The 72,089-nt window shown below is 44.9% G+C and overlaps 1 protein-coding gene across 1 annotated transcript; it reads right to left on the bottom strand.

Moving 5' to 3' along the window:
* Nucleotides 1-12,578: 12,578 nt before the first annotated feature.
* LOC146209761 (uncharacterized) lies at nucleotides 12,579-69,821 on the bottom strand. The gene is made up of 5 exons (XM_084581054.1): nucleotides 69,648-69,821; nucleotides 37,683-37,822; nucleotides 29,540-29,607; nucleotides 25,460-25,540; nucleotides 12,579-13,037 (listed from the first exon to the last, which is right to left on the bottom strand). The coding sequence occupies exons 1-5, from the start codon at nucleotides 69,765-69,767 to the stop codon at nucleotides 12,901-12,903; spliced, it is 546 nt and encodes a 181-aa protein (XP_084437180.1). The 5' UTR covers nucleotides 69,768-69,821; the 3' UTR covers nucleotides 12,579-12,900.
* Nucleotides 69,822-72,089: the final 2,268 nt, after the last annotated feature.

Raw genomic sequence — 72,089 nt, 5'->3', positions numbered from 1 at the left:
AGTTAGCGCATTTCAAATATATCGCTCATATTTACCCCAATGAAAAATGAAAATACATCTGAAGAATGTGCACATTTCATGTGGTTATGTCGACGCGGTGTGGCCAGGAAGTCACGCTTATACATCTTATCCTTCAATTTTTTTTTTCAATTAACCTCGTAGTGATGCATCAAAATAAACTAAAGAAAAACTAAATAATAAACGAACCGCTGCACGCGGAGAAATATAGGTGGTCATTAATAAGAGTAAGGGCTCCCTCTTATGCACGTCCACCTTAAAAGATATCACCATACGTTTGATATCAGCTTGGTGTTTAAACACTGCAGCACTTTTGTGCAGCTGCGATGGCATGATAATAATTTAATGCAATTCATGAACATGAATGCACTGATGACGCGGCTTTTTTCCTCAACAAAATACGTCGCTCAGAATCCGCATGAGTCAAGGCAAAACGTCGTACGAACCAGCCTTGCGAACCAAACCACTGCTTTTTACACATTTTCTCCGTGGCAGGAACAACATATTTGCTTCGTCAAACGGTTTATTGATTTACACATCTAGGAATCGCAAAAATATTCGTTTTCTGCTCACATCTTCACGCTCCAAAAATATGCGGTCGCCCTCGCCGCGAATGGCTACCACCGGCTCGCTGCTTCAAGAACAGGCCGCGCGGCGCCGCCACCGTCGCTGAAACGACCGAATATTCGTGACTGAGTTGTCTTCCTGGAGTACAAAGTTTTAGAGGTGGGCATCTATCCCACAGCTGAAAAGATCAAAATTATTCGAGATGCTCTAGAGCCCAGCAATATCATCGAGCTGAAGGGCTATTTGGGTTTATAAATCTTTTTGGGTAGTTTTTGATGAACTTAGCACCTGTGCCAGCATCTCCCTCTGAGCTTCTACAAAGAGGCCACAGATGGAGGTGGACGCTGGAATAGAAGGCGGTATTCGATAAAACTAAGGAAACGATTTTGAACAGCTTTGTTTCAGAGTACTTAAGAGGGTACTACTTATGTTGAGGACAACGCAGAGGGCTATGGAGCGAAAACTCGTATAACTCAAGTTACTGACATTCTAGTAGAAATCAAGAAGAAGAAATGGGCATGGCAGAACATGCAGAGCGGAGAGGATAACTGACGGTCGCTTAGGGTAACAAACTAGATTCCAAGAGAGGGAAAGCGTAGCAGGGGGCGGCAGAAAGTTAGGTGGGCGGATGAGGTTAAGAAGTTCGCAGGAGTCAAGTGCATACAGCTAGGACAGAACCGGGTTAATTGGAGAAATATGGGAAAGGCCTTCGCGCTTCAGTGGGCATAGTCAGGCTGACGATGATCATGAGGACGATGATGACTGTGCTGCCACAATTTTGGGCTGTGCCCGCTAGTCTTTGCGAAATCTATTTGGTTATTATGCAATACTCGATATGTCTCAGGTAACCTATATTTTGAGATCCTGAAATGTTGTCTGCGGAGGATGCGGCTTCGCCGATGCCGCATCCTGGATCATCACCTGAGTGCTCTTCTGGCGCCGCGTCAGGCCTACCTCTGCAGACTGTGCCAGCTCTGCAACCATCACCCGTCATTCCAACCTGCGTATCATGCGGTCACCTGCCATCACCAGGACCTTGAGGACTCTCATCTGTAACACGCCTCCGATCCTTACACCGCAAGCTGGGATCAGTCGATGCCTCCAGGTCAGGATGATTTTCCTGAAAGCTGAGATACGTAATCTACCATTACTTGCATAGATGCTGCTGCGAAATCTGCTGAAGAGCAAGTGCCTTCGAAGCGTCGTTGCAGCTCGAGGCGGTCGCATTTCAGTGTCGACGCACCAAACGGTTCTAACGCGCATAAGTGCAGCCTTACAGTAGTCATAAAACCAATCGATACCGGATACCGTACTGCTCGCTTTAATCCGCTGGCAATTAGGCAAGCATTGAAAGGCACCACTGCAGAGAATTTCAATAAAATCTGTGCGCCGTCTGGGAAATTCAGAAAATATCCGCATTGCTTTCGTCACAGAATCTACGCGGAATACGTTATTCTTAGATATACACAATATCATGTGCATGAATATATTTAAAAAAACCGCCAAAATGTGATAGATATCAGCGTTTCGGCCATGTGACTACTGCTTGCCGACTAGCCCTGCGCTGCCCTCGTTTTGGCGGGAACCACGACAATACCACGTTCCCCAGTGACAACCCCGTTGTCCCAATTCTGGCAAGCAGCATGAGGTGACGTTTTCGCGCTGTGCTGCCTATCAGAAGGAGAAACTAATCTATAAGTACAAGACATCCATCAAGACCGACTACAAGTCAGCAAAAGCTTCTTGAATTGAACAAAATAAATCAGGAGCAGTCAGCACAGAAACAAATCATTGACGGGGAACAAAGCACAAAAACAGTCGCAGAAAGATGCTGCTAGTCATCCACGAACTGATGACGTGGTTTAATTTCCCCCTCTTTCACAACGATCAGAGGTTCATCAACCATCTGTACCAAAGCCATAAAACATTCCTGCATTGCAGCCTCATTGTAGGTGTGTATCCCAGTACCGTTCATGCGAAACCGCTAACCCCGCAAACACTGAATATTCCAGTTCCCAACTGTGCCAACTTGTTGAGGCTGTTCGTGCATTTTTACTCGGTGGTGGCTAAAGCTACCCGTACAATTCTTAATTTTATCGCTCCTCTCCTCACGCGATGGTGGTAGAAGTCAATCAGTCGACTACTATTCACAGCATGAAAGTCATCCGAAACAAGGCCACCATCTTTCAGTGAAATGCCTGCAGCCTCCGTCCCCATCTCTCGGACTTTCGACACATCGTCTTCAAGCCTCGTTTGCCTATAATTGCTATCTAAGAATCTCGGCGCAATACTGCAATCTGTTTTTTAGCCTACACAGTGCTGCAAGCAACAACTGTTCTTTTGGCTATCCGGATAGACGTCAACTTCATTCAGCATCCCATACCAACTGATTCACATAATAAGTACGTTGCAGTCACATTATAGTGCATGAATATGCAGTGTACAGTAATTGTTGCTAACATACCACCTGGTGGTAATTTTAATATTGAACGCCTACAAGATATTGTGCGAAGTGCCCCTGTGCCATTGATTGTAACGGGAGATAAGCACATCATTGTGCTTGGGGAGCCATCAGGTCGATATCCAGGTACCGGCAGCTATTTGACTTCACAATTTTAGACAATTTAGCTTTTTTAAACGATGGCCAAGCACCATACTACCAAGAAACAAAAGTCTAGTGCGCTTGACATCTCCATATCTGCTGAGCTGTCAGCTTCAACGACCTGGTTTCTGAACCTCGAGCTAACGGTTGGTGGGGGGCTTTTATCTCGCCTCCCAGGGGCATGAAGTTCCTTACACGAATTGAGAAGCTTTTGCTGATGCCGTAGAGAAGCAGGATCTGTCAAACGTAAATTATGAACCCTTCATTGCTGTAGTAGCACATGCTCAAACGTTGCACAAGAAAGTCCTGCACCGGCCAAAGGTGTACTCAGCTTTTGATGCTGAATATAAAACACTTCAAGAAATACGTGGCAGAGCAGAAGGGCGAGTGCCCAGGACCCTTTATAGAGACGACATCCGGATTTCTAGATGAGCACAAGTACGCGTTCAATGCCATTTGGCCAAACTGGCAAGAAGGTAATGGAGATTGTTTTGTCCAAAATTAGATACTAGAATGCTTATTTCTAAAGTATTGTATGGATCATAAAAAACCAGCCTTCACAACTACATCCTTTTGAGTGCGTGGCTCTAGATACCATACTTGCCTTCTTGTAGCAGAGGCTTTCTGTTCAAAGATCATTGCTCCATTAGCAGCTACTTAACTGCAAAATGTGTTCCCCGTCTTGGTCACGTCCCCGAACACTTCTTTCCTGGGCAAATTATTTACGACGGAAGAACTTTAACGTATTATTATTAAACAAGAGAAGTGCGTAGTAATTTTATTTTCACGACGTGATCTCTCTCGTTACGTCCTGAAAGTTGCTACCACTCCTATACTATATGTCAGCCAGCAAAAGTTCTAGGTGTGACCTTCGACAAGTACCTTTCATGGTCACCCCCCCTCCCCCCCCCCCCGTGTAAAAAATTAAGATCAAACTTTCCTCATACATACCTATATTTCGTATGCTCTCAACAACCAGATGAGGCTGCTCTACCGATTCCTTTTTACGACGTTATGCAGTACTTTGTGAAGGCCTTCTGCATTATAGCATCCGTTCTTCAAGGCCTCTCGCAGACAAGCATAAAGCTACTTGAAGCCATGCAGGCCAAAGCTTTGAGAGTGTGCCTTGGTCTTCCAAAGAACACCTCCTCAGTGGGTACTCTGGTGGGGAGCAGACGTCTATCTGTGATACCACAGAAGCTGTTTCGTACCCAGCTACGCTGTGCATGTGAACCGACTCATCCATTTTCAGAGCCATGTACGACAATACTCTCTCATCTACTGCCTGCGCAATATTGCCGCGAAACCTACAAAATTGTATTTGTTGTTTTTGGCAGCCGCCGGCATGCGGTCTTATCACTCTGGTTCTCGATCACGTATCAGTTCTGTATTCCGTGATTATTAATGCTTAATGTCTCGAGATGCACATTTATTAGTTTTGTTGTCGCGAAAGATGCGCCGAGATCTGTCTAGAAGATTGCGATCACTCGCGGATGTTTCTACAATGTTCCAGGTTGCGCTAGTAGCAGTTTTCGACGTTATCTAGATTGTTCTGAGCAGCCTTTAAATTGAGCGTTGACGAGTGCGACAGGCATTCTTTCAGTATAAGTGGCCAGTTGGTACTTATTGGTAAGGATAAAAACCAGCGGAAAGACGCAGACAAGAAGAGACAACAAAACACAACCAGCCTTGTGTTGTGTGCTTCTCTCTTTGTCTGCGTCTTTCCGCCGGTTTTAAACCTTAGCAATAGGCATTCTTTGTTCAACGATCGACGAGCACGTTTATTGCTATCGCCGCCGTCGAGTTGCTTAGTTCTTTTGCGGGCGCAAGTCAGCTCAATAAAAAGTTTATTCAATGCAATCACCGACTTTTCATTTCTGTCATCCACCATGTCACTACCACGTGACATTTGGTGGAGGTGCTGCCCTTGGTTCGGCAATCTAAGACCTCAGCCTTGCTACTGTCGCCCTGGGTGACCAACCTAAAGGTCCCTCTCGAAAGCCGAAGCCAATTACTCGACCACAGAGGAGTGCCTTGCGATCACCTGGACCACTTCAAATTTCCGCCCCTGCTTATACGGCCGATCATTCAAGGTGATAAGCGATCACCACGAGCTCTGCTGGCTGGCAAATTTTAAAGACCCCTCCGGCCACCTTGACCAATGGAGTTTACGTCTTCAAGAATTCGACATCACAGTCGTCTACAAGTCAGGCTGCAAACACCACGATACAGACTGCTTGTCACGAGCCCCCATTGATGCGCCGACGAAAGAAGGCGACCGCGACGCCTTTTAGGACCGGTAAGCGCCAGCAGTTTCGCAGAACAACAGCGATCAAACCCTCGGCTGAAAGCGCTAGTCGATTACTTAGAAGGTTAAACCGCTTCCCCTCCTGGTGTGTTCAGGCGACATTTATCATCGTTCGCGTTAAGCAATATGGCCTCGTCGTGAAGAACGTCGCACCCAACAGGACCACGCAGCTTCTTGTTGTGCCTAAAAAACTCCGGCAGGAAATTCTGCAGGTCTTGCACGATGAGCCACAGCAGGCCATCTCGGGTTTATGCGCAGGTTAGTCGAATTCAGGAAAATTACTACTGGCTGCGATTGTCTGCCGAAGTTGCCTACTACGTGAAGACGTGTCGTGAGTGCCAACGACGCAAGACGCCGCCGATCAGCCCAGCAGGCCCAACGCAACCTTTTCAACATATTGGGATGAATTTCCTCGGCCCCTTTACATCTCTGCCTATGGCTAACAAATGGATCATCGTGGCCACTGACTACCTTACCCGTTACGCCGAAGCAAAAGCACGACCCAATGATACCGCGGCAGAAGTCGCAAAATTTTTTGTCGAACACATTCTCTTGCGAAACTGCGCCCCAGAAGTGCTCATCAGGGACAGGGGAACGGCGTTTGCGGCAGAGTTGACGCAAGCCATCTGGGAATGTCATACAAGCCATCGATGAACAACTGCGTACCATCCCCAGGCCAATGGGCTTACGGAGCGCTTGAAAAAAAACAATCGCGTAAATGATCGCCGTGCACGTCGACCCTGAACACAAGACCTGGGACGCCATCTTGCCGTACGTGATCTTCGCGTTTAACACGGTAGTCCAGAATACGACCAGAGCGACCCCGTTCAAGCTTGTGTACGGCAGGGAGCCCACGACGACGCTCGGCACAATGCTGCCGCACGTAACCAAAGAGGAAACCTTTGACGTCGCCGCCTACCTGCAGCGTGCAGAGGAAGCCCAACGAGTAGCGCGGCTGCGTATTAAAGACCAACAGCGCACCGACACCCGACGATACAACTTACGACGACGCCACGCAGAGTACAATTCATGAGACCAAGTGAGGGTTTGGACTCCAATTCGCCGCCGTGGACTAAGTGAAAAGCTACTGCATCGATACTTTGGGCCATACAAAATCTTTTGCCGCGTGGGACACCTCGACTATGAAGTCATTCCAGACGGTACGACAACATCACAACGGCGACGCGCACGCCCAGAAATCGCACATGTTTTTCATCTGAAGCCTTATAACGCGCGGTAAAGAATCCGTGATTTATAAATTTTGTAATGTTTCTATATAAGTTGCTTTGTTTATTGTGGAACATTGAGGCGATATTTAAGGGGGCAGTAATGCCTTGGAACCTACAATACTGTATTTGTTGTTTTTGGCAGCCGCCGGCATACGGCCTTACCACTCTGTTCTGGATCGCGTATCAGCTCTGTATTCTTTGTTAATGCTTGATGTCGCGAGACGCACCTTTACCAATTTGTTTTTGTCGCGCAAGATGCGCCGAGATCTGTCTCGAAGAATCCGATCACTCGCGTACGTTTGTACAATATTCCAGGTTGTGCTATTAGCAGTTTGCGACGTTATCTAGATTATTCAGAGCAGCCTTTAAATTGAGCGTTGTTCGACGATCAAAGAGCATGTTTGTGGCTATCGCCTCCGCCGAGTTGCTTAGTTCTTTTGCGGGCGCACGTAAGCCCAATAGAGAGTTTCTTCAGTGCAATCACCGATCCTTCATTTGTGTCATCGACCTTGTCACCACCACGTGACAATATTTTTAGGAGTGGAAATCGCGCACCGATGGGTAACACCACTCTGAAATCGATGAGCACCGCTTAGCCGCACGAAGCAACACTAAGCGTCGCCTTCGTCCACCCACCCACACACGTCTTCCATCAATTGCTGAATGCCGGCATGGTACACCACATTACATTACCCCCGCCGCTGAAGCACAGTCTCGGTGCGTTCTAGGTAAACGAAGCAGGGCGTGAGTAGTACGGCTTGAGTCGTGTCACATGCACAATGTCAGAACTTGTGATCCAGAAGACCTCGGCTTCAAAGTTTCGATTTCGTATGTGACGTCGGTGACTCGGTACAAGATACGGTAGGGGCCTGTGTAGTGTGGTAGAAGTTTTTCGCACAAGCCCACTTGGCGTGATGGGAGTCAGAGCAGAACGAGAGAGCCTGGGGCGTAGTGCACATCGCGATGGCGGTTGTTATAACAGGATTGCTGGGAGCCTTGAGAGGCAAAGGGCCTGTCGCCAGCAATGTGGCGAGCATCTTTAGCGCGGGATATGACATCACGAGCGCAAGTACTAGTGGCGGCGTCAGTATTGGGTAGCGATGTATCAAAGGGGAGTAATGGGTGACGGCCAAAGAGCAGATAAAAGGGAGAGTAGCGAGCGGTATCATGACGAGAAGCGATATAGGCAAATGTTACAAAGGGTAGAACAATGTCCCAATCTCGATGGTCGCCGGAGACATACATTGATAACATATCTGTGAGCGTACGATTGAGGCATTCTGTCAGGCCATTGGTCTGAGGATAATAGGCGGTGCTAAATTTGTGGCGGACGGTGCACACGAAGTAGCTCGTCAACCACTCTGGAGAGAAAGCAGCAACGACGATTCGTGAGTAGTTCACAAGGGGCACCTTGTTGTAGTATTACGTTATGGATCAGGAAATCAGCGACGTCTGTAGCGCAGCTAGTCGGGATCGCGTGGGTAATTGCCTAACGCGTAGCATAGTCGGTCGCTATGGCGATCTATTTATTGCCATGGTGCACCACATAACGCTATCAAAGCGCAGTGCCGTCATCTTTCCCACCATAGAGGTTTGCTTCATGGCAAATTTGGACGACTATAACTGACATCAAAAGTAAATCCCAGACCATAGCACCAGTACCTAAATACTTCGCCCTTGGCACATCTGTGCATGCTACCGCAAACATTACCACATCTATGCTGATGGCTTGGTTACAGCTGTTTCTTCATCCATCGGTATGTGGATACCAGAAATGCACACTACAATCTCGACAAAACTCACCGCACTTCAGCTCTGAGAGAATTACCAGCTCTGAGAGGAGCAATTATACATATTCTACAACAACCCCCTGGAGCATGGGTTATCTTTAGTAATGGACGCACTGCACTACAATTGCTTAAGTCATCAAGAATTCACGAACAGCTCGTCATTCAGTTAAATAAGCTGCACACTGAGGCCTATGAGTTGAGTCACCGCATTGTACTACAGTGGTTACCTGCTCACTGCGGCATTGCGGGCAATGACTACGCCGACGCCGCTGCAAAAGTACTGCCCGAAGACTCCTGAAAGACTATACCGAATAGATCCCAATTGTGTCATTCAATTTCCTCACAATTTGAACAGATGTCATCGTAAATGTCTACACCGAATCCGCTTGAATGTGTCATACACAAACTACTTCTTACATAAAATAGTTATAGCCTGCAGCCCTACGTGCTCTACATGTGATGTGTGCGAAGATGTTAAATATTCATACACATCTCAGTTTAGTAAGAAGAAATCTTAGTTTGGCGAGCACATGTCAAAGGTTTACTGCACATCGCAGGACACTGCATAATACTTTAGGCTTCGTTAAATACACAACCATGCGCCTTGAACATATACTTGGACCTGTGTGCGACGGGTATTCGGCTACGCGAGCTACAAAGGCCTTACTATCTTTTTCAAGGACAGAGAGTTTACGAGACGCTTTAAAACTCATCTGTGTGTGATTATGTCTGTATGAAAGTGTGCGCGCGACAATAATTGTTTTTCATTCACTTACCCCTTCCCCTTCCACATTCTGGTACCCTAATCAGAAGTAGCAGGCTAGGCTCACCACCAGGCACACATCTGCTGTTGCCATTAATTTCACAAAGCCACTTGTTTTCTGCCAGCAGACATTCTTCTGCCGACAGACTCGTAGCTGTGATCTTACAAAAAAAGCCAGACGCGACGCAACTGGGCGTACGATGACATTCGCTTCACGCATTTTAAGAACCAGTGTTCGTAATTACGCGGAAGCGCTCGCGCTTCCATTTGTATTACGGCGATTCCATCATACGGATGCAAGTTCAGGCCGTACACCGATCATGAACCGCTTATTGGACTTCTAGGGGGCGATAAGTCACTACCGACTTTAGCAGCTACACTGATGCAGAGATGAACGAATTCATTCGGAGCTTATTGGTATTTTCTGAGTTCCATTTTCTGAGAAAATGGAAGTCGACTGACGCACGGTCACGGCTACCGCTGTCTGCAGCCTCAACAACAAACACCTGAATCGTTCGGCTCCTTTGACGGAAATACGCTAACAGCTTTGATGGATATATTGTCCAGCTAGGGCCTTTTGACGCAAATTCGGAGCACTGCATGGCCCAGAAGTTCGCCGAGAGCCACGGACTCGAAGTCGTCTAGTATAAAGCCCACGTATGGCTCAATGCTGACAATAAATTATTTCCAATCCAAGACTTGGGTGCATATCATATAAATATATGTTGTCGTCATAAAGGTCGCGCGAATTCATCATCATCATCATCAGTCTGACTATACCCACTGCAGGGCGAATGTCTCTACCATATTTCTACAATTAACCCGGTTTTGCGCAAGCTGCATCCACTTGACCCCGCAGAGAAAGCAAAGCGCAAAAACAACAAAGGACGAGGTGAGGACCGGACAAGTGCTTGCCCTGTCCTCATCTCATCCTTTGTCGATTTACAGCAACGTTTCCTCGTGAAAAAATCGGCCGGTGCTCTATACAGTTTGAATGTAAGCGCAAGAAGCTATTTCGGTGCTCTATGCACCGTTCTTACTCGTAGTGCTCCAGCGTACTCACTCCACCGCACTCACCCACTCGTAGTTGGGCAATACTTCGATTTCATTTTCTGTGTCCTTTATGAGCCGCCATAGTGGCTCAATGGTTAGAGCGCCTGAATGCTGAAGCCAAGATAGTGGGATCGCATCTCAGTCGCGACGGTCACTTTGCGATGGAGGCGAAAAGCAAAGCGCCCGTGTACAGTAAAATGTCAGTGCACGTTAAAAAAACTGAAGCTTAGCGAAAATCACGGAGCTTTTTACGGCGGCGTTCCTTGTAACCTTAGTTGCTTTGGGACGAAAAGACTGGCAATAAATACCAAGCTATAGATCCCCTATGAACCGCCGCGCTTTTTTGTGGGCGCTAAAATGGACTGCGAGTGAGGTCCCTAAAACCTTACAATATTTTGTCTTTTTTTTTTAAGAGACATCAGAGTTGGCTTTTCGGGCAGAGACATCGTAGAGTGTTTTAAATACTTCGGCCAAAATCAAATGGATCTTTTGACGTCTCTCCTTCACTGGGCACCCATTTCACCTTAAATCGAGGAGTCGCAACCGATGCCAGCACTGTAGAGAGCTCAACATGGCAGGCAGCAATGCTCACCGTTGCACTGCCGAAAACATGTAAAAAATTATATTGCCACAGATGATTGGCCCCATGAGGCCTCTTCTGCGCACGTAAACAGCAGGTAGCCAGTTACCAAAAAATAATTGATTTACCAGAAACATTAGGGCCTTAAAGAAGTAATCCGTTGGTGACAAAAGAACTCAAAAATGCAATAAATGCTAGTAACCACTTGCCTACAAATTATGGTATAGAGCAGGAATATCAAATTAAATTAAATCTGGTCATTTGCCACCTAGAAAGTTTCTGATGGAGAGGAGCTGCAAAAAAAAAAGCTGCTCGATGGTAGCTTGACTGGCCCGCAACACTCAGTTTGCACAGGAAATGCCACTCATTCGAAAATTATTTGACGGTGGTCTCCACCCTAGATCTCTAACTGCGCGCTATACAGTCGACAGAAGAGTTGGAATAACCATTCATACTAATCAAATCAAGTGCTCTGATTTCACTAGGTGTCGACCAATTTTCTTCTGATTGTGAGATCATGATGACCTAATATCTAAACTGCTACGAGCCTCACTGAAATGAATACGCTGTTTACTTCAACCTGCAAGGCAAATCTGCATGCACGCGTTTCAGACAACCGAAACCAATGAGCACTCCCTTGCAGATTTTTACCATAGACTGACGTCGCCTCTACCTTTCCCTCACTATCGTTGAAGCCCCTTCTCTTTTGCAGCACACCGCAGAGAGCTCTTTCAAAAAGAGCTTTTTTTTCACAGCGTAACTTGATATTGCCCAATGGCAAGCGACTCATCAAGCAGCTGTACGGTTTCCCACGAAGCGTCCTCAATTCAACGCCGTCAGGGCCATACAAATGCAAAAGCTACCTTTTCTAGGTCCTGGTTAACGCCAGAAAGAGCTAAGTAATCCCGGTCAAATGCGTTTATCGGGGTTTCAATAAAAATGGCTTAAACACGTAAACACGTTACAACTATTTACTGAATATAACCGTTTCTTTGTTATCTTCTGTCTCTGCTCGCTGACAGGAGTCGAATGGTACCCAACACGGGAAGCAATTGGGCTATCTGTAGTGGCTCTCAGGGAGTATATGAAGAATGAAGAAACATGATGGCAAGGTGGTTGTGCCTCGTTACTTAGCGCCCAGCATTGTCGTAATCGCAGACGTTACAGAAATATTTTTCGGCCTGAAAAACGGCTTCTTCAATTCCATTTCTGCAATGTTTTCTTCCGTGTTTCTGCGGTCTTAAACCTGAAAGATGAACGAGGAAAGTGAAAGCAAAGAAGCGCTAAGGGACACCGACGTCTCACAGAAAACTGCCAAAAAATACTTTATAATTACGTGCCCTTTGCAATGCTTTGAAATAGTCAAAAATGTCAACATGGCCTGCTGTTTTGCTTCTAAATCACATTTCCCGGCTTCATCGGGGCATATAATTTAATTCACGCATTTGGTTCATGACTTGTAGACATGGCATGGCTTGCAGTTGCAGACAGCTCTGTCTGAATATTTGATTGGACATATCAGGAGCCACTACTAGCAGGACGCCCTTGCATGTGAACACCAAAGACTTCAGGTGTTTTAGCTTCAAAATATTTTGAATAGTTACCAAAGTACGTCGTGCCTTCTACAGGGATGACAAGCGCCATTCTTCTAGGTCAAGAATTACTTTTTATTGTATAAACCAAAGGCTGTAGAAATACGCTTTACTGCATTAACTGCACTATTTCGAAAAACTTATTGAAGTTATAGGTTGGAGGCGCTACGTACATAGCACAAAACAACCGCAGGCTTCTCGGCATCTGCAGGCAGAGCTGCTACATTGTGTACGAGGCATTCAGACATTTTGGTCATTTGCAGAGGCAGGTATATATATTGTGTGCAATGCAATCGCAGATTTTCCGACATATACTGTGCTGGGACTATACACTAAGGAATCATAATTGCTTCGGCATCCGCAGGGACACTGCAACTACCATTGCGCAACTTGTGGTGCTAATAGTCGCCTTCACCATCCGGGCAAAGGTCTCGGCTGTGCGCGGGCACCTGGACGCCACATATGTCCACGAAAGGATCAATGCAGTGCTCCGGCACTGAGTCCTTTAGTATTCTCTGGGTCCAAAGTGAGCACTCTGTTTTGAAAATAAAAAGAAAAACGAAATTAAGGAAATATATAAAAATACCAAGCAGCTCAACAAGTAATCCTACTCAAGTGCTAAACAGAGCAGGTGGAGTTGCTAATGTCAGCAGATCGCGACCAGTTTTCATAGTGCACTGGTCACACGGGTCTTGCAGGACATCATATTTACATCACACGTAACCATAGACATACAGACTAAACTTCCGAGCCTAAAGGGTTTTGTCCTGCACTGCTGCAGATCACTGAAGCAATCTTCTTGAACATTATATATGATGGAAACAGGTACGCCACCATCTTCGTTTGCATCGAAGCGAAAAAATTTATTCTGCGTACAGGAGTGTTAACCAGATAAACAGAAGTACTCCTAATATAACGATACATGGCTAACGTCATTAAATGTTCGCAAAACTTTGTTATTTCTTTCCATCGGCGACACTCATCCATAACGCCTGACTATGTACTCTGCGGCTCCGTTATTTCTTCCGCATCAGCATGTAAGTACTTAGGTGTTCACATATCTCATGATCTCTCTTGGTCCGCCCTTATTATAACAATTGCTAACGTTTTCGCGTCCTGTCTTACTTACGACGTACTTTACCATAAGCTCCTTCTTCTGTCAAGTCTCTGGGCTATGTAACACTAGTCCATCCAAAGCTTGAGTTTGCATGCGCAGTATGGGACCCTCATATTTCTTATTTGACTAAAACCCTCGAATCTGTCCAAAATCGCGCAGTTAGATTAATATTTTCCGATTACTCTTATCGTTCCAGTGTGACTACTAATTAATATGAAGCTAACCTGCCTTACCTCGAGACACGATGCAAAATCAATAGACTTAGCCTCTTTCACAAATTTTATCACTTGTCACTTGCTGATCTAGAACCAGCTCATCGCACCTCCGTTCGAACCAGTCACGCAAAAGCCGTTTATACGCCTCGCGCACGTACCTCTGCACATCTGCATTCCTTCTTTGTCCAGACTGTAGTCGACTGGAATGGCCTACCTGCCGATGCCGCACTCCACACCAGCACCGCGAATATTAAAAAAGCCGTCGAAGATCTTTTTATTTATTCTTTGTAATTAATTTTTGATTTTCTGTGTTGCCACGTATTTCCCTCGTGTAATTCCCCGTACTGGGGCATTTGAGGTGTACAGTAAATAAATAAATAAATAAATAAATAAACAAATAAATAAATAAAAGGGGACGAGCAGCATTATTCCCCTAAAAATAAAACTGACAAATCGTCAAGTACTACATCGGTTTAAAAACGCCATTGATAGTAGCCTGGACGCTGTTATTCTGTAGTGCTTTTTATTTAAAGCGCTGGTTTCCGCTGTGCCCCTTACTTTGATATTTGTTGCGAAGCCGCCACTATACGCGTTACTAAAATAGGCGCAAATATTTATTTGATCTCCTTTTTCTACACAAGAAAGACATTTCAGTGCGTGATATGTTTCCTGCCCTTTAGAATTCCCGCGTTTGCGTTAACTTATACAAAGCATCAGTGCTGACTATATGCTTTAAATTCTCCGTAAGTTAAAGGGGGCTCTGTGGAAAAAGGGTGTGGCGAAACCGCATAAAGCTATAGGGTGTTTCATCTAAGATTTTACCTATTTTTTAAAAATAGGAAAATTAAGTTTTATTGTCGATTCATCTTTTAGCTGTTGTATTAAGAGTAGAGAAAAATCAGGAGCCCTAAAGGGTACTAATAAGCTTAATAATAACTAAGATTAACCAATTAACTTTTTCTTTATACCAGCTAGAAGCTACTTTCAAATTGCAACAGTGAGCTACCGGTGTGAGAATGCCAAATGGTATTTTAAACGACAAGAAACGTGCATTTCTTAACGACTGCAGCACTGGCAATTCTGGCCACTTTCGACGCACGAAAACGAAACCTAGCAGACAAAGCGCGGAATTGTACGCGCCCACGAGTGACGCAGTCGTGACGTCGCCGGGCGAATCAAGTTGTCTGAAGGCGGCTGCTGCAGCTCGTGAAATACTCGTCTGGCGCTGCGTTATCACATCCAGTGGTGCGATATCTGTGCATGTACTGCTTTTCTTTTTATTTCACCCTCTGGGAGCCAAAGCTTGTAGTCAAGAGGGAGGGCTGATTTGCCCATACCGTCAGCGCTACGCCCGCACCATGACAAGCTTCGCCCGGAATGCGTTGGTGATATCTCAAGATCCTACCAGACCATGACGCAGCTCAAGGCGCCTATTTCGCGGGCGGCAGCGGCCGCCTACAGACGGCTGGTTTCTCTCGGTGACGTCACGGCTGCGTCACTCATGGGCGTGCATAAGTGCGCGCCTCGACTGCTAGGTTTCGTTTTCGTGCGTCGAAAGCGGCCAGAATTGCCAGCGCTGCAGTCCTTAAGAAATGCGCGTTCCTTGTCGTTTAAAATACTATTTGGCATTCTCACACCGGTAGCTCACTGTTGCAATTTGAAAGCAGCTCCTAGCTGGTATAAATAAAAAGTTAATTAGTTAATCTTAGTTAATTATTAAGCTAATTAGTACCCTTTAAAGCTCCTGATTTTTCTCTACTCTTAATATAACAGCTAAAAGAAGAATCGACAATAAAACTTAATTTTCCTATTTTTTAAAAAATAGGAAAAATCTTAGATGAAACACCCTGTATATCCGCTGCAGTCCCCACTCCACAACTGAGGGCATGGTCTCCCACAATGACATTCCACGGAACGCTTCAGGACTTACGGACGCACGAAAACGCCATATATCTCGCCCACTTTGTACCGAAGCACAGACACAAAAACAAAAAATTAGAGGGTCTCGTAGAAATCCCTTAAGAGGAGAATTCTGAAAGCCTACCTTTCCTCTCTTATCATTTGCTTCTCATCTTTTACCTCTAATCGGCTCAGAACTGCTCCGAAACGTAGGCAAACACGCAGAGAGAAACACAACCCACGCGCCTGTGATGTGTTCCTCCCTGCGTACTTGTCTGCGTTGCGCAGCTGTTCTGGGCCATTATGCACCAACTCGCACCACAAGCTGCTATTCTGAGATACATTTTCTCGGCATTCGTTGCTGCACAACATATAATTATAATTTTTTTTGCAGGAAAGACGAGGCGCAGTATCTGTGACACTTTCCCCTGTAAGTATGTTTGGATGGTACACCATCGCTCCTTCTGCGTGGCGGTCCTTTGCGCGCGTTGAAGTGTGGGATTGCAGACAAGAACGCATCTCGCGGAATCTTGCTGAAGATAAGAGATGTCGCGAACAGATCTCGCACACAATACTCCCACACAACTCTCGCGCAAGGGATTTCGTTCCATGAGCCTAAAAAGACGTTCGCCTTAATATAAGATGAAATGAGGCTAGAATTTAAGCTTCGGTTCTAACGTTACAACGCACAGTTTTAGGTGCTTTCGTTTGCCGGCACCTCTTACTCGTTCGCCTCCACTCGCTCTGGTGCGCGCGAAATCAGTAATCCTATATTTTGTGTTTAATTATTGCGATTAAAGCCTCCAGAAAGGTAAGATTCTAAAATGTTCCTATATCAAATTTACAACTACAGCTGATAGTCTCGGCAAACTCGGTGAAATCATTTGATCTTGCTGTGTCACACACTCAGAATCCTATATCAAAAGCGCAGCCCTAGTTGGCAGATTCTGCAAACTCGAAAACGCTATCGATCTTAGGATGCCGCATAATTCGATGACCAATTATTTCATGGTTTTGTCGCCTGTCAGAGGCCGCCTGCCACTGCGATACGCTTGCCTTTATCTACCAAGAGACTTTGTTGGACGAGTTGGTAAACATCCATTCTTAATATAAACAGCGCGAACAGGAAGCCACCATAGCCTTACTCCACGGCCCAGATGAAAACAAATATGACGAAAACGAAGCATTCACGTGAAACAAAAGGTGCACCTGCTACACAAAAAGTTCCCCCCAAAAAATCTCTTTGCTTCTTCTTCTTCTACATTCTCTCACAAGAATAGCAATTTGAGTCCTGAAATGTTTGTCCTTGCCACATTCAAAGTTGTTCCGGTGTTCCAGTAGCCTCTTGTTAATACAGTCATCAGTCATCTGCGATTTGCTGATGACATTGCCTTGCTAAGCAACTCGGGGGATGAACTGCAAATATTGATTGGTGACCTAGACAGTAAATGTAGAAAGGTAGGCTTGAAAATCAATGTGCAGAACACTAAGGTAATGTTTAACAGCCTTGGGAAGGAACAGCAGTTTACATTAAGTAGCGAAGTACTGGAAGTAGTAGGAGAATATGTCTACTCAGGACAGGTAGTAAGCGCAGATCAGGACCATGAAAAGGATATAACAAGAAGAATAAGATTGGGATGGAGCGCATTTGGCAATCACTCACAGATTATGACTAGCAGCTTACCGGTATCGCTAAAGAGGAAAGTATATAACAGCGGTATCTTACCTGTACTCACCTATGGGGCTGAAACGTGGAGGCTAACCAAGAGAGTTCTACTTAAGTTGAGGACAACCCAGAGGGCTATGGAACGAAAAATGGTAGGGGTGACATTAAGAGATAGGAAGCGTGCAAAGTGGGTCAGAGAAATAACTCAAGTAACCGACATTCTAGTGGAAATTAGGAAGAAGAAATGGGCATGGGCAGGACACGTAGTGCGAATAGAGGATAACCGATGGTCTCTTAGGGTAACAAACTGGATTCGAAGGGAAAGAAAGCGTAGCAGGGGGCGGCAGAAAGTTAGGTGGGCTGATGAGGTCAAGAAGTTCGCAGGGGTCAAGTGGATGCAGCTAGCATAGAACCGGGTTAAGTGGAGAAATATGGGAGAGGCCTTCGCCCTGCAGTGGGTATAGTCAAGCTGATGATGAATACAGCGCCCTGTCTGTCCTATATAACAGGCTCCACAAAAAAGTGGAAACCTGTACACAGCACCAGTCTTCCATCTGACAAATGGGTCTCCATGTTTCACCCCACAGTCTGCTTCTCCGATTCTCTTTCCCTTTTAATAGCTGGGCAAATCCTCTTCATCTTGAGCTGGGCGATCAATGCTGTATCAATACTGTTGTATCCCGCAAAAGTTTCGGTTTCGTTTTCATACACCAGTGCTATCATCATCAGCACATTTTCTCTCTCTTCGCTTGAGCTCACACGCTCACACTCTGACGTAAATAGACAGTCTACACTGAGCTGCGGTCTGCGCATTTCGTTCCCTCCGTCCTGATACCGGACACCACAGAAAGGCGACGAGGATTCAAGCATAGTTTTCCGTTCCGAAAACTGTATATTCGCCAACATGTCGGGCGGATCTTATCTGCCGCCCCCACCGTTCCTGCCTACGCCGGGCGAACCAGCAGTACCTTGGCAACAGCGGAAGCTGGTCTTCCTGAACTTCCTGGAAGCGGTGGGAGGCGACGAGCTACAGCCCAAGCGTCGCAAGACAATACTTCTGAACTCCCTCTGAATCGAAGGCCAACGTGTGTACCACAGCCTCGACGCAACAAGGAGCACCGCAGGTCCTTGGGCAAGTGTCACGCCAAGTGCTCACGAAGACCCCTTCAATGCTGCTATCGCAACGCTGGATGTCCACTCGCACCAGCAACCAACGACCTGGTGGAACGTCACCGGTTCCGTCAGCGCAAGCAACTACCCGGTGAGAATTTTCAAGCCTACGTGAACGGTCTACGAGGACTTTCAGCAGCGTGCAATTTCGGAACTGCAACTGACAGCATGATCCATGACCAATTACTTGAGGGAACAACTTCGCAAAAGATACGAGAGCGCTTACTTTACGAAGGATCGTCTCTCACTCTTCAACTCGCAGTTGACATTGGAAAGCAGATCGAGCAGGCAGAAAGGCAATTAGAAGAATTCAACGTCAGCGCTCCTGTGAACCGCGTGCGAGAAACAAAAACGGAATCATTTCACCCCTCGCATGGCACGTGCTACCGCTGTGGTTCGGCTTCCCATCTAGAAAATTTCTCTGCATGCCCAGCAAAAGCCAGACACTGCCGCAACTGTGGAAAGATTGGACATTTTGCAAGCGTCTGCTGAACAAAGAAAAAGAAAACTTCTAGAAGAAGAGCACCATGCCCGAAAGCAGAGACAGCCAACGCCATTACAATCTTAAATGTCAACGATAAAGATGAGCAACCGAAAGAAATTCGTGCCACAGTTACGATAGGGCAACGTCCTTTTTCTCTCATTGTTGACACTGGGGCTACAGTCTCTCTGCTGAGCGAAGACCATTACCGCAGATTCTTCGCGGATATGTATGCGTTGTGCTTGCCTGCTGTCACCCTCCACAACTACTCCGGAGAAAGGATAAACATTGTCAGATGCTTTCTGGCCGACGTGGTTCACGGCGAAACCACCGCCGGTGTGCTGTTCCACATCACAACTAAAGGCACGTTTTTGCTGGGACTCGACGCCATACGCAGTCTGGGAATAAACATCGTCGGTTCAACTTTAACCTGCCGCAGCGTCGCGCACGCAGACTCTCCACCCTCGCTCCCCGCCGAGCTGCAGGATCAGTTTTCGCACCTCTTCTCGACGGGCCACGGGCTCGTAAAGAACTTCGTGCACCACATCCAGCGTCGCTCGTCCGTGCCGCCGGTTTCTGCAAAACTGCGGCATCTGCCCTTGACTCTGCGAGAGCAAATTTCCGACGAGCTACGCTGTCTGCAGTCGCATGGGGAAATAGAACCCGTGTCTGCGTCGAAATGGGTCTCCCCTATAGTCCTTGTGCTAAAGAAAGATGGCTCGCTTCGATTGTGCGTGGACTTCTGCGAGGCTAACAAAGCTGTCATCGCCGACGCGTTTCCTCTCCCGCACACGGAAGAACTCCTGCATCAACTAGCAGGTGGGACGTGTTTTTCGTGGCTTCACTTGGCGTCTGCGTACCACCAAGTGTAACTTACACAGGAGAGTCGCGACCTAAAACTTCTATCACGCATGATGGGTTGTTTTGATTCAAAAGAGTATGTTTTGGTCTTGCTTCTGCTCCTGCGGCTTTTCGGAGAATGATGCAACAGTTGTTGAAGGACTGCAAGGGTGTGCTCTGTTGCATTGATGACATGATCGTCTGGGGAAGGACACGACAGGAGCATAACAAAAATTTGAAGCAGGTACTTGAACATATTGTAACCCGCGCTAACAGTGTCAGTTCTGGAGGGAGAAGAAGACGAAGTTCTGCGGAGTGCGCGTGGTTCTGGGACGCCGCTGCTTTTGCCTGGTCAAGCGCCTGCTCTCTGCCTCCTGAGCCTCAACCCCGTCTTTTGACCCTGTCCTTCTGGATTGCGGTCCGGGTAGCGATAGAACCCGTGACAATATAAGAGCTTCAGGATTGAAGCTAAATGATAAATGTCTTTTCGCTGTTCCTGAGCTGCACTTTTTGGGACATGGCGTTAGTGGGAAAGGTTTGTGCCCATTGCCTTCCAAAGTAGACGCTGTTGTGAAAGCGCCTGCCCCTCATGATCTCTCAACATTGCGTTCTTTTTTGGGACTTGTAGGGTACTACTCCCGTTTTATTCCCGGATTTGCTGATTTGGTCGAACCGTTCAGAAAGCTTTTGAGGTCAAATCAAAAGTTTCATTGGAGTCAAAAGCTCCTTATCAGCTAGTCCCGTCATACAGATGTTCAACCCTGAGTTAGATGCAGTCGTCACCACAGATGCTTCGGAAAAGGGCTTGGGTGCTGTGCTTCAGCAACGCGACGGTGAAGAAACGCGCACCGTTGCATTTGCATCGAGAGCCTTGGCTGCGGCGGAACGAAGATATTCCGTGGGTGAACGAGAGGCTTTGGCATGTCTGTTTGCATGCGAGCATTGACATGTCTACCTTTGGGGAAGAAGATTTGTGTTGCGCACAGACCATCAAGCTTTGGTAACTGCTTTCGTCAGCTGGCGCAGGACGTCGGCCCCTTCGATTATCCAGATGGTCTGCTCGCGTACTGTATACTACAACTTTTCAATCGAGTATCAGAAAGGGTCTCAAAACGTCATTGCAGATGCACTTTCACGCCTGCCTATTGAAAGCGCTTTAAATCAAACCGTAGACGAAGACATGGTCTCGGTCGTGTCATCATCCGTGACAAAAGAGCAGCTGCAGCTTGCTACCGCTGCAGACGAACTATTGCAAAAGGTTGTGGGGTATGTCACAAAAGGGTGGCCGCCGAAAAAGTCCGTGGCACCTGATGTGTTTCCTTACTTTGACGTGCGAGAAGAACTGTCTCAGGCGGATGGCTTGTTACTCCGAGGGGAAAAAATTGTAATCCCCGATGTGCTGAAGGCTACGCTTGTCAGGTTCGCACACGAGAACCACCCTGGCATAGTAGGAACTAAGCAAAGGCTGCGTGACCTCTATTGGTGGCCTCGAATGGACAAACAAGTTGAGGAAGCTATAAGCCACTGTCACATTTGTCAGACACTCGACAAGTCTGCTAAACCATCTTTCGCGCCTTCGCAACGTGTGGCATTCCCAGACAAGCCATCGCAAAAGCTCGCGATGGACATTGTAGGTCCTCTAAAATGGGCACCTTCCAACTGTCGATACATAATAACCTTGATTGATTACCACTCGAAGTGGTCTGAAGTTGCATTTGCACCGAAGTAACGTCGCATGCTGTTGTTGAGTTCCTGCAGGGAGTATTCAGCCGCGAGGGTTTCCCGGACGAAATTGTAACTGACAACGGACCGCAGTTCAAGTTACAAATGTTCGAGGAATTTTTGTGCGAGAGGAGCATTATACATCGTTGCTCTTCAGTGTACTACCCTCAGGGAAACGGTGCAATAGAAAGATTCAACAGGGTGCTCAAAGATTGGATACAAATGGCGAGATTGGAAAAACGCCCGTTGAAAACTTCCTTGGTTGACTACCTCGGTACATATAGATCAACTCCGCATGCGACGACTGGCTTAATTGTCACCTGCGAAGCTCCTACATGGTCGTCAACCCAGAACACGGCTCAGTGTTGCTGGAATGCCCTATTGGAGCGACGTACGCTCTAATGCTGTATTGAAGCCCGTTCGCGAGACGGTGCAAGCTAAGCAGTCGTGCACCCAACAGTATACGGATAGGAGACGCGGTGCTAGGGCCCCAACATTTCGAAAAGGTGACCTCGCTCGAGTAAGGATTCCCAAAGCTGGAGGCAAGGCATCGCTTTCATACATGGGTCCATTTAAAGTGGTCAGAAAAAGAGTGCGGAATTCATTTCTCCTAAGCGACGGCCGAATCTGGAATGCATCTAAATTCTCTCGCGCACCAGTAAACAGCTCTGACTCTACACCGTCCTGGGCACTGCTTCCAGACAACGATCCAACTACTTCTGAAGATCGCGCGGAACCAGCACCAGCTGAAACGACATCTGAACCACAGTCTGCAGTGGTTGAAGCAAGTTCAAGTCCTCCGCAAAGCAACGACACAGGACAAACGCTGCGTCGAAGCGCAAGAGCCCGTCGCCCACCTGACAGACTTCAATACTGACTTTACTGTTTCTGCCCTTGTGCATACTGTGCCTTTACGTGTGTTTCGTGTTTTTTTTAAGCGAGAGGTGATGTTGTATCCCGCACAAGTTTCGGTTTCGTTTTCATGCACCAGTGCTATCATCATCGGCACATTTTCTCTCTCTCTTCTCTCGAGCTCACACGCTCACACTCTGAAGTAAATAGACAGTCTACCCTGAGCTGCGGTCTGCGCCTGTTCGTTCCCTCCGTCCGCATACCGGACACTACAAGTACTATACCTCTTGCCAACAATTGTGAAGCCGTGTGAGATTTTGTGCACATACGATACCACCGCAATCTTCTTCTTCTCACCCATGCAGGGCAGGGAGTTCTGTCTGAGCGTTCTTTTAAGGCTCTTGAGTAAGCGGCAGCAGGCCTGAATAATGACCGAGTCCCTATAACCGGCCTTTGCAATTCTTGTCAATTGTCTTTCAAAACTGTTGCCCATACCGTGGTAGCAAGATTTCTTCAACGCATTTAACAAGCATGTGTTCATCATCCCATTCTTCAATTATTTGGAATGCCCCGAATTGGAACTCAGCAAGGGCTTCCCCAATCTCGTGTTGTATTCCTAACAAACATGATCCTCATCGAATTGAATCAATAAATCTGAAACCTGTAACCGATCGCCCACAGGTTCTTCAACAGCAAATTCCAGCCCAGATCCACACTAATTGTAAAAACATCAATAATGACCCTCATACGTTGATTGAATTCATCCCGGTCTGTGAATACTAAAAAGTCGTCCACATACCTGAAGGTGGAATGATGTAGGCCCCTCAAGTTATCCTTCAGGTCTCTGTCCACGTACCGTCTTTGCCAAAAATAGATAGGCTGCATACTTTGCTTCTCGCTTATATTCTAACGCCAACATGGATAACCAGATTATTATAACTTGATAAGAAGTGAGGACAGAATCTCGCCTTTGCTTTCCACAGATTTAATGTTTCATAAGTGGTGTGAAGTCTCTACTATCCAACTCAGAAGCGAAGCACGCAGCCTGGTTACTTTTGGCAAAGATGGTACATTAAGAAGATGTCACTCAAGACCGGTGCAGCACTCGACCTAATGCATACTCCGGCCTTCTACGTATACAGCTTGTCCTTCCAGCCTATGAAGGTGGACCGCAGGTAGGACCTGGAAAGTTCGATGAAACTTCCAACACTTACACCTGAGGCGTCAATGAAGTCACATTCATCATTGTCCGCAGTGATGCACATTTGAACACGCTTAAGGAGGCAGCCATGGGGGAGACTATAATATAAATCCTTGACATCCATGCTGAAGCCAACACACTTTCTTGAGTTGTGCTCTTTGAGGAATTCAGCAAGGGCTTCAGAGTTGGGTAGCCTTAGGAGTTTGATAAAGTCAACGAGGAAATGTATTTCTGGAAATATTTGAAGACCAGGTGCTGCCACGTGCTGTTCTCAGACACGATGGATCATAACGGAACATCTCGTTTATGGGTTTTTGCCGAGAAGAATACTTTCAAATGTAATTGCTTCCATTGTTTCACCTGTTTACGTATTCGTCTAAGTCCAAGATCACCATGTCGAGCCTGTGTCTTCCTGTTCGCGCTGTTTATATTAACAATGGATGCTTTTTAACGCAGCGCAGACGCCAGAGTTTGTGGAGAGTGGGGCCATTGTCCCTATCGCGTTAAGGTGCGAGAGGTTTGAGACAAAAATAGCGTATGCTGCGCTGAGAATTTTGCCTAATAATACTTTTGATTTTGTGTTTTATGAGTCAAGTTTCGAACGGTCATGCCCGCCGCACACTGATCGAATATTCCAGTAAACCGTTCGATGCTCCGGTTCTGCAGTACACGTCCACAAAAATGGTATACCTATTGTAGGATCAGAAGTGTCGCTGAATATTTGCAACTTCATTTTTTTAGGACTGTATTATTTCGAGCAAAAATGCTTTCAAAGTAAACTGTCTCATTCAGATGCGAGTTAAGGAGCAAAATTTAAAGCATATCAGTGTGATGTGGCATTGCATATAAAGCAAAGTCAAGCGCTTCTGGAGCTTGGCCGCCTATCATAATTATTGCTTAAGAAACAAATATTGAACAAACTTTTGTCTCTTGACTACTTTTCGACTGTTTGATTCATTCAGCTTAAAAATCAACGATAACTTCGGAGAGTAGCTTGCTATTTCAAGAGGAACCATAGAAATGCAGAACGGTGCTTCGCTGATCACTTATTTGGATCACGTGGAAGTGAGCTCTATTTTGGATCTATTTCATTTGAGTAAAGCAAACTGATTTTCTTGCAAGATATCAACCAAGGTACGGACAGCAAATCTAATAAGGTAATATCTACCAAGGAGCGATTTGGCAAAATGAAACGTGGCAAACCTTAGCAAGTGTCGAAGTATAATCATCCTTAGCAGAATGACTTGATGCTTAATCTGTCATTCGAAATGGAAAGTGCTTCATATAAAGTTATGTTGTCAGTAATACTTTGACGAGGCTACTTCATCTTTCTGAAGATCTCTGAGTGAAGGTCCCACGGCGTCTGCAATGCAACACTCTTGTATCTTTTCGCAGTTCGAATTGGTACGGAAAACACCCTGCTTATTTTTACTAGTATTTCCGAAAAGCTTCAAGAATAAATTTTTGAAACAGAGAAGTGCCGTTTTTAACACTGCCATTCAAGTTTACGTCTTCAACTTCCTCGCGCTGGTAAATAGGACTTTACATTTACTCTGCCGTTCTCACAACAACAGGTTTTTTTCATTTTGCACTATAAATGTACAACATTATGGTTAGCTTTATATCAAATACAGTCTTTGTGTGTTTATCAAGACAGTCGTGCTACGTTCCTCATAATAGGTCCCGTTGCTTGTTTGGTCATGCGAGTTAAACGTATTTTAAGAGCACATTAGTACAAGTCAACCACGATATTTTTCAACTCTCACACCATTTTACAAAGCTTCATTTTCTTACGATGTCCATGATATTCCACATCGACGACAATGCAGTTCTCGTAGTCTGTGTAGTATATGACTGCCTCCTTCTTTTCTGTATCTGTAAAATACGTGCGAAACCCTATTACAACTCCAGTATCTTAATTGCACCTCTACTCACAACTCCTTAAGGGTTTCCTAGGAATACGTTTATCTTATTGGTCACTTCATTCCTTACACACCTTTAACCTACCCTGCTTCACTACACAGGGACATAGCCAGGGAAACACTTCCATCTAGCTCCCATCTTCATGTGTGCACGCGATATGCATTAAATGCAATCAGATGTATACGTTACTTCTACTACTGCGGCTCTTAGCAATGATATCTACTTACTACAACACCAGTGTAAGCATGAGAGTGTGTCAAGGAAATAAACATGTACCTATTTTTTTTTCAAAACGAAAATGGCGTGGTGCAAACAGAAACCAGTAGGCTACGTTTGTTATGCTAAGTTATGCTAGATTGTACGTGCGAAATCGTTTGGGCCCAGATGAAAGTTGATGGAGGCAAGACCGAGAGAAGGATTAAATGTTTTGAGCCCGCTCCGCTGCTACGATTTTGGATATCGCTCGAAAAAGTGGGACATTCTTGATTGTGCCCGATAGTGTAAATTAGTGCTTTCGCTTTAAAATTATCCGAGTGTTCATTGGTTAGACCTATGATACTTTGAGTGCACTGCTTTTATTACGGCGGCAGGACGCATGGACTGTGAAGCTAATATCTTGTGGGCCAAGCCGGATTCAGTCCTAAAAACGATTGAGAATATTGTTGGCCCGTTCTGGCGCATGTATCAGTGTTTTCGTACTATTATGTGGAAATATCTTGTGATTTTCCCTTTAATATACACCACACGCAAGCAATAGCTTGCCTATACGCCGACAGCCTGCCATCTTAGCCCCGCTGACCAGCCGCAGCACAATGGGGATATGTGTATGTGGGACCTACACTTCCGGTTCAGAGTCGGTTCCGGCAGTGCCGGCACGCGCCCTTCAATTTGACAGGATGTAGCAGTGGCAATACCGCTAGGTTACAGTGGGGTCTCTCCGCTTTCTTTTAAAAAGAAATTTAAGTTTCGTTACAGAATTTCACCGTATATGGCTATGCCCGCACGAGTTGCGTGCTCACGAAGCGCAGCGTATTGCAGTGTGTAAAACGATACTCACATGCAAATAAAGCACACGCATTGTTTGCGCAAAGAACTAACCAAACTAAGCAGCAAGCCTATATGCGGTAGTTGAACTAGAGCTGCACAATATAGTCTTGTAACAGTGCTCTCTCTAGATGCTGAGAGGAGTGGAAAAAGAAGAGACAAGAGGCACGTGTTGTGGATTCTTGGACATTAAGCTCAAAGTGGGAGGCAAAAAAATGGAAACCTTTCGTGCGGCCCTCTCTCGTACGATGCTCTACGAACTAATCCCTCTGCACACGGCATTCGAATGCACGTAGGACTATCACTCGTATCTTTCTAGGATACCATTCAGAGCATAGCGTACCGTAGCCGTTGAGAACCTCTTCATTCGTACACCTTTATGTTACGTCCCTGATATTGCACGATTATTTTGCATAAATAGATATGAAAGTCCGAAACAGACAACGTAAACTCACGCATCTGTCTGGTATATCGTTCAACTGTGTTTGATGAATTTTAAGCTTTGTGACGTTGAAAGAACTAGACATTGTAGTTTCCACGTCATCGCTCAGTGCGAAACGAATTTCCCGTTAAATCGTGTTTTCTCGCTATTTGTCAAAAAGGTCGTCTTTCCCGCATTGCTTTGCGTTAACAATGACGCTTGTTGGTTTGATCTGGCAGTGAATTTTTCATTCTTCATTTTGTTGTATGAATATGGCAGTGCACTGTTTCTTTACTTCGTTCTGTTTCCTGCGATGATTGTTTTGACGCAATGATATATTCCCCTCCCCCCGTATTAATCCCTCGTTGATTGCAGTATCTGTAAATAAACCACAATAAAAGACCTTGCACTAGGCGCTACGCCGTGAAGTGCGAACAGAACGTTCGGCGACCAGCCGTAAAGCTTGTGCAAGCACACGCGCGAGCGTCGGAGCGAGCGTTGTCGTCGTTGTCTTTCATGAGCGTCTGGCGCTCAGCATGGTTGCCGTCGTTCTCTTTCTTGAGCAACAGGCGCAGAACATTTCAGATCCAAATACCTTCCCACGAAATAAACAAATAAGCATCGTTTTCCACGGGCAGTACAGATCGCTACGAGGTTTTCTATTTTGTTCGAGGTTGCTTTCCTAAGTCTGTTTTAAAGCAGGCGGTATCCTTTAGGTGGTGGGGGTGTCCTTTAGCAAAACCGCCCAGCCGGCGGTTTTTTGAAACCCGCCAGAGGTGGAGCACGAAAGCTGTGCAAGCTCACGGAAGGGAACAAATAATGCCACGGCGAAAATACAAAAAGAAAACGCACTTCGCGTCTAAAGTTTATATTTTTATGCCACAAGTGCATATCACCGTTTGCAACTTCAACTAGGAAAACTCTGTACTGCTCTCTATTTCCTATAACGCCTATAATCTGCTTTCCCCTCTGATGTAGCCACACACAGCCTAAAGCGTTTCCGTTGTTTTCCTAGCACCGGCGCTGTACTTGAAAGATGACGAATAAAATTTGTGATTGTCAACACTTTGCATTTAAAGAAAATCGGCGGATGATTTAGCGTGGATAGGCTGAATCCGAATAATAAAAAAAAAAGCTGGCGCAGGTATGCGTGCATGATACATTTTAGATGTTAGTGAAGTTGCTTGAAAAAAGAAAAGCCGGCGTAGTGGATGTATCTGCACCTAACTAGTGCCCAGCTATCGTTGCATAAAACGGGCAGAAATTGTTTTCTGTAGATTGTTTTTTTTGGCATATTTGCTTCCTGTTACGAATCACATCTGCATCCTGACTGTTTTGCTCTTGATTTCTGTGAACTTAGAGATTCTTTGTTAAAATTATAGAGCCCAACGATTTAGCTCCCCACCGCGGTAGTGCAATGGTCAGGGTGTTCTACTACTCTGCCGAAGGATACAGGATCTAATCCCGACCGCGGTAAATGTTCTTCGAGGGAGGCGTAGCAAGACGACCGTGTACTGTCGCAGCTGGTCGCAATTTCCGGAGCCGACCGCTATGGCATCAAAGCCTAACTTGCCTTGTGACGTCAAACCACATTATTAAGACAACCTAAACCAAGATTTTCCTTTCGACCATGATATGAGAACTTGTACAATATCCATGAAGTTTATATTCTTATAGATGTGGGTACAAGAAGTCCGCACACCAGAGGTAAATTTGGAAACCTACAGATGTATTGATAACTACAACATAGTCCACAGGCAAACACCTAGAGCGGTGTATTCTTGAAACAGACTGTACATCCCGATTGCTGTAAAGGAAATCATCAGTTTTATTCGTACTTTAGCGCTCCTTATTTCGAGAGTCCAAATTTAGAGCAGAAATGTTTCATTTCGTAAAGTGCACTCAAAACACAGCAGAAATCTTGAATGACCTTGTTTCCGACAGTCAGGGTGTAGACGGAATCGGTTATGCGTGTCCGATATGCTTATAGCGCTGTCGAACTTCGCGGATCTGCACATATAGCCCATTTCTCCGTAGGATTGTGGTACGGGCTTCGCGCATCACTGTGAATTTAACTACATCTTAGCTCTGTTTTCTAATAGTAGCCGTGAAGACATAGAAGAAACAATAACGGGCTCAATCTATAACTAATCTTAGTTCGCTAAATACGATATTGCTTTGCGACACTAGAAGAAGAACCTGTCGGAAAGAGTAGAATATTCCGCAAGCAAAAAAAGTAGAATATTCCCGGGTGTAAATGCTTTGTATAGGGCGCTACCGCAACCAACATATGTTATTCATCTATTTTTTTTCAGCAGTTACCTCAAGTGACTAGACACAACATCGTGAGAAAACATAATTCGCTGCCAAATGAGGTCACGCGTCCAATATCTTTCACCACTAACTGCAAATGACAACTAAACACGGGGAGTAAACTGGATGCTTCAGTATGGCTAGACAGTGCAGTATATAGGTTTCAGACATACCTTCAGGTGTTGTAAATGCAATAGTTCCGGGTGTGTCCCCGACCTCCGCATAAAACGGTACCTCCATTCTGAAAAAGAAATCGAAGATTTGAAGGAACATATATATATTGCTACAAAGATGACGAAGCGAGCAGTGGCGCGTTCGGAGCGCTCGCGCCAGGCCCGCTGGTCATTAAAGCATATTTCATCGTCATGTCATCAAGTCATTCTGTTTCTGTTGTGTCGCCGTGTTCCATCGCTTCTCATGCCACCACGTAACATTTGGTGGAGGTGCGGTTCATTCCCATCCTCGCCTTGCCCCGTCTAAGCCAACCGTACCCGGCGTACGGTCGGCTTAAACGGGGCAAGCCAACCGTACGCCCAACTTTACCGCAGCCCTCTGTGCTCAGACCCGACCAGCCGCTCTCCCCAGCCCCGTCCCCAGCCCTGACCACTACACATGACGACTAGGAAAAGTCCAAAGCCGACCCGACCGACCCTACGATGAAGCTACCTCACGACCACTCGAGCGAAGACAGCACCCCCGCTCAAGCCGTTCGGCGTGTCCATAAGCCTTGGCCTTCGGCGAACGGTGAAGATTGGACCTGATGCTCCGGGGCAAACATTCATCCCATCTTCGCATTCACTGTGATGTCCAGCGTTTCATGTCCTAATTCTGTGTCTGTGTTCATCTTCACTTCATGCAATGAATTTCTAGCAATCGATTGGCACGATCGCTCGGTGGCCCCGGGTAGTGCTACGAAGATGATGAAGCCGGCAGTGGCAAGGGTCGGAGCGCTCGCGCCACGCCCGCTGGCCATTAAAGCATATTTCATCGTCATCACGTCGTTCTGTTTCTGTTGTGTCGCCGCCGTGTTCCATCGCTTGTCATGCCACCACGTAACAATATAATTAAATATATATTATATATATATATCGTTGCGAAGAAGGTCGGCAGTGCGCGAGACGAGCCCTTGAGCTAGGCAAGCCACTTAATCATCGTTCATCCTGTCGGCATGTTGGGCCGTCTTCTTGTTTGTCGCCACGTAAATATAACGAAATCGGTTTCGTTGCCTCGCAAAATGCTCCGAAATTCGTCTCCAATCATCGCAGCTGCTCGCTTCTGCTTCCGCTTTGTTCCAGGGATTTCTCAAATATGGTTCTAAGAAGTAACCACCATCTCCGTGGATTAGAACCAAAGGACGGACTGCTACATGGCCATACCCGGCTGAAACACCAAGCTCAGCGTATCTGCCTATTACTGTGACACTCGCCTCCATTGGTCTGCACCATTCCCCGCTTGCAGGCCATGATCCGCGGTTCACTGGGAGAGGATCTCGAAGATCGGCTAGAGCAGTTCGATCGTTTGGCTGTAGTCAACTGCGATGGATGTCCTTTCTAACCACGTAGGTCTCTTTCAAGCGGAAACTGTCACGAGTGTCATGCAAAACTATAGGACTAAGCTATCGTTGCCATTCCATGTTGAACAACCAAAGTGGTCCGTGGTAATTTATATTAGAAATGACCTATTTCTTGGGGAGTGCTAACCTGAAAGGTAGAGAGTCAGGAACGTAGAAGTGGTGATGCAAGGAGCCATAGAGCTTTTGTTTTTCTGGCCTCATGAGAAACTGCACCAGAAAAGTAGAAAAGTTCGTTCATAAGGCGTCTACCACGGAAAAAGCACTCCACATTCTGGCTTGGCAACATGACCACCTAGTCAAAGTTCGCGTTATCCCACCTAAAGCAAGGTCTCTGTACATCGATAATATGGGGGATATTATTCGCTAAGTGGTTATCGACGAGCTGAGTCAAATTGTACCATTCTCAGCTATGCTCCGCCGACAATTTCGACGCTTCACGGTCTATGCGCCCTCGACGAATAATTGGCCATGACGCCTCGATTGAGCGTCGTCGTCGGCGTAGGTAGCAGATATCCAAACAGCCCAAGGTGTCTTCGAGGGAAGCACCTAGCTGATAATTGATCAAAGACCGGAAATCGCAAAAAGTGTTTACTGTTTTGAAATTTGCACAACTGAGACTAATTCCTGCACAAGAGGTATGGCACTGACAGGGCAGCAGGCTTGTGCAACTTGCGCAGATTTTCTTAGACGTCCCTGTAATTTATTATTTAGGGTTTAGGATGCGGGACAACTGTTTTTGGCTGCAGTACTAGACGGATTTTATACCGTACCACACCCACTACGGCAGTGACGCTTGCTTGTGGAGGTTTGAAACGGAGCTTCTGGAGTTCTTCCCGCACTGAGCGCCTCACAAGCTCTCAAGGCTCTTCAGCGGGCAGTAGTGTGGGTGTGCAGTGATAAGCGGCTGCTACAGAAGCAAAGAAGCCATAATGCACGCACTGCTCTGGCAAGGAGTGCTCTACGTACGTTGTCTTTATATAAATTGAGCAACGGACCTCGGAGGGTCTCAAACAAATTCTGCAAACAATTTCTCCTTCACACCCCGCATTAGGTGGCGTGCCTTCTTGGCATCGGGCATAGCTGGATAGGCTCGATTAAAACTCGCGTCATGTGTTTGATGAAAATGGCAAAAATTCCATCCAGCTGCTGATATCTGGAGTGCGGGGCATGTTCGGCCTTTTCTTTTCTTTTGTTGGCGGAATATGTTGCCCAAGAACTCTCACCGATAGTAAAAGAAGCTTCATGATTCTCCTACCCCATTTTGCTGAATCCTGCAGAGCGAAGTAGAGTTTTTCCAGTCTCCCAGTTTTCCCTGAGCCTCCCACTGGTTGAAGCTCTCCACACGGTTGAAGCTGCCCAATCAATCTTGAACGTGGAAGTAAGGTGGTGAGCGGGTTGTGTGGAAAACATGACGGGACATTTCCAGAGGGCTTAGTAGTCTGGCTGTCCTGGGTAGACGTCATGGCTCTCACAACTGTTGTCAGGCCACTTAACTCTGGGCGTACGTCTCGCAGGCGGCGACTCACGTTGTGGACTGATGTGTCCACGCATGCAGAATTGCCTTTAAAGGTGCTTTCTAGGTCAGTTTACATGGAACGATACCCACACGGCTCCACCAAATATTTCACCGACAAACAGAGTACCATCAAATGTGTTATCGACAACGAACCAGCGAGAGGAATACCTGGCCACTAGCGTGAATAACGCTAGGCCACATATGAAGCAATGGAGCCTGGGAGCGTGATGGCGTGAGAAGAGCGGTTAGGAACGTGACAATATAACTCAAGAGAAGGGAGCTGACAAGATGAGCAGAAAATAACGGAGCCCTTTCGAGTAGAAGAGCGCTTGCATAAAACACAACTGGCTATCTGGAAATGAACGTTATACTTTAGACCAAGGGACCGGAGATTTCTAACATATCGACAATAATGTGAAGGGCAAGTTTTGTAATAAAGCACGTTAGTACCCGCTCTACAGGTAAGCTACCAGCTAGATCGAGAGACCACTAGCACACTCCCTGAGGCAAAGGCGGATCCGAATAGGAAACGAGAAACGATCAATCATAAATATCTAGCTGTATAGTCAGAGAATAAATTGAAATACAGGGTACAGAGAAACATTTAGATATAAAATTACAGGATTGCACGTAGCTTAGCAAAAGAGCCTATTGGCGAAAGCCTCTCCTTCATTTCTTGCTAGCGTTCCTTTCCTACCTCTAAATTGCATGTTTTTGTAGTTGTTCGAATTTCATTTCGTATTTTTCTTTGGTTTCAATGTCGGCGACAGTCTCGCAGGGCTCCTCACCTCAAAATGCGAGACTGAAGTCACATATGGCCATGCGGCGCATTTTATAGGGACTAGGCCTACCTACCCAATCTGGGAAATCATGTCAACATCAGACCTTATTTCGACGTCAGGCGTACACATCTCGAGGAATCCCGCGGAATCTCTCGAGCACATCTCATGAACATATCTCGAGGACGTGGGAAACCCATATAAAAATGACCTATAAGCTTCAGTGGAAGAGTTAATGGTCAGCTATGTCGATATATGGACTCTGATAAGCAGCCAGAATGTCATTCAATATCTATAGGCAGCTATAGAAAACTCTATACCACTTTGGTTACAGCCTCTGAACCATGCTACATCTGATTAGCTATCTATTGAAATCCATATGTTCATGAAGCTATAGATTAATAGCCATAAAGTTATCTTTAGCTGTCTATCGAAACGGGAAAGGTTCGAAGCTACATACTGCAATCCATAGCATCAGTTTTAGCAAGCCATAGAAAACTGTATGTTCCTACGTCCATGTACCAGGATACACACGGTTATCTTTACCTACGTATACAGGTGTTAATGTATCTAAAACTACAGACTGGAAGCCATGCAAGCTGCTTTAGCTGGCTATGGTAAAGGGTATGAAGCTAAGACATACAGTTATCTTTCGCTTTCTAAAAAATGTGAATGCCTCTAAAGCTACACACTGCAAGCCATATAAGCTGTTTTAGCTGGCTATAGAAAAGTGTATGCTCCTGAAGCTGTAGACAAGTAGCCATACAGTCATCATTAGCTGTCTATAGAAATGTGAATGTCTTTAAAGCTACAGACTGGAAGCCATGAAAGCTGTTTTACTGGCTATAGAAAAGTGTACATTCATGAACCTGCAGACTTGTAGTCATACAGCTATCTTGAGTCGTATATAAAGATGTATATGCCTTTAAAGGTACATACTGCAGGCCATAAAAGCCGTGGTAGCGGGCCAAAGAATATCGCATATACCAAAAGCTATATACCCGCAGTCATACACCCTTCTTCAGCACCTCATATAAAGTCGGGAATGCATAAATATGACGGTACTTATATCACCGGTTAGAATACCTCGTACAACCTAGCCTCTTACTTGACAGACAGCTGTGTGCTATATGCAACGAGAAATCACACGACACCAGCAGGAACGATGTGCGACATAACAGTTGCTACACAATATGAATTTCGAGAGGACATACACGAAACATATACAGAAAACATTTGAAGGTACGCATATCGTCGTTTCGTATCTTTCTTTCGGGCTGCTTGTTGACTGACTAGCAGATATATGCTATAAGGTATGTTAAATTGCATGACATTAACTGCAGTGTTGTATGAAAAACGGGCTACGTCACAGTCTTAGTACAGTTGGTGGGACAACTGTAGCCGCCTGGAAGTCCGCAGTACATACGAACTGCAGTACATAGGCAACCATAGGTCTAGGCAAAAGGACTGCTATAGTGCCATAGCTGATTTTATCACATATCTGTTATTTATAGCTAACCATAAACTTTATACATGACCATAAAACGTTTTAGACTGCAGTGCATAGCTAATGATAAGTCTATGGAATAGCCTAATTATGCCTAAACCTAAAGAGTGCGACAGAAACGACTATAGTTATTTGGGCCAATTATCTATAACCGACCATACAAAGGATTTTCTATAGCTCACCATATAAGTTTTTTTGTGGGAAGGATTTCTCCTTAAAAGCATCTTGTATAATAGAGCTAAGAATTGTGGCGAAGAACTACTATAATGTAAAAGTATTTTATATATGCCTCATCACAAGACAAACATTTGTACCTGCGTCCATAAAACACTGTGTTAGAAACTTTAGCTGAGCCAAACTGGATAGCGATGCAATAGCCACGGCTTCCTGTCGGCACTTTCCACAAAATTCGTAATGTTCTTTGCCCATTACCGAACTTTTGTGAAGCTACATACGAGTCCGTAAGGTAACCCTAAAATTGGGACTCTTTCTGAAGTTCTAATGGTGCTTTTTTTCTTTCAGCGCTATCCGAAGTTATCAATGGCTAACCCTCAACTAAAGTGGGGGCGTATAAGGTATTTACCAAGGTAATCACTAATAGAATCAGGACAACCTTAGACAGCAATCAAGCAAATGATCAAGCAGGGTTTCGGAAACGGTACTCTTCTATCGATCATATCCATACCATCAATCAGGTGATAGAAAAATGCTCGGAATATAACCAGCCCTTATACATAGCATTCATTGATTACGAAAAAGCATTTGACTCAGTTGAAACCTCGGCGGTGATGCAGGCATTGCGAAATCAGGGGGTAGACGAGCCGTACGTGAAAGTGCTGGAAGATATATATAGGGGCTGCACAGCAACCATAGCTCTGCACAAAGAAAGTAACAAAATTCCCATAAAGAAAGGTGTTAGGCAAGGAGACACAATCTCCCCAGTACTATTCACAGCTTGTTTAGAGGAAGTATTCAGAGACTTGGAATGGGAGCAGTTAGGGATAAGGGTAGATGGAGAATACCTCAGTAATCTGCGATTTGCTGATGACATTGCCTTGCTAAGCAACTCACGGGATGAACTGCAAATAATGATTAATGACCTAGACAGGAAAAGTAGAAAGGTAGGCTTGAAAATCAATATGCAGAAGACTAAGGTAATGTTCAACAGCCTCGGGAAGGAACAGCAGTTTACATTAGGTAGCGAAATACTGGAAGTAGTAGGCGAATATGTCTACTTAGGACAGGTAGTAACCGCAGATCCGGACCACGAAAAGGAAATAACAAGAAGAATACGATTGGGATGGAGCGCATTTGGCAAGCACTCGCAGATTATTGTTAGCAGCTTACCGGTATCGCTCAAGAGGAAAGTATACAACAGTTGCATCTTGCCTGTACTCACCTATGGGGCTGAAACGTGGAGGCTAACAAAGAGAGTTCTACTTAAGTTGAGGACAACCCAGAGGGCTATGGAACGAAAAATGGTAGGGGTAACATTAAGAGATAGAAAGCGTGCAGAGTGGGTCAGAGAAATAACTCAAGTTACCGACATTGTAGTAGAAATTAAGAAGAAGAAATGGACATGGGCAATACATGTAGTGCGAAGAGAGGATAACCGATGGTCGCTGAGGGTAACAAACTGGATTCCAAGGGAAGGAAAGCGTAGCAGGGGGCGGCAGGAATTTAGGTGGGCGGATGAGATTAAGAAGTTCGCAGGGGTCAAGTGGATGCAGCTAGCACAGAACCGGGTTAAGTGGAGAAATATGGGAGAAGCCTTCGCCCTGCAGGGGGTATAATCAGGCTGATGATGATGATGATGATGATGATGATGATGATGAAAGTGGGTGCTGCCCAAAAATATCGGTGTCCTACTTCTGCCATAGCAAAGGTTTGCGGTCCAACCCAAAAGCTTAGCTGGAGGGAACGATTTCCTTAGTTCAGATTCGGACCCGCGTGCTAAAAGTTGAACGTTGCTTTGACTCACACAAAAAATTTGGTGGGCCACTTTCCATATTGCGGACTGGACCGAAAAATGTCCTGAGTTCTTTCTCACGGCTCGCAGGTTAGTAGTTTAAGCACTCCCAGTAATTTGTATATACGAGAACGGGATTCTAAACCATTCATGCTGACCCTTGTAATGTAGGGGCTTACATCACACGATCCAGCAAAGAGCTGTGTTGCCTAATGTATTGGTCTTGTGCCTCATATTTATCACCGACGTTTCAGAGAATGCGAAGAATATTTTGTAAACTTTTTGAGATATGGAGTCAGATTTACCGGTTGTCGTGTACCACATTGGCAGCCTTCTCAAGATATGTTAATCTTGGTTTACTAAGACTTAATTACAGCACTTCGACTATTGCGCCCAGGTTTTTGAATGTTATTGGAGGATTGTATTTGACCCTAAATCTAAGCCTTATCCCTTTCTATGAATCACTCCACCATGTGCCTTTTTCAAAAGTGCCAGTTACGACTTAAGTTAATCAGAATACGTAAATCCGCACTCAAATGCCGCTTCACATGCCGGGCGCACCTGCACTGCATTCTTGACCGCTGCTGACTGTTCCGCGTGGTCATGAGAGAGGGCTCGGCACAGGGGCGCAACGCAGTTAAGTGGCTGACATAGATTCGCGCCTCATAGAAGAGACGAAGAGGAGAAGGCGTCTTTTGGACGACATTCATTGAGCCATCACCCTGAAGGAAGTTCCATTTGAAAAGTTTGAAAAAAAAAATAATACGGTTATTATAAACGATCGGATAAAAATCTAGGTTTATATTATACTCAATAAATGTGTGACGAAATAAGTAAACTATTAGAATTTATTTAAGAACCCTCAGGATGCCAGTTAGCATGATTTAGCTCAGTTTTGTATTTCAGCCAACGCTGGTATTCCAAAGGAATTCAAGAAATGGAGAAGCGCACGATATAGTAAGTTGAGCCTACCCGGCTAATGGGAAAATCCAGACATAGGAGACTGTTCGTGCTTCAGGGTCGAACCTGGTCCTTCTTGAATAGAGACACTCCAGAATTGTGTCGTTGTCTGAATCCGATATGGAGACGATGTTCTCGAAGGTAGCGAATACCTGTTGGTAAAAGCAAGATAATTTGCACCTGTTACAGTGCTAATGGCTTCGACGATTTCGCGATGATGAAAGTTACGGAAACGTCTTACGCGCTACCGGTTTCAATCATATGAAAGTGGTTGCATCAAACCAACATCGAAATCAAGCAAGGGTACGTCAAGCGGCAATGTTGCAATATAAGTGCAGACAACACTTTAAATGGACAGACCCGTAGGCATTGAGAAATGCCAGCAACGAAATGTGCACAAAATCGCGAGGAAGCTCTCCCGGAAGCGCGGGCTCGCATTTAATCAGCTGCATCAGGCCTACCGAGCCGAGAGACCGCTCTACCTCCCTACGCCTCATTCGTCCCTAGACAATTACCAGCAAACTTTACGGTGCCGCCACCAAAGTGAGCCCCCTTCATTCTCTGAGCACTAAATTCTCACCAACACATCCTGCATCCGCAGTTACACAAGAGTCACTCCATCCCACATCTTATTCCAATGCCCGCAGGTCTGGAGACCTTCGCCCCCTGGGTGGTCTGGGAGACCCTGCCACTTCATGAGGGCCCGGTCCGGCAGAAGACTGCCACAGAGCTGGCTACTCTTGTCACGATCCTAATAACATGAACCTTGGAGTGAGCATAGTTGGGCCGTGGGGGGACCTGGAGCATTACAGCTCCAAACACCTCTATTAAATACACGCTCTATTAACTTCTAATTATCTTCCTGTTATTTACATTTCACAGATTTCAGAGATTTCACAGAACGATTGAGCAAATACTTTCTCCCACATTACCAAATTTATACTCCCAGATTTAAAAACTTTAAAATGTCTTACACTTGACTGATTGTTTAAAAGCGCGCGAATCGTCAAATATATAGCCCTGTTATCCTGAACTTTCAATGCAGCATAGACAAATGACAGCATAGATTTGCACATCGCCAAATATTCTATCTTTAGCAAAGCAAACATACGCCTGCAAGCGGTTGAGAAAATTTGCTAAATAACATGTAAGTAATTTGACTGAAGATAAAGCGCACGGGAAGACACACACAAGAGAAGAAGACACAGGACACGGGAAGACACACTCTTGTGTGTGTCTTCCCGTGCGCTTTATCTTCAGTCAAATTACTATGCACCATCTAGCCCAACTTCAAGTTTTGTTAACATGTAAGTATTATCAGAAATGCCAGTGCTGCTGTCGAGACCCGAATACTGCTCTGTTTTCAGCGTCAGCATGTGCACTTGAAGGTTGTTCGGCTGTCAGTGCCGGAATCGCTTAAGTTGGCGCACGCACTACGTCTTGCTGACGCCCTTTGGAAAGAATAACCGGGGTGTCAGATACTTTGCAATTCGTAATAGAAATAATATCTCGTGAGAGAAACGCAAGACGTCCATAAAGCAGAGGTAGATAGTGCAGATCGCCAAACGTACAGCTCGAAACATTTTCTTGACGGTCGGGCGAAAAAATAAATGCATACGTATTCGCGGAAAGTATTTAACGATAGCGAATATCTGCCATTATTTGAGGTTCAGAGGGAAACACAAAGCGTCGGTGGTTTTGTAAACAAAAACGTCATATGTACATTGCTTTGCGGCCAAGCAGATTTTATAAATATCATAGCATCGATTCTGATGCCAATTCCAATTTAATTACGCACATTGCTATCATGAAATAACTACTGTAGAACGACAACACTTTTCGGCTTTATGACTTCATTGTATGGTACTTTGAAAAATTGCTATACGATACTATTTGAGGTGTTTATAGGCCACCATAAAAATTCAATGTTTAAGTTCGAAAGGTGCTATCACACGACTTGATGGCTTGTCATCACTAAGATGCACACACGATTTGTCTTGTGCATATTTCGTTTATATTGGTAGACAGTCTAGCGAGACGTTTCTTCTTACACAAACAAATTGTTAAGTCATATTCGAATCTCCATATTTCTAAAAATAACATTTTTACAGGGTAAAATTCAAAGATTCAAGATATTCATGTTTAAGAGTTTCCAACATTCCATGTATTGCTGGCGTTCTAGCTCGTCGTCTGTCATACGCTGGGTATTCCGCTTAAAGTCAAGCGAATTTTGGGTGTTCAATATTGAATCAGTGTACAGCTGGGTTGATAGTATTACATTGTATTGCCCCTAAACCGTAAAGAGGCATCGCTAAAGGTATCATATGTTTGCGGAGTTTAGAAGCAAAGTTGCTGTTGACGAGCTTGGAAGAATATGCACATCAACGCGGCCTGACATACTTTCATATGCAAATTCGCCGATATCAGACGAAATTTGGCTTAGTCTCCTCACTTAAGCAAACATGCAGGGATGGTTAAGAGATAAGTTACAAAAATGGCAAAGCTGACCAACGTAGGGTAGTAATCATAGAAATCTAGTTGGCATTAGTGGTTGAAGGGCTTGACTGGCAGGCCGGTTTTGACGCATCGCTGTTCATTTCAGTGCAGTTAAGTTTAATACCTTAAAGATTACTTAAGGGAACAGGGTAGGTCCTATTCTTGCCATGCATTTTAGACTATGTTCGTGACCCTTTTTCTCATGATCTGCTGGGGTTAGAACATTAACTTTGGTGGCATTGTAATCAGCAATGTTAGGTAGTGTTACTGAACTAGGATAATTTCTTTTTAAAGGTTAGTTTTTTTGTTCTCTTTTTTTTTTTACTGTAAATAAAAATCATCTGCAATAATATTTATAATCCTAGTTCCGTAGACTATCTGTAATGTTTGCTCAATGTCTGGAAAATTTTATCTCCCTTGCGCCTGTAGTTTCTTAAAAAAAAGGGTCAAATGCAGCAAAATTTGGTGTTTTGAGATAATTGGCTTTGAAGTGGAAGAAAGAGCTTTATTGCAATATAGGACTATAGAAACAAATTCTCACGCATTTTTTCAATAGCCACCAGCCTGGTAGTGCCCTCCATCATCAACACTTCTTTTCTGCGCTAGCTGCCTTCTTTTCCGGGCCTCCTTAGTGACCAGTCGTGTAGCCCCGGCAGCTACACGTAGTCCCGGCAACTGCTCCTTTTCCTATGCATCGCAATGCATAAACAATCCTCACATTGACTTCGTAAAGGCCCGATGTTGTCCGTCTCGATTTCTCGAACCGGTGCACTGAGGAGCACTTTACACACTGCAGGGAAAACGTGCAAGCAGCTCCGTTTCGTGCAGCGTCTTCAACAAGCTGAATGTCGCCACCGCACGCTTTACACGCGCAGCTTTCGGCAACGGCACACGCTAGAAGGTCATTGTCAATCAGGCCACAACCGCGGTCACTGTCACTTGCCTTTAGGTTCTTCAAGCGTTCCGCTGAGTGCGAAAGCTTCAATGCAGACGCGCTTGTGGTGGCCGCGGCGCCCACTCCTGGGTTGTGTTGCGAAGAATTGGCGTCAATGGAGGTCGACTTATGCCGGTTTCCGTAGAAGAGACGTTTTTTAAAGAACTTGTTTGGCTTTGTCATTGCATTACCGCTAAATAACCAGCACAAAGGTATAAACAAACTCGTATGTCCGCGAAAACACGCCGAAACACAAGCAAAATGCCGCGCGTTGCGAGTAATCCAGCTGCGTCTTAGGATTCGTTTGGCTAAGTGAAGTGTGCTAGCTAGGTTTTCACTGTTGCCAGATGAGTGACTGCCATTCCGCTAAACGTGACAAAAAATAGGCGCTGAAATTGTTTTTTTCTTTAGCTTAGGAAAGGCACAGATCCAGAGCATGTGTCAAAGGGGGTGTGGCTGGATGCTGCCTAGGTTTCGAAAAATGTTGATTTTGAGGTAAATATATGAAAGACTGGGCTATGTTAAGGAAAGAATAGAGATTTTAAATTACACAAAAACAAAAAATCGATTTTTTTTTAGGAAATTTTGCCTACCATGTTCCCTTAAGATGCTGGACTATGCTGAAAAACGTTACATGGTTAGAACGTATTTTCAGCGTATAATGTCATCTTGTTACTGCTTTGAAACAGTCTGAAGGGCGAGTGATAGCGGCAATCCCGTGGGAAAGGCCTAATCTTTGTCTTGGTGAATTAGGAGGTTACGAATGTGCTGGTATGGGACCAAGGCAACTTGAAGAATATCGCCAGAGCATTCCCATATCCCAGTTGGTGGTGGGATATAGATTGCGTAGTAATGGGACCTGTAACGGAGCTTATGAATCATGTATAGGCTGGCGATGCAGCGCCGAAGTGCAAGGGCTGATAAGATGGAATCTGCTTTTAGAGACGACACGGTTAATCGTATGAATACATATTGTGAATGAACCTAACAGCACGATTCTCGAAGATTTCGATGACATTTGCAAGTTATAAAGAGGTGAAATAGAGGTGTGCAAAAACCGAAATTTCGAGCCGGAGCACTGCCTGGTCCCGACACTGCAGACCCGACCTCAGCCGGGATCGACTTTGAAAGGGCCAGAGCACGGCCCGGCGCTCAGGTGTGAGGCCAGGACCGACCCGTCATGCTATGGTTGCAGTTGAAGCGATGGAACAAAAGGAAATAATTTCAAGGTAGAGAGTTTATTGAAGATCTTGTGATGTTGAGTTCTCACGTTTGAAATTAATAATTTGCTGAAATTTTAAGTCAATATGCAGTATTGACTAATTGTGCAAAAACAAGTTTTCTCTAGAATTGAGGTATTGCGGCTCCTGTATAATGAATCTAGTGGCGCTGAAATTTCGGTGCAAATACTTGTTACTGGAATGATAACATGTTCTTTGATAGGAAAATAAATTTTTGGTAAGCAGCTTATTTGAGTCTCCAAACACGCTAGCTCTAAATAATAATATAACTTGTTCCCAGGAAACAAAAGGCACAATATATGTCACACTTGTTCTGATGATACCTGAACCGCTTCGCGGAGAAAGGGAGGTAGGAGTGAAAGTAGAGGGAGAGAAAGAGGAGCCGTAGTGGCGGCCTAGGGGAGCAATTTCTACCACCTGGGGATCTTTACCATGCACTGAAATTGCAGAGCACATGGAGGCCTCTTCGTTTCGCCTCCTTTGAAACGCATTCGTCTACGATCGGGATCGAACCCGAGAACTCCGGCACAATAGTCGCTCGTCTTGCCAGTTAATCACCGTGGCGGGGTTTAAACCTAAACAAGGGATTGATATTGTGGCCAAAGTACTCGGTGAGCTCGCTCGGCTCACCGTGTGCCTTTTTACGTTAACGCTTTGCAACAAGAGAACAAAAAGGAGTCCATTATACTGAAGATGCTTCGAGCTATTTCCCGCTACAAACGAGTACATGTCGAGGCAGAATTAGGACAAAACAAAGATGTTTTATAGGTGACAGCGTGGCGCCAATCTCGAAACAGAAACCTAAACATCCACGGCCATGCTGCTCGGTCACTGACGGCTACTAAAGGTTCCATCGCGGTGAGGAGGCAGGTAGTAAAGGCAGGTGACGCCGGGAAAAAACTGGGAAACCCTCGCGTAGGGAAACGCTGAAAAATGCTATGCTTTCTAGACGCTTTTCGCACAATGGCCGTATTCGAGCTTTTTCAAAAGTTTCTTGTGTTCCCGTTCGCAGATCCGCTCCATCTGGCCCGTCCAAAACAAATACACCTTGGCTCAGCCCGAGCCCGAGGCTGAGCCCGAGCTTCAGCAATAGAGCTTCAGAGCGGCCCAGCCCCGCCGCTGGCCCAGCCGGATACGGGCTTTCAGACCGGCCCCGAGCATGTGCAAAGCTCTTTTGTGAACTCCATTCGGGTGTCTGATATGCTCTTTCGCATGTGATCATCTCAAACGCTGGAAAAAGGGTTGCATTGCTAACGTGTTTGCTCGTACTGGTACGGTTTTCTTTCTCTGGTTCAGTAGCGCCCAGGGAAGATAAGGGTAGCCTGACAGATGGAAACAAGAATGGTAGCACTGGCAGCAGCGTGTTATCGGGCGTATTATGTCCTTTGTTTGTCAGAAGGAAATTGCATGCAATCTTGTAATATATTAAATATGTACACTCGTCGAAAGATTGGCATGGAACCGAGACGTAGCTCTGTCCCAGCCATGTCCTCTCCCTTTGCCGTCAACCTTGATCTCTTGGATCTGAGCAGCGGCGACGACTGTCCTTTTTCGTCTGATTATTATTGCCTCCCAGGACGCATCTGTTCTGTCAGGATGTTTCCATATTATATGAATCATGTCCGCTATGCCCTCGCAACGTTTGCACCTGGGAATGAAAATTTGCGAGCGTCACTTGCTGTAAAGCTGGAGGTTCGGGAATACTCCGGTTTGTAGCTTACGCCACAAAATTTTATCACTTTTAGTGAGTTGCTTACATGCTTTAAGAAATATTAATCTGCCTAATTTGTAGCGATTTAGGATATCTTTGTACGTATTAAAGGGGCTCAAAACTGCTATAGCGATACAGTTTCCCTATGCCTAGTATGTGAAAGAATGTCGATGTAAGATAACCTTCCCGCAAAAATTTTTTAAATGCGGAATTTGGAAGCAGTTATTTGAAGTCAAATTTTGAATATCTGCGCCTTCGCCGCTTTTCTCCTCTTTTCAACTTTTTAGCGCACGCAAAGGCTGGCCCTCCTTCATGCCCTCTCGCACTGACACGTCACAACTGACGCATCTGCGCTTTTACTTTTTTTGTTTAGCGCCGCACGCCCCAACTGCCAACTGCCGCCCCAACTGCCGCCGGGGACCTCTTGTCTGCTCGGAATTTTCGGTGCCACGCTATACATCCCTGGCGTTGACCTCACCTTCGAGTTTGCGTTACGTCGTGTGGGCGACGGGTGCAGGACAGTTCTGGGATAGACTGGCCGCTGAATTGTTTTTGACGGGACATGAGCAGGATGTTGTTACAGTGCGCAGTCCTTGGCTGTGCAGGTATTGCTAGTGACGGCAGGAAAAACATTCTGCATAAAGTGCTTCAAAACGCCAACCTCCGGAAACAGTGGCTACAGCTCGTCGGATAGCCCGTATCGGCCAAAAAAGCGTTTATCTACGTTTGCTTTACCCGGATGGATCCCAACAAGACTGCGTCTGCGTGAAGGAGCGGTACCAACGCTGTTTCGTTCAACCCTGCCAGTAAGTGTAAAATGAAAAGATTGTGATAATATTAGCTTTAGACGCGTTATCACAGTACAGTGTGGATTGTCTTTTTTAACTAAGGCGATCTTGCTCGGCATTGTGGTATGCATAAGCATGATTTGTCATGATCACAGTGAATTACAATGCTCAAAATAAACCAGTGGCAAGCTTACGATGGGATTGCGATATTTTGTAATGTTATGCTAGTCGCCCCCCGCACCAATGCACCCATATAAGCCGTATACTATCATAGTCGGGGTTCAGCAGCGGATTCTTCTACGGTGTGTACTTATGGGGGTCGAGTCCCATCTCGGTACTCATTCGCCGAAGTCGCTTTTCAAGCTCGGGGTGCATAATATCCGTACCGCAGCAAGGGCATGAGATGTTAGCGAAAGACTAGAAATTCAGAATCGAGATCGCAGAGAGTGGTCTTCCGGGCGTTGCGGTGGGAAACTCTCGTGCACCTTGCCCGAACCTTAAAACATTCCTGTTTAGGCTCCTCTTGCGTTTGACTATACGATGCCCCTTCGTGAAAGATAGCGATCGATTCTAAAGAAAAAACAAGGAGATGAGGAGAAGGGGACTGCGTAGTTGTGCGCGGTGGGGTAGTTTGTCAGCCATGGTTGGGCGTCAGCTGACTGCAACGGCGAGCGTGCGCGCCGACAGGAAGTAAACAAACTCGGATCGGTGCCCGATTATTATCGCAGCATGACTCCCGCCCTTTAGCCCTTTTTTTTTTCTTTTTTTTTTTACGCCGTGTGGTGTTTGTACAAAGCGCGCCCTTAAATGTCGCGCTGATGGAGCCGCGTCCAAGTTCACCAACCGAGGCGGCCAGGAATTAGAAACACGTGAAAACCGAGATGGGCGGTTAATAAAAGAACGAAGAAAGAGAAGAAAGGAGGGACACTGTCAGGAATGACGAGATAGAAAAAGAAAAAAGAAGTGCCAAGAAGCTTTACTTTTCAGCAGGAGGGGGGGGGGGGGGGTCGCGAATGAAAAGTTATCACTCGAGTGAATTGGCTTAGTCGCTCAAAGTTGTGCCTCTTTATTGCTAAACGATTACCTGCCGATCGGAAGTGTAAGAGTTGGTTTTGACAGGAGCATAGACAGGAATTATACACAACTCCATTTTTCCTGCGGAAAGGGAGAATGTAGACAAGCCGCCACAAGGGAAGAGGACTTCTCAAATGGCTCACCGACAGCAATAAGAGCAGGAGTCTTCTCCGGTTCCTAACGGAAAATAATTTGCACGGGTTCTTATAATATGCCTTATGGCAAGCTTGCGTAGCAAAAAAAAAAGAAAACTGCGCGCGCATGCAGTAGTGAAACGATCGAGGGACACTGTTCGGCACAATGTTACAAGTGGCTCACAAATGCACATTTATTTTTGTCGCAGCTTTTCCAGGAACAGTGGGTGCAGATCATCAGCCAGATGGATGGAATGGAAGTGGACCTCGCAGGAGATGGGCGTTGCGACTCCCCAGGCAACAGCGCCAGGTACTGCACGTAGAACGTTGTTATTATTCACGCTGACCATATTTTTCAATGCGAACAGATAAGAATAGGAGCGGTAAGGCAATGCTGCGATACGAAGATTGACAAGCTGCAATTCATATTAACTGTGCGAAGTCAGCTGCAGTGCCCAATAGTGCGAGCATGGGGCCTGGCCTCAACTTAACGAGTCTCAGTGCAGTCTTTAACAAAAGGCGACAATATCTGCATATTATTAGGAGAAATTATTTTCAGCTTCACCAAGAGTGCCCTTGGCAAGTGCTGCTTGCATATACATAAAAAGAATTAAAATAAGTTTTATATAATACAAACAATTGAATTACAAAATGTTTCATCATTGCAAACCATTGGGGAAGAGGTACATTTGGTGACATATATTATTATGTAATGAGTTTTTAATTTCATCTATCTACAGACCGCCGCCCAGCTATCCGGACATATTGCAAGAGCAGCAAATCGCACATACAGCACTACTTTGATGCCTGGCACATTACTAAAGATGCGTGCATTGGCTCGCTTTAATTATTAGGGCAAACACATGGTCATAACATCATTCTGCACTGGATTTAAGAAGCTGAAAGCTGTGAGCAGGTGAAGGGCTGTGGAGCAATAAAACCATGGATCCAGTCAATCACAAGTCGTGTTTACTATGTTGCTGCCTTGGGCCAGGGTAATGGTGACCTGATCATCAGCATGTAGTGCAGCCAGTTGAACCACATATGCGATAAGCGTGATGGCCATGATCGACCATACAGCAAATGTCTGCATGAGCTCCTTGCAAACAGGCACTGGATGAGCAGAGGTAATCTGTCTTGTATAGGTTTTTTTTTGTAAAGTTTTCACTTTGATGTTGCTCGGAAAGTGCACGGCTCACACTTGTGGCATTTGTCAACCAATGATAAATTTAAGAGATGGGTAATGCAAATAGTTCTTCACGGAAAAACTTTGTACAAATCGGCACATAACAGCAAGTTCACATATGACATAGCCGAGAAAGAAACCCCTAATGAAGTGAAGAAACAAAATAATGTAAATGCGAGTGCTGAGACTACAAGATATTTTAATACTGAGGTTTGCTAAAGTGCAGCACGTTTGCTCAACAACTACCTCTTAGATTTCTTTTCACAGTAATATAGTAGTACACGACCTGGGGTCTTCTTATGAATATGATGCTAAAACTGTTTTCAGCTGCAATGCAGCAGCTGTAAGCAGGTTCAGCATCTGCGATTGACTAGAACACACACGAACACTGCAACTCATTAACCAAATATTTATATATTTTTTATGTATATTTTTTAACAGATTCATGTGCTTTTAAGAAGCTGAACTCCATTCTGAAGAACTGCCGGTTTTGATTGACACTCGACAACTGTTTCCCAAAGCCCAAACATCTTCCCTTGAATCTATTCACAACTTGGTCATCAGGTTTGCTCCCAAATCAATTGCACACTCGGATGGTGGGATGCAAGTAAGGTAAGTTGAATGAAAGAGAAGACAAGACATTATTTTTCGCTCCAGTGTGACTATTTAGTCCAACGTTTCTGCATGGCATGTGCAAACAATAAATCCTTGCATGAAGCTTTTAATGTATGAACATAATATTATCATGATAAAAGAAACAGAGACCAAAGGAAATAGAACACAGTGCGACAAAGAAAAACAGAAGTTCATATCATTTGTTCCATTTCCTTTTGCTCCTTTTGATTCTTCAACTTGCTAAGCAGCCCATTGGAACTTGAAACTAAGCAGATCGCTTTTAGTTCGTGCTATGGAATAGCCCTAGAGGGCTGAAAAAATTGCTTTGTGACCAATTTCAAGAACCTCAAAACAGTCGTTCTCATGGTCTAGTGCTGAGGTTTAGAAAAAAGAGTTCAAAGGTTGTTTTTTTTTGTTGTTTTTTTTAATGTGAGGAGCAAGAAGCTGCTGTGTTAGTGAACGCATTTGGAGCCTTCTTTTTATGGAAGTTGAGCTTAACTTCAGTCTCCTTAGTGCAGTGCTTGATCTGGAGCTCTCATGTTACCTGGCCAGGTAAAACGAGACCCTACAATTGCGATTCATAGGAGTCGATTCTGACATCTGCCAAAGAAAAGTGCCCACCACGTAACTCAATCCCTACTTCTGCAAAACGTAGGCACTCAATGCACCTTATGAGCCAGCTGCCACAATCCTTCCATCCTGATAGTAAATACACTGCTGTAAAATTAGCTGAACGTGTGTCTTTCTTTTCGAAACTAGGAAGACTGCCATGTCAGAGTTAGTTATCATGCATTTAAAGGAGACGGCAGTGCACACTTCTGACATTCAAGGTTGCTTCATATAATATGGTAAAAACATATTTGGTACAATGGTAGCACTAGCCATTCTGTAATCCCCTTCCATGTAAAAAGTGAGACAGGAAGCTATAGACGTGCTGCACAGGCCACCCAAGGGTCCTCATTTAAAGTCATTGCTGTTATATTAGAATAGGCAGATGGGATGAGATAAAGAACAGTGCACCAGGAATACATACAGACAGAAATGACACGAGCTGAGACACTGGAATGACACAAAGTTGAGGGCAAGCATGGAGGGACACCTCGTCTCTCTTTTGTGCTCCTAATCTTAGTGCAGTCCCAAGATAAAGGTAGTTTTTAGAGAACTGGAAGTTATTAGCGCAAGTTTCCGACTCCTGTAGTATCGTCTTTAATGTCCCGAAGCTAATGTATTGAAACTGAAAGAATGCTCAAGGCTCCCTTGATCACTTGGACTAATGATGATTGCTAGAATACAACAGCAGGGGGAACACGGGTGATCCACGATATCAAGTTCTATAGCCCATGTCATACATTCATTTTGCTGCTTCAAGATCATTGCATCACATTCTTAATTTGATATAAAGGCGCTGGATATAGAAGCTAAAACAGAAGCAATCTCTGCTGCAGTGATGTGAATATAATGCATAATGGTTCCTTATAGTTGCCTCTACTTGGCATAATGTTGCTAGTAGGCAACAAGAAACTCATTTGGTTTCCAAAGTATGAGAAATTCATTCATATTTACCTCCTCTTTAGGTCACATCTGGCTGTTATACACTTGAATAAAAATTCTTCTAAGCTCCATGCAGGCACAGAAAAAAAAGAACATGACGGTTGGAAAGTGAAAATGGTAAAATCAAGAAAAGGACACTTCAGTGCCGCTCCAGTGAAAATGGAGCATACTTTTTGTTCGTTAAAACTTAGTTCTACTTATATTATTACACAAAAAATTAAGTGAACTGTTGTAATCACGATGACTATTTCACGCAGCGTACATCCAGAGGCTCCTCCAGGATGCGGAGAAGCGGTCTCAGGGCTCTTCACACAGAGACACAGCCGCGAGCATAGCTTCAGAGCGCCACCTTATGACTGATGCCTATGAAAGACCGCCAAAAGAAGAACTAATTGCTGCACACAATCAGAGATTTGTGCTTCATCATGACTATTCAATTGCACAGTACAACTGTCAGTATACTTAACCCAAATGTGCAACAGACTGGCATCAGCGAGGCAACGCATTGGCCCTGGAGCCAAAACAATTGTTTCAATATGTTTGCTGCGACTAACAATAGTTGGAGCGCAGTTTCATATGACTTTTTCTGTCGTAGTGAGTGTAGTCTTGTACCCATGTCTCTGTGTTTCGCTTCTGGCTGCGGCCAAGCAAACGTGCACACAAAACACGTTGCTGTTTGCTTATCGCGGCAATTCCACATGGTGTGCGACCGCTCGCAGGCCCTTCAAGTATTGCATCAAAGCTGCCGCTTGAAACAAAAAGTAGGAAAGACAAAACAACTGTGGGTTCAGGGTGTGTGTAAAGCTAGATAGTGAATAATTATGCCGATCAGAGTTGTTCAGCTTCTTGAGGTCAAGCTGGAAGTAAATGGAAGTAATTAAAGTGAGCCGACTTCACAAGTGACCATGTCACATTTCTCTTTTCACAGGCTCGCTGTTCCCCATCCGTTAAGGTACACAGTTTACAAGACAACAGTGTATTTGCGCTGATTATTATTATGTGCGCGATATAATACTGTGTTCTTAGCGGTAATTTATACTGCTGAGCGACTAAGAAAGCACAATGCTTCGCTGCGGAGAGAATTTTTTTTTAATAACGTCATTTGTTTACTGCCTCTGGACATAATGGAATATGCTCTAGGACTTATCTTGAGAAATGCTGTAGGCCTTCTCTCGAAATAAAGTTGTTTTCTTTGTTTTTTCGGTGCCTCCTTATCACTGCACGTCATGTGAAACTGCAAGGGGCAGATACAGCATGTGAATCCTAATACGTGTTTGCCGCGGCGTCTTGTATCTCTCCGGCCTAACCGGTCAGTAGTTTGTGGTGAAACTGCACACGGAGCTTTGATATTGCGGTAACCTTTATTTGCTTGTAGTAAGTTAGGTAAGGGCATGCTTAATTTGTTGCTGCTGCGTACAATGCGAACCCGCAATCTGCACCAGTATCAGGGGCAGAAAGCTGCCAACGCCGGCATATGATACCACTGGTTCGCGCATCGCGCACTGCCGAGCCACGTAGGTACAGTTGTCTTAGCTAATTTACTATAAGACAAACGTTCATACGCTACAAACTTACTACGTGACAAAACAAGCTTGATGCAATCAAGTCAAAAGTTGAAACGGTAGGCTTTTAAATGCCATAGTATTGATAAATCACAACAATGACTAACTCATTGCACGCGTGAAACCGTCGTTTATCTGTGCGCTATATTCAGGTTAATAAACACGCTACTTACCAGCGTATGTTGTCGCCTTGACTCGATTCGAGGTGCGTATTTTGGTTTGGTGGACACTGGAACGGAGCGGTTGCCTTCGAAATTTTGCTGCCCTATGTACGGCGCGGTGCACTGGGGCACGGCATTTAAGGCACCGACCTAATGCTGGAGACCGGTAAGCCGATTTCGAAGTCCATTTCGCATAGGAGACACAGGAAACGAAAACATACACAGGTGGAAAGCGCCCCGCAGGGAACTGAAACGAGGTCGCCGCGCGCAACCACGCCGTGGTTACCGCGGTTACCGCGGTGCCCGCGTGACATCGGAAGTGCAAGGAAAAAAGCTTTCAAAAATGTTTCTCTCCACAAAACATTCTAATTTTCTTTCTTGATAACTAAAAAATAAGCGTATTACAATTATTTTGGCATATGTGTAGTTTTATGGATGCGTGACGTCGCAAAGAAGCAGACCAATAGTCATTTGAAAACGCATGTACGTAGACGCGTTGCACGGAGGAGACGGGGGACCGCAAAAGTGGAAGGAAAGAGAGCGCCAACTTTCGAATAGGATCACGGGACCTGTGCTGCGCGTAGACGTGTTTTATTACGTTCAGATGTTTATCGTAGCATAACCTAGCAACAGATTTAGTTTGCGAGCAATGCTCGGGAGGTGTTTGTGGGCCCCTTTAAGGCCATTGTCGAACTGTAGGGGCTCCTCATTGCGCAAGGGGTACGCGGCTGTGTATATGACGTCACTTGGTCCCAGAAGGTAGCTAATTCTCGTTCCCCCTGAACCTTTGGTGCGCCGGCATCCAAATGAGCGCGGACTGCTCTGCCGGTGGTAGGCCACTGGCCAACACTCTGGCGGCTCTGGGCGAAATAGACCTGCGTCAAAGTTCCTAATCGCTTATTTTGAGTCACTAACAATAATTTTGATCAGTTTCTGGGTTAGAGCTGCCGCAATGACCACCTTTCTGTCTTCGTTGCGGTCGAGTGTCGGATGCTGCCGTGAACTACCGAGCCCCCGTTTCCTCCGGTTGTTACCGAAACGCGTCCCATACCGTCCACGCATTGTGCGGCATCGGTATATAAGACCTGTGTATCTCTGTATGTCTGCCCTCAAAAGGGCTAGCAGAGCTGGCGCTCTATCACTCCGGCGGCTCTCATGGTAGACGGGGTGTATGTTTTTGGGGAGCGGAGGTATCTTTCATTTGTGCTTAACTTGTCTAGGAACCTTGTCTCTAAGCATAGAGAATGCTTGCTGCTCGTGGGACCAGTACGACTGTACAAGTCTCTGGCTGTGGATCGCCGTATTTGCGGCTTCACAAGGCGGGAAAGGAAAAACTTGACATTCTCATTTGTAAAGTGATCAAAATCTTTTCGAAAAACATTACTTTTACTGCGTTCATAGCATGGACAATTTAATAAATTATTGTGACCTAACTTCAATCGCATATGTTAAAGAGCACCCTTCCTAATGAAAGTCATTCAGTCTGGTAATAAAAGAAGCTACTTTTGCAGTGAGAGCTACACTACGCCCACCGCTTCGTTAGATCAGCGTGGCAGCGCTCTGAGCAGTGGCACCACCGCTCCGCCAGCTGTGTGCATGCGCTGAGTGACGTGACAGGCCGCAACTCAAGTGCGCGCCTTGTCTTGGCGCCGACGGCTGACCAGTACTATGGCTAACTAGTCACTAACCAATACTAATTAATGAATAAATAGTTATGCCTAATTACAGGAAACTGGCGGTGACGTTATCACATGGTGACGTCATCGACTGTGACACCTGCTGGTCCCGCCAGACGATTCACGAATATACGAATCTGACCACTCCGGGCGTTCGCCCCAGGTGTCCGTGCGGCGCCATTCATTTGGCGCTTCCTCGGACGCCTCACCACACAGCCTATAAAGCAGACGCAGTACATAAGGCATCAGCAATGTTTTAAATTAGTTTACAGGAAAGAAAAGGCAGAGCATCTGTCAGAATTCTTCGCTGACCCCTTAACCAAGGCGTAAGGTAAAGGAGGAGGGGGCGTAGGGTGGCTGCTCCTGGCACTACGGTGCTGGGACTGGTAGTTCCCCGCTGTTCGCGGTGAGGGCTAGCCTGCCACCGGCTATTGCATCTGTTCTAAGCCATTATTGCACCCTCCACCGCTTCGCTGGCGGACTACGGACATTGCCACGCGCGTATTTTTCTCTCTCTCTCTCTTCTTTTATTGCGAAAGTAATAGTGCTAGCACTTCGAGCCTTTGGCGTGTCGTGGCGCCTACATACATGATCTTTCACGTGACCGTGTGACGTTACGCCAGACCGAGAGACGAGGCCCCAGCTCGCGTCATCGGATGGTGGCAGTGAGTCCTTGCAGGAGCCACAGCGGTGACGTCACGCCATTTGCACGTGACCGTGTGACGTCACGCCAGACCGAGAGACAGGGCCCCAGCTCGCACCATCGGATGGTAGCGATGGGTCCATACACGGCGCTGTGTCGCAGCCGAGGGAGGGCACTCGCTGTTTGCGACATCACGCTAGGAGGATAAATGGGGCTGTGGCTCTGCTCATCGCAGTAGTCGGGGCGCAGCCTTACGGTGTGTCAGATAATACGTATAAGGCATATAGGCCCATTTATAAGGGCAAAAAAGAAGTGAATTAAGCTACTAGAAGCAACCAGAAACAACCAACAGCAGCATCCGTGCTTTCGCATTGCTCCAGTGTAGATTCTGCAGTGTTCTAATATTTTTTTCTTCCTTTCTCCTCTATTTTCTCCTCTTTCCGCACAAGGGAGCGGATTTTGGATTGAAAAATATTTATTTCATCAAATTGCAGATGCAGACGGCCCGCTGTAGAGTGCCTCCAATCCATGGCTGGCGGCGACCTTAGCGGCCCACCCGGTGGCCAAGGCTTGAATGCCCGGATCCGAACTTACCAGAATGGCCTACCACCGCTCAAGAGAAGCAATTTGTACTAGATTTTCCGGTATAGGTTCTTTTTTACATTACCGTAGTATGCGATCATACGTGGCTGTTTCGCTACAGGACCTGCACGCGGCGTTAAAGTTAGCCGGGTACATTTTGGCTAAGAGAAAGGGTTTAAGAAAGGATCTCGTCTGGAGTCTCCTCCAAGCGGTCTCCTGTGCCCTATCCAACGTTTTTTCAAGTGGTGGAAATTTGTGCAGTTCCAATCTGTAATGAGTTGTGATATCTTGAAAACATGCTAGCCTCTCCTTGGAGTAATCAATGGATACGAACGACCCACCGACTCGGTTGACGGAAATTCGAGCGATTCCCCAATGTGAGCCGGCAACCATAACACTAAATTTCTTTGTATGGTTGCCTGGTCAGTTTGAATATCTGCTGTGCCACATTTGAGAAGCTACGAATGGCAAATTTAGAATTAGAGAAGATTGTATCCGCGTCGGTACTAGTTATGGCTAGTGCCACAGCTGCCTGTTCCGCTGTTTCCGAAGAAGCTGAGGTGGCTAAACTACAGAGCCAGTAGCAGGCCCGTGCATTTTCTTTTCCTTCTTCCTACACCACAACAACAACAGGAAAAGGGGGAAGGCGGAAAAGAAGTAGATAGAGAGAGGTGCGTAGGGGAGGCCTTCAAACCACCACGCAAAACATGCTTTCACCTTATCGTTTTCATAGTCCGAACTGCCCCCTATGGCATAAAGCTCAGCCCATAGAGTAAACTACTTTCAAGCCGAAACTAAGCGTAGTCATGCAGATATAGCTCTCGCGTATCTGACGGTTTAAAGCTATACCACAGCAAATTTTTATTCAGTCTCCATCATTTCATTTTACCGCACCTTTAGGTGACATGACAAAAATTATCTGATCAAGAACCGCCAATTAATGAAAGCCTTTAAGTCAGCAGAGAAGGATATAGCTGGCAGAACGAAGATATATTATTAAGGGCAAGGTGTCTTGCATAAGGAAACATACCATGGAAAATATTGCAGGCCCTATAAAACAGCATTGGCCAGGAAGCAGTCAAGTAGAAACTAGGCTTATGGAAACACCAGGTTTTTGCGCTAAGCTTCAAATCGGGCAGATTCATTACTGGTATGAGCTGAGATAGTTAGAGTCAAAGCAGTTCCAAACTGATCTGTACATAGCAAAATAGCAGTATCGTAGATCAATTAGGCAGTCTCTGGTTAACAAAGTAAGAAGGAAAGAAAACATTATAAACAATCAAGAGGGTGAAAGCAGCACGGTAACTGCATATTTGTTGATCGATAGAGCACAAATTGTGACAGAAAAACTTGCCACAGTAATGCTTCATGACCTCAACAGTACCGAAGGTAGGAAAAATGTTAACATTATCTTCATTGATGAGAGAATATGTTAATAATTTCAATAATGAAAGACTAATCACCTTGCTATCTTTAATGTAGGAAGTATTTTGGAAGGTACTAGCTAGTAGAATGAAGGCAACTTTAGACGTCTATCAACGATACAATCAGGCAAACGTTTGTAACGGCGGCAATACCAAGGATGATATCCACACTATGAAGTAAGCAGTAGGAAAGTTCCTAGGAATATAGTCACCACATTAGGCAGTATGCATTACATTCCACTTCATCGTAACCTAAACATTCATGCAGGTATTTTCGAAATCAATATGCAGAGGAGCTGTATGTCTCAGTACAAGATGTCTATGGTAGTTGCGCAACAGCATTATTCCTTCATGAATAATATTTTCACAAGGAAAGGTGCATTGTCACGTAGACGTGCGGTACTCTTGCAGGAATACACACCGCCTGCCTAATAATATTATTCTCTGGCATCCAATGGGAACACTAGGGAACAATCTGTATGAAGAATAAATACCCTAATAATATACGATTCGCTGATGACATTACCTTTCATAGTAAATTGGGGGCGCAATGCACAAACACATTAAAAAAGAATGCAAACCGCTAAAGCAGTATATGTATGTCTCTATATATATATATATATATATATATATATATATATATATATATATATATATATATATATATATATATAGCATAAGTAAATAGACGGACTTGGTTGCTAGAGGTTACATACAAGTGAAAAATTGCTTAATACTGTTTCCAATTTTATTTGTAGTCGACGTTTCGGCAGGAGCCCTGCCTTTCTCAAGACTTCTCAAGTCTTGAGAAAGGCAAGGCTCCTGCCGAAACGCCGACTACAAATAAACTTGGAAACAGTATGAAGCAATTTTTCCCATATGTATATATATATATATATATATATATATATATATATATATATATATATATATATATATATAGAGGCGAACAGTCTACAAGTGCAAGGCAAACATCTTTTTTTTAATGTTTATAGTGTTGACATTTACAAAAATTTGTCTTATGGTGATTATTAGAATAAAGATCATTAAATGGAAAGCGGAAGCAAAAACAACCCGCCGATGGTGGGAGTCGAATATATATATATATATATATTGTAGGGGGCGTGTTTATTCAGTCCACGAAGGGGGATTCAGCTGCTCAGGATGAATTCGCAGCGGAGCGTCAGGCGTACCGAATCACGAAGACAACGACCAACTTCTTCGTCCTCGAGAGCGCCAGCACGCGATTCATGTGAGTGGCAATAACGATGAAGATTACCACACTACAATATATATATATATATATATATATATATATATATATATATATATATATATATATATATATATATATTGTGGCATATTCTGTTCAGCAGTTTTTCCGTTGCGCACAAGCCAGCGTTCGGAGCGGCGGCCGCTATCGCCGCTCCCTCCTTTTTCCCTTTCCCTTTCTCACGTAACGCATGCCTATAAAAAGGCGAGCCTACTTCGCATATAAACCGAGGTTTTGCTCTCTTGCTGACCGGCGTGGCTTCTGTTCCTTGGCTCGCCGTTGGCGGCCGTGGCGATGCTGCATATGCGCAGAACACTAAATAAATGTTCATAAGCTACGGAAAGGAAAAGCAATTTAAAATATGGAGCCAGGCGCTATAAGAGCTGAGGGAATACCCCTTTGGCAGGTTGTAGCCACAGATCCGGACGTGAAACGGAAATAACTAGGAAAATATTATTGTGATGGATACTCGCAGATAATGACTAGTAGCTAACCAGTGCTCCTCAAGAGGAAAGTAGATGACAGGTGTCTCTGAACGGTATTCACATATGGGACAATATGCAAAGGGCAACGGAAAAGATTGTATTAAAGCAACAACGTAGATGTTAATGGGAAGAAGAAACAAGGCAGTCGCAACATTAATCAAGTAGAAGTGTACAGATGGGGTTATAGAGCACACTCCTGGTAATGACAGTGTAGTCGAAATCAATAAAAAATGAGCGTGGACAGAATATTTCTGAACGCTGGATAACCGGATGTCGCTAAGGGCACCAAAATAGACTCCAAGGAGAGGCAAGCGTGGCTAGGGACGACAGAAAGTTAGGTATGCGGATGAGATTACAAATTTTGCGGTGCAAGTGGACGCAGCCTATCGACTGATTGGACTTAGCCCTGCAGTAGGTATAGTCCTCCTCATTACGATGGTATACGTGACCAGCTATCCCTACACATATTTTGGTGACAAACTTGTGCTCGAAATGAACAAGAAGTGCATCACTAAAGAGTACTCCGCATTCCGAAAGTACCATCTGCACCGGCGGAGCAATGTGAGCGCAACTAAATGGCAAGAGCTTCACTGTAGTGGCTAAAAAGTTATGCGCTTCATAAGTCAGAAACTCCGATGGTTATAATGGTACCAAAAACCTCCCACGTGACCTTGTAACGTCTGCTCATGACTCTAATAAGAGTACCTATTTGTTGATGTGACATCACGCGGGGTTGCGATAGTTTAAATGATATTACTTTTACATAAGTGTGGAGTATGTGCGATGACGTCTGTTTTAAAGGAGATTGTATTGAAATAATGCTATATCACATTAAACTAACATGGATAAAGTAAACTATGGTTAAAAGGAGTAGGTTCTTGGGGGTTGTGGCCAATTACGGGTACACATGTTTTCAGGTTTATTTACCGCAAACTGGAGTACACAGGTTCAGTTAACATAAGCTATTAAGAAATTGTGAGTAAAGCTAGCGGAATCTGATTTAAATAAATTTAAACACACTTACGGGTGCGATACCTCTGCATTACTGTAAAGTAAGATGGATGGAGGTTGACCGAATTCAACTGAGTGGAGTGTGTTAGCGTATGTTGGGTTAGAGTTCTGGCAATGAATCACGGGTTTTCGTGGATAGCAATGGATTAATTGCAGTCAGTGCTTTCGCCTTCAGAGTGCATAGGTAGTCTTGAACGCCCTGCAGACTTTTCTATCGTGTCTCCCCGCCACTACGACACCTTGAGAGATATTTAGAGATAAAATTTATGAGTTAAGTCTGGTGTTCGCCATGTGACTTCGGGGCATAGTCACGTAGGCCACCAACTGTCCCTTGGCCGCGGCTAACGTCAGCGTCACGAGCGGTGCCGTCTGGCATACATGTTTTCACTTTGAGGAAGATTTAGTGGCTGAAATTCTGTGTTAAGCCTGGTGGTCGCCATGTGACTTTCGAGCATAGCTATGTACGCCAAAAAGTGGCCCGTGATCACTTTCAAGGTCAAGGTCACGGGAGATGACTTCAGTGTATCATGGGCGCAGAGGGTGATACATGAATAAATGGAACCCCCGCGATCCTGCCTAGGTTACAACAGTGCATCAGATGGAGGAGGACGAACACCCTGCCATAGTAGCACGTAGGAGCGCGAAAAAGGCACGTCGAAATGAGGTCCTGAAAAGACGGCGTGCCGAAGAGACTGATGAAGAACGGAGTTTACGTTTGGAGATACGCGCAATGACTTTTTTCTAAGCGTGGCAGTGAGCATAGTCATGTAAATGAAGCTTTAGCTTCCCTCCAGGGTCAACCAAAGTTAGACCACCAGCTTATGTTTCGACCAGCATGCACACGTTAGGAGTGATGCATAATACCAATGGCTTAATGTGAATCTATCAGGGGCTTAGCTATATAAAAAATGCTAATACTTCCTCTACTCTAAAGTGGAATAAAGACGATGGCAAGGCCGGCAACACAGCGTCTTGTACACATACATTCAATGCTTCCAAATCAAGACAGCCCTTAAGCTTCCCTTACGCCTTTAAAAGATTCTTTTTCTTTGTTGTCTGACTTCAGGAAAACACCATCCTAAAGCTGGGTGTCGGTACCGAAAGCCGCGAAAGACCTTCACTCACGACCAGTTGTCGACTCTTTTCCGTACGAGCTCTAAGGAGGTAAATTACGCCTTTAATTAGGGGGTGACTAGCCAATGTAGCGACCTCGAGTTATACTCAACAGCAGTGTTGGAATTTATGATTTTCTAGGCTATCCTCGCACCACAACAATCCCTGCGAAAAATAAGCATCCACGCCTAATTGTTGCCACCACTCTGGCCTGGCCTGCTTGTGCTCATCGACGACGTACTGAAAAGCGGGTTTATCCCGTCGTACAGCTCTAATTAACACTAAGTTATGCGGAGTTGGCTAAGCTATAGGCAGTCACTTGCAGGATTATGGCGCTTGTGGAATGAAATGTCATTTCGGATTATTGAAATGAGATCACTGTTAAGTCTTTAAATTTCTAAAAACCGCCCTCAGCGGCTGTAGATACTGCTCGTCGCAAAGAAATTTTCAGCACTGGCCATACAGGCCTAAACTACCAGCTTCGCTTATGACGGGCTGCTGATTTTCATTCTCACTGTTGGCAAAGTCACACTACCTACGAATACCTAGTAGAAAGGTGTTACATAAAAATTTCTGCAGCCCCGCAGAACAAGTACTTTGGTTATATTAGCTTAAAAGCGCCCATTTAGGATATTATGGGAGAATAAATTGCAAATATTGTATGGTTTAGAGTGCGCTGAAAAGCAAAATATGGCAATAATAATGCTAAGCAGGGTAAATCAAACCCACAAAAACACTTCTACTCACACTAGAAGTGTCGCCGCTACTGAGGGACTTCTATCGATGACAATGCCAAAATTATAATTTTACATGAATGGAAGTAGCTTGTGCCTGAGCATCTACTTATTATTTTTCGAAGTTCGTTCCTACACTTTTTTTGTGTCTAATCCAACATCTCTCTGTCTCTTTCTTCGTCGGCTAAATTTTGAGCCGACAAAGCGAATGAGCACTGTTAGCTCATTCGCTAGCAGACTGATTCTACACTAATTTGTTTTGGACAGTCCAGCAAATAAATTCAACTTCGGCTGTTTTATTTGCACTTTGTTTTTATCATGCCGCATTATAGCTTGAAATGGAACTTATAACGCGCACATCTTTTCAGCTATTTGCAAATTCTTTTAGGTAGAGAGAATCAAAAGACATATAATATAATGTATTTTGCCGCTGCCCACCCGAATGCATACACTTTACTTTTTGTGAGCCTATTTTTTCGATCAAGGAATTTTTATTTACTATCTATTTACACATAGCAATAATTCATTCAATTGGATTGAATAATTAAATAATGAGACCTTGTTAAAGGTAACATTTTCGGCTAATATTACTCGTAGGTTACCCCCGCCTTTCTATACTGCAACGCAAGGCAGAGGCAGTTATAAGCTCTCATGCTTAAGCACGGTCGATCGCTTGTCTCTTGCGCTTCATCGCATCAGCTTACTTCACGTTATGCGCAAGCTATTTCGAATCAAGAAAACAACAGTGTGGTGTGTTCCACGTGTACCTTTAGCATACGACCTGATAGCGTTTATGGCTGCCATGATCAGCTCCTCTTATGATCCGCGTTCATGTCCACTCATTTCTCTGACATGCACTGTGGTCCTCGCTTAATTACTACACTATAAATTAGCTACAACAAACTCTCACATATACTTTGGCGCACAGTCCCATGCTGCCACATTATGAAATACCACACGAGCGCAACTGCTAAGGTTAGCATGTTTTAGTGCGTCAGTACTATCTCAGTAAAATTGTAAGCCCTGCTTTTGACGAAGCCACCCACGCCCGCAGAAACAATAAAGTAAGCATGGACAAACTTTCTTAGGCCTCGGTTTCAAATGTGTAGCGACACGAACTTGGCAGCTTGTCTGGCCATTGCACGAGATATTTTTATCGCCACAGCTGCCACCCATCGAGGTCAAATGCAGAACTATCCTGATGTGCACTGTATGTCGCAGCGGTCATCAACATTATACCGGGGGTAATAAAGTCAGGATTACCCACTGGCCGAATAATCCTCGTCAGACGCATTAAGCGGTCCAATATGCCCACAGCTGTACCACTCAGGTTCCCAATCATCGGGTGTTCTCATCTTGCTTCACACCAGCAATGAAAGAACCGTATCGGACCGCAAGGCAAACGTTGCTGCCCTAGGGCATAATATTGTCACGTGGTGGTGACAAGGTCCACGACACAAATGAAAAGTCGGTGATTGCGCTGAAGAATCTCTTTATTGGGCTAACTTGCGCCCGTCAAAGAACTAAGCAACTGGGCGGCGGAGATAGCAACTAACGTGCTCGTCGATCGTCTTACAAAGAATGTCCGTCGCACTCATCAACAGTCAATTTAAAGGCTGCTCAGAACAATCTAGATAACGTCGCAAACTGCTAGTAGCACAACCTGGAACATTGTGGAAACATACGCAAGTGATCGGAATTTTTGAGACAGATCTTGGCGCATCGTTCGCGACAAAGAAAAAACGCTTCGTATCGCGACAACGAGCATGAACAAACATGGGATACAGAATTGATAAGCGCGCCAGAATAACAATTATAAGGCCGCATGACAGCGGCTGCGAACAGGAACAAATAAAGATTTAAACAGTTTGCGACAATATTCAAATTCGCCTAGTTTATCTAAAGTGCTAAAGTTATTTCGGCATTAAAGGCATACGCTAAGTTTTGAGGGGTCTCTAGAAGGAAAACGGCAGTGAAGTCCTCGGAGCATTCCCTTGCAAGTGAACGTGTGTTCAGCGGATGCGCGATTGTGTGTCTATATCAACTTTCTTTACTCGCCTCCAAGCTTGTTTCCTGCAGCGGATCGGCATATGCACTGAATAAAACACAGAGACGAGTATTGAAAGGGGAATGTGGGGTGTGTTTTATTGCGAAAGCAAGACTACATCAGGTTTGGAGCCTTCAGCGTAGCGTGGTCCCATAGTTACGCTTTACACCACGTGACTACTGACGGCATACCGGCGCGAGAGCTGAGCTACCAAGTCGGCTCTTCAGCGTAGCGTGGCTCGTAGCCATGCCGGGCGTTTCGCGCTTCTCCCACTAGGTGCGCTGTGGTCTAACAGGTGGTGTCATCTTCCATTGGATACACTTCGTTTCTCTTCTCTCTTCGGTAAGTAAAGGAGGGGAGGCAGCGCTATATAAAGCATGCCGTTTCAGCGCATGCCCTGATGGCATGCGCTGAAATGACATGCTTTATATAGCGCTGCCTCCCCTCCCTGATGGGGTTTGGACAGGTAGGGCAACGCAGCTTGCGGTGGGGGCTAGCCTGCGACCTATTAAAATCTTTTATAGGCCGTCAGTGCACCCGCTACTGCTTCGGTGGTGGATGACAGCTGTTGTTGCGGCGCGTGTCGTTCTCTTCCTTCTTATTTTTCTTTCTTCTCAATTTCCTCTTCTGTCCGCACGGGGCAGCGGAGGTGGCTCAGCTACAGAGCCAGTAGCAGGCTCCTCCATTTTCGTTTCCTTCTTCCTACAGCAACAACAAGAAGACAGTTCTGCATGCGATCTGAGAAGCAGAAAGAGAAGGCAGCTCGCCAGTGTGAAGCCAAGAAGCGTCAGCGAGGTTCGTAGACAGAGGAGCAACGTGAAGAGCGTCGAGCCAGACGTCGTGCTCAAGATGCTGCTCGGCGAATGCGTGCTTCTTCTCAAGCCACCGACGCAGAAAAACTTACCGGGGTGGGACTTAATGTCTGCTCTGAATGGTGAGGACTCTGTATCCATATGATTATCAAGGTCCTCTCTAATCAGTGCGGAGCGCACGAATGTAGCTAGACGGTTACAACGAGCTCAAGAAAGTGAAGGGGAACCAGCAAAAGCGACTTGAAAAAGCGCGTGCGTCTAGGGTGAAAAGTAACGAGGCCAGGAAGAAACGGCGTGCAGAAGAATCGCACCGTGAGAAACCTGAACGTCGTAAGAAGTGGCGGGAACAGATATTGCTTTCGCAATTTCCTAGGCTTCACTACAACTAAGCCAATGTGAATTTCTTTATCCGTTCACATGAATGCCCAAGTTCTACGGCAGTACTGCCCTGCTGCTGAGCTACATGTGTTAAGCAATATTAATGTCCTGCATGGTGTGACAGAAAGCAATGACAACCCTAGTGTGCCCATTCTTCCACAACATCAGTTGGCCGTCAGTTCTTGAAGACATTGGGACCCAAGGTCGAAGGTTCTCACCGCCCCCATCACCATGTCTACTTATCAATTTAGTAGATGGTATACTATCTTAAGGTACGTTGAGGACCCCACTGAGAGCAATAGATTGGTAAAAAATAGTTGTAATTTCTAGAGATAAGAAGCGAGCAGAGTAAGAAAGAATTACTCGAGGTAATACATTCTAGTCAAACTCGGTAAGAAATTTTAATGGGTACGACATCCAATGCTAAATGAGGATTATAGATAGTCGCTAAGGGTAATAAATTAGATTCAAAACGATTACGAGCGTATAAAGAGGTGGTATAAATTTAGATGGGTGGATCAGGTTAAGCAGTTTGCAGGGGTCGTGGATGCAGCTAGCACGCGACTAACCTAGTTGGAGGAATATACTTAGCTCTTGCACTGTGTATAGTCTTGATGCTTCTCATGATGAGATAGTATACTACTGGCAAAAGCATGATTTCCGCTAATCCACAAATCGTACAGCTTCCTCCGTACGCCATATCAAGAGGTACAATTTAGCCAGGAAGAGGTCATCTAAACCTATACGGATGCAGGACATCCCCAACAGAGCTGTGGCATAGCTTGTCATGATTCAGAGTACGCACCATTGTAGTCCCAGAGCTTCCTGATGAGCACACAATAATTAAGTTTCAGCTCACAGTTATCAGTCTTGGCATCTCTCTTATTGTATAAAGACAGTATCATATGCTCCTTGTAACTAATATGTTTTGCTGACTCATATGAAGCGTACACCGCTGGCCATTCAGTGGGAAGAGACTCCGCCGTTCTCAAGACTGTTCGAGCAGACGCCCGTTGCTTGCGAGAATAAGCAATATCGGAATTAACAAATGCATTTCTGCACCTGAAGGAATCAGTGAAACAGAAAAAACACACCAGGCCCGCACACAGGAGCTATTTCCTACCCTCGGCCCGGGTACACATGTTCTTTTGAAATCATCGGCTCTTGCTGCTTTTCAACACCTACAGTCGCTATTGTAGACAAGGTTATGCATGCTATCGGGCACATTGCTGTCGCCGCAACGTCCTCCAACATTTTGCCAACCAGGAGACACTATCGGCGTGCATCCAGCACATTCCGAATGACAGAGGCGGTCTCCTTTTGTCGAAACGAAAGGCGGTGAATTTTACCATCTGCAAGGCTACACCTTATTAGCCTGCACTCATACCCGCACCATATGTGTCCGGCATGCTCGGCCATAGTCCCGGTTGAACACCCCCCATTGACTTGTTCTGCGCTCAACACGATGCGTGAGAGTCCCCGTCACACCGTGGTGGGCCTCGCCCTGGCACATCGGGGTGGATCTATACACCTCTGCACATCGAATCCACGGAATCACTGCTACTGTGACGAGCGTTTCAGACTATTTCAATGAAAACGAACTTGGCCGCTTCCTTGCAGAACCAACTTCGGGACCATACCCAGCTTCGAGGAAGAAGAGAACATGTTTCGGCCTTCACCAGCCCCATGGAACTTATCATTTCTGCCTTGAGGTTCGACCTATTTAATGCAGATTACGTAGTACGGAAATGCATTTTCTCGTATTCGCAGGAATGGCGATCGTGCGCCGGTAAAAGTCAGGTATTAACCCCTGCTAAATCGATACTACTGCCATAGTGGCATTGTGCCGTTCCGTATCACATAATTGCCGCATAATACTTATGGTGCATAACATAAAATATTGTGAGCACTGCGTGGCGCTTCATCTTTCACACGTGAACGTGCGGCTTCATCTTCATCGTGCTCTCTCTTGTAGATACCCATCGTCATCGCGGAGTGTGGTTCGCTACCGCGTGCGACAAGGGCTTCAGGCCTCCTACAAAACCTGATCCGTTAAGCCCGACGTTCGCGTTACCTTCAAATATTTACTTTAGATAGAGAATATGAGAGCAACCCACGTCCGAGCGCTGAGGTACGCTTCCTTAGTCGATATATTACGCAACTAAGCTGTTGTAGCTTCCTGTAGTGAAGATTGTAAAAAAGCCACTATCTCAGGCTATGCGTCGGCGCCTTCAACTTGGATTCATGCGCGAGTGAGCACTAAAGCAAGCTCATACAAGCATGTGCACATGCAATCTAAGATATTAAAGCCAAGCAGACAAATCATATCTTTGGCCGCCAGTGCCACACCGCAGGCGCTGTCTTTCGAATGTGATCTGCGTTGTTGTAGAGGGAAAGAACACGTAGGGCGATCAAAGCATTCATGCAGAGCTCGCAGCTCAAATCCAGAGTATTCACCACTGCACTACATATCTTGGTGGCAAATGCCAAACGGCTCACGCTGGCTGATGTGCTAAACTTCTAGACATGGGTCTACCTGTATTCACGTTAAGCTGTGCACCATAAATTATGTTATTTGAATATTTTTACGGGAGCTCTATCTGCCTTGCTACGATGACTAGAGTCAGCGTAGAGAAGCAAACACGCGCCGGTCACAGCTAAATAGCAACGACTAAAATGCATCGCAGCCCGTATCACGTTACAACAAAGTAAGCTAGACTGACGCGGAACGAAATGCAACACATGCCGATTACTAGATAAGCTAACAGCACGAAACCATCCGTCTTGGCACGGTGTAACGTTGAGCGCCTGCTTAGGCAGAGGTCATGCTTTGGCTCGAAAGTGTGGTATTTCTCTTTTTATGAATGATTATGGCTGCTGCGAGTATTCAAACGATCTAGGCGCAGCGTAGTATTTTGAGACAGGATGAAGGTATCTCTGTCTACGACAAGAAGCGATAATTACAGCGTTACTCTCAAATGAGGCACTCTACACGTGTAGAATTTACATTTTCGCATGACTGCATGCACATAGCTTCTTCTTCAAATGAATTTCAATGTTGTAAAAATGTCCTTTTTCTTTCTACACTGTCGCATAAGGATTGCATCGGATTGCAATTGAGATATATTTTTAACTTTTTGTAACCTTACAAAGAGTCAACAGCAAACAGCTCTTTCTTTCGAGAGTTCTGTTCTCTTGTCGCTTCAGCGATTGCTCTACACCTTAAAAATATTCCTTATTGCCGGAGATTTACGAAAATATGGCGTCGGGCTTCCAGGCTAGCTTTAAGAAATATTCCAGAACACTGTTGACACAGTTCAACATGAATCAGTTCAGTTCAGTCGTTCAGTCGTGTCCGACTCTTCGTGACCCTATGGACCATATCACGCCACGCTTTCCGGTCTCTGACTATCTTCCTAACATCACATAACTTCATCTGCAGCGCCTCGAGGATGCCATTTAACCATCGCGTTCGCTGCCTAAACCTTCTCCGGTACCCTCAACTTTTCCCAACATGAAATATTTCTCCAGCGACTCCTCTCTTCTCATCAGATGACCAAAGTAGCTGAGCTTTAACTTTAGAATTTGACCCTCCAATGAGCAGTCAGGGATTATGGTCGACCATATCGACTGATTTGATCTTTTGGCCGTCCAAGGAATTCTCAAGAGTCTCCTCCAGCACCACAATTCAAACGCCACAATTCTTCAGTGGTCAGCCTTCTTCACAGTCCAACTCTCACATCCATACATCTCATCTGGAAAGATGATAGCAAGAGCTATGTGGATCTTGGTTGGCAGTGTAATGTCTCTGCTCTTTACTAAGCGGTCAAGGCTAGCCATGACTTTCTTTCCCAGAAACAGGCGTCTTCTAATTTCATGGCTGCAGTCTCCTTCCGGGGTAATCGTGGAGCCCAAGAAGAGAAAATCTGTCGCAGCTTCCACTTCTTGTCCCTTGATGCTCCAGGACTTGATAGGGCAAGACGCCATGATCTTTGTCTTTACAATGTTCAGTTTAAGCCCAAACTTCTCATTCTCTTCTCGTACGCGCATCAGAAGTCTCTTGACTTCTACTTCACTTTCTGCCATTAAAGTGGTATCATCTGCATATCTAAGGTTGTTGATACGTTTCCCAGCAATCTTCACTCCAGCTGAAGACTAATCCAGACCGGCCTTCCTCATAGTGCACTCAACATGTAGAATAAATAACCAGGTCGATTGTATGCTGCCTTGTCTCACTCCTTTCTCAATCGGAAACCAATCAGTATGACCATGCCCAGTTCTAACTGGGGCAGCTTGCCCTCCATACAGGTTCCTGAGGAGACAGATGAGGTGAATTGGAACTCCCATCTCTTGGAGAGCTTGCCACAATCTGCTGTGATCTACGCAGTCAAACGCTTTCGCATAATCAATAAAGCAGAAATAGATGGGTTTCTGGAACTCTGTTGCTTTTTCCACGATCGAGCGAAGATTGGCAATTTGGTCTGTATTTGCATGCCCTTGCGAAAACCAGCTTCCACGCCCGGAAGCTCCCGAGCCACATACTGCTGCAGCCTACCTTGGAGAATTTTCAACATCACCTTGCTAGCATGCGAAACAAGCGCGATCGTGCGGTAGTTGGAACAATGTTTGGCACTGCCTTTCTTTGGAATGGGGATGTAAAGTGGTCTCCTCCAATCCTGTGGCCACTGCAGGGTTGTCCAAATCTTCTGACATAATGTATACAGAACGTTAACAGTGTCGTCATGGTTGAGGTTTTCAAGCAACTCAGCTGGAATGCCATCAATTCCGCTAGCTTTGTTCTTAGCAAGGCTGGCTGAGGCCCATTCAACTTCACTCTTCAGGATGCCCGGCTCGAGATCAGTAATCACAACCGTCTTATGTTGGGTTTGCACATCCGGGTCCTTCTTGTACAGTTCTGTGTATTCCTACCATCGTTTCTTTATCTATGAGGCTTCAGTGAGGTCCCTGCTTCGTTTGTCCTTTATCACGCCCAGCTTAGCACAGAAGCTTCCTTTGATATTTTTAATTGTCTTATACAGAGCTCTTGTGTTCCTCAATTAGCTGTTGTCATCAACTTCTTGGCACTGTATGTTCAGGAAGACATTCTTATCTCTTCTTGCTATTTTCTGAAAATCCGCATTGAGAACCTTAATTGTATCTTCTCCCATAACGTTTGCCATCCTCCTTTCCTCAGCTATTTACAAACCCAGTCGAAACAAACTACAAAACTGTGTCAAAAATACGACGAAATATTCTGTAGTTCTTTCGTAACTATCAAATGTTTCTGTGGTACTTTTCTGTATTTTTGTAGCTTTTTGTAGTATATTTCTGTTCTCTGTAGTTCTGTAGCACTATTCTGTTGTAACTACAAAACTATTTGATGTTATTACAGCATGTTCTGTTGTCACAACAGGTTTCCTGTTAAAAACCGCACAGAAATTCTGTCGTAGCATCAGAAAATTTTCTGTAGTTCTGTGCAACTGGGAAGCCTCTTCATATAACCAGTTTGCTTTCTTTCATTTTGTTTGCTTTGGAACTACCTTAGTAGCAACTTCTTGTATTATATCACGAACATCAGTCCACATCTCTTCAGGCTCTCTGTCTTCTAGATCTAATTCTTGAAATGAATTCCTCACTTCCACAGCATATTCTGATAGAATTTTATCCAGATCATACCTGAAAGGCCTTCTAGTTTTCTGCGAGTTCCTCAATCGAAGCCTAAATTTGGCAACAGGAAGCTGATGATCGGTGCCACAATCGGCCGCAGGCCTTGTTTTTACTGCTTATATAGCGCTTCTCCATCTTTGCCGGCAAAGAATATAATCAAGCTGACTCCTTTACAGACCATCCGGTGAAGTCCATGTGTACAGACGGCTCTTGTGCTGTTGAAAATGAGTATTCGCTATGGTGAGGTTGTTTTCTTGGCAAAACCTTACTAGCCTCTGCCCAGCTCATTTGGCTCACCACATGAATAGGTCACAAATAAAGTCCTCAAAGGAATAAAGGGTATTTCTCTTCTTCAGGCGACAAATCTTTCTTTGCTAAAAACCACTTAGGGCATAATGACATGGAGATGACTCTGAAGGCAATGCGGTCACCTGCCAGATAAATAACTACCAGTTTAATAAAACAGACCCATTAAAATAAACTTTTATCGCTGTTTATCGCTTTCTTAGGTGACAGGCATGGCATTCATTCATATTTCTATGAGGTTTGCTAAAGTAATAAGGTCGAAATGAGATCTAACATCCGCTTCCTGCTTTCAAGCATCATAAGATGTTCATTTGTGTGGCAAATGTTCCCAAAACGACTGTCTATTATTGTAATAGCTTTTTTTTTCAGTTACCTTTAGAACGTCCACCGCGTCGTATTGATGGCTCTGAGGTCCTCCAGGGCGTGTCAACTTTCCATGAATCAAGGTAGCCGTAAATGCGATGGCAATGCCGTATCCCAAGCAGGCCTTCATTGCGGCTCCTCCAAATTTCACGCCTTTTTCAAACCCCGTAATAACGGTATATGAGCCAGCAGAAAGCTTTGTGCAGGTGCCCTTAGGAAAATGAAGCATGGGTTTTCTCCCCCTGTTTTCAAGGAAAATCCGTTACCCTTCCAATTTAATGCCAGGAATTAAGAGAACGCTGCGTATGATGACTTTCATCCAGGAGAACATATACGCAGACATTATTTATTTGCTAGATTTGACGTTAGGACGTTGATCGTATAGTTTTAGGCTTCTTTATTATTTTAGTTTTGCTTATTCGGCCTTTTACATTGGGAAACACACATGCCAACCTCTAAGAAAAAAGCGTATTTCTGTAAAACATACGTTGCCCCTATTTTGAGAGATATAACAAGGTGCTGCATGCGGGGAAAAAAATAAAATTTATTCCTGTCAAATCAAACAGGTAATAAAGGTAAATTCTTCAGTGGCCATTTCTACTTTTCTTTTCGAGCCTGTCATTTGACGTCTGTTTCGACTCGGATTGGTCTGCTGTTCATTTCAGGCATTTAATTGGTGTTTCAATTTTCTGTTTTTCTTCTCTGTCCCCCATGGCTTCATACCATTTCTTGATCAATTTGTCTTAAATGAAATATCGCCTTCCAACTGTAACTGACGCAGACTAAATGGGGAAAGTGATGTGGAACAGAGGTGGTAAATGTTTTTGTTTTTAAACAACAGCCATTCTCGACGTGCCTGGCACAAATTTTTATTTTTAACTTTGCACGTCAAACAGAACTTCAGTTTCGCTGTTTTAATTGGCAATAGCTATAAGGTTTGTAGATGCTCTACGTCATATTTTATACCTCTGCATGAGTCGGCCTCTGATATCTTTCGAACGTAAGACAGAAGAGCTCGCTGTAATTGCTTTTCAATAGGCACTATCACAACCAGAGAGCGTCGCTCTGATTGCTTTTCGACTTTTTAAATAAAAATTACGAACGACTTATTGAATTTTATATGATGCAAGCCAAATTAATAAACTTAGCACTGTTATTAAGGTGAAGATTAGGAACTGGTAAACTACCAATCCTAATATTCGCAAAAGCATTTTTTGAAGGTAAATGTCACAATAATAAATTTCGCAATTTCTCAAATTGTCAAAAAAACTTATTACAATAATAAAATGATGTACGTAAACGTTATTCTGGACAAATTCGTAAGCTGAGTAAGGATGACAATATACCTGTCGCAAAGTCCTTCTTTGATAGCAAGCACAAGTAAAGAGGCTATTACTTAACTAAATTTAAAAGTTTTCATAAATGCGAAAGAAAAGGACGGTGGGTCTATGACAACAAAACACACTCAATGGCAGGTGGCTGAGATGGGAGCTCTGAGAAGTCGGACCTGCTGTATTTAAACTTAATGAGTTTAGTAAAAGCGGCCTAAATCGTGAGCAGCCAGAGAGAATGCCCTCAGATATGCGTGCGTAAAATGGGAATGATTTTCTAGCGTCTGCGACGAGTGTGCAACTTTAATCCACACGCCAGCCATAAAAATCTGAAATGGAACGCATATATATATATATATATATATATATATATATATATATATATATCAATAGAAGAGGTTATGGTTAGATTTCACTCCGTTATCTATGATAAAACGGGACAAGTTGCACATCTACTCACGAATCAAGCTCTCACTTAAGGCCTGACATAAACTTTAATTATTCCTCCTGTTTTTCTCACATTACCATTTCCTTCATGCTCAGCCGTACCAAATCAAGCACGAACTTCAGATCGCGTCCTTGGGCGCGTGCTAATAAATGTACCAGGACGAACATAACAAAAAGATCACTAGGGAGCTTATAACTTTCGTAATTACTTTCCTAATTGGTGGGAATTGCAGACATATTGTGAAAACGCATTTATTAGCAACTCGGGGAATATTTTCATCTGAACGATTTGTGTGTATGTCTCTACAAAAAAAGTCGGTTTTACGGCGAGGCATAAATGACGGGTTAGACAGCACATCCTGAATACGTAACTACTCGGCTTGTGTGGAACTCATGAGCACATCGGTCTTTCAAGCTTCATATCTGCAGTGAAAGTTCACGACTTACTTTATGTGAATGATAAATGCAGTCCATACTGGAGTATTAGGGCAAAATGCTTGCGGAGATAAATGTTTCAGCTTGGGGCAGTTGTCAGCGAAGTAATTTATGACACGATTCTTTCATTCAGCTAAAATCACTTCCCCCCTTCTGAAAAATAGCCACTCGCCCGATTGTGTCCTTGCAATCACTTTCATGTTCTGCTTTCCAGGGCCTCCTCCAGTACCCGTTCATGT

This window comes from Amblyomma maculatum, chromosome 1, assembly GCF_055883805.1.
Source record: "Amblyomma maculatum isolate TAMU_Amacu chromosome 1, ASM5588380v1, whole genome shotgun sequence".
Taxonomy (NCBI): domain Eukaryota; kingdom Metazoa; phylum Arthropoda; class Arachnida; order Ixodida; family Ixodidae; genus Amblyomma; species Amblyomma maculatum.
The sequence above is the reverse complement of the archived record's forward strand: the minus strand, read 5'-3'. Positions and strand labels throughout refer to the sequence as shown.

Excerpts from the sequence above, each read along its gene's own strand:
- LOC146209761 (XM_084581054.1), bottom strand. The coding sequence starts at position 69,767 with ATGAAGGCCTGCTTGGGATACGGCATTGCCATCGCATTTACGGCTACC. Across the intron at positions 37,823-69,647 it reads ACGCGGTGGACGTTCTAAAG|GTATTCGCTACCTTCGAGAA; the intron begins GTAACTGAAAAA and ends TTTTACCAACAG. Across the intron at positions 29,608-37,682 it reads TGGATTTTCCCATTAGCCGG|AATGGAGGTACCGTTTTATG; the intron begins GTAGGCTCAACT and ends TTTCTTTTTCAG.